General features: G+C 49.1%; 2 protein-coding genes across 2 annotated transcripts; one reads left to right on the forward strand and one right to left on the reverse strand.

Annotated features, from left to right (window-relative positions):
• Positions 1-9,289: 9,289 nt before the first annotated feature.
• On the forward strand, positions 9,290-38,799 carry Ywhag (tyrosine 3-monooxygenase/tryptophan 5-monooxygenase activation protein gamma). The gene is made up of 2 exons (XM_051161287.1): positions 9,290-9,597; positions 37,364-38,799. The coding sequence occupies exons 1-2, from the start codon at positions 9,511-9,513 to the stop codon at positions 38,018-38,020; spliced, it is 744 nt and encodes a 247-aa protein (XP_051017244.1). The 5' UTR covers positions 9,290-9,510; the 3' UTR covers positions 38,021-38,799.
• Positions 38,800-63,711: 24,912 nt separating this feature from the next.
• Positions 63,712-65,276, reverse strand: Hspb1 (heat shock protein family B (small) member 1). Its single transcript, XM_051161297.1, has 3 exons — positions 64,856-65,276; positions 64,151-64,214; positions 63,712-64,019 (listed from the first exon to the last, which is right to left on the reverse strand). The coding sequence occupies exons 1-3, from the start codon at positions 65,229-65,231 to the stop codon at positions 63,830-63,832; spliced, it is 630 nt and encodes a 209-aa protein (XP_051017254.1). The 5' UTR covers positions 65,232-65,276; the 3' UTR covers positions 63,712-63,829.
• Between the last annotated feature and the right edge of the window lie 4,790 nt (positions 65,277-70,066).

The raw sequence follows: 70,066 nt of genomic DNA on the forward strand, positions 1-70,066 counted from the left end.
TTTTTGGTTTTTTGAGACAAGGTCTCTGTGTAGCCCTGGCTCTCTTGGAACTCACTTTGTAGACTAGGCTGGCCTCAATTCAGAGATCCACCTGCTTTGCCTCCCAAGTGCTGGGCTTAATGGCATGGGCTACTACAGCCAGCTGATACCTAATTTTAGATTGCAATGATTTTTTTTTTTTTTTTGAGATAGCATCTTACTCTATAGCCCTTGCTGACCTAGATTTTGATATTTAGACTAGGTTGGCCTAGTATTTATAGAGATCTGCCTGCCTCTGCCTCCTGAGTGCCGTGATTAAAGGTGTGTGCCACCATTCCCGGCTGTATTTCTGTGTGTGTGTGTGTGTGTGTTTAAAGATATTACATATACAGTGTTTTGCTTGCATGTATGCCTGCAGGCCAGAAGAAGGCACCAGATCCCATTATAGATGGCTGTGAGCCACCATGTGGTTGCTGGGAACTGAACTCAGGACCTTTAGAAGAGCAGTGTTCTTACCTCTGAGCCATCTCTCTAGCCCCATTTCTGTGTTTTTAAAGAAATCAAAATTCATAGCCAGTTGTGGTGGCACACGCCTTTAAATTCAGCACTCAGGAGGCAGACGCAGGCAGATCACTGTGAGTTCAAGGTTAGCCTGGTCTACAAAGGGAATCCAGGACAGTCAAGGCTACACAGAGAAACCCTTTCTCACAAACAAACAAACAAACAAGAAACCAAAATTCCAAAGTTGTCACTACATATGTGTATGGGAGTTTTTTCTACCCATGTGTCTGAGCACAAGTGTGCATTGCCTTCAGAGTCCAGAAGAGGGCATCCAATCCTCTGAAACTGTGAGCCGACTTTCGGGTGCTGAGAGCCTAGCACTGGTATTCTTGAAGAACAGCCAGTGCTCTTAATACCACTTTTGTTTGTTTGTTTGTTTTTTGAGACAGGTTTCTCTGTGTAGCCTTGGCTCTCCTAGACTCATTTTGTAGACCAAGCTGGCCTCGAACTCACAATGATCCACCTGCCTCTGCCTCCCAAGTGCTGGGATTAAAGGCGTGTACTACCATGCCCGGCGTGAATAGCATTCTTGTGGATGGCATCTAAGATTGTCTATAGGTGTGTACCTGTGTACCCAAAACCAGAGATAGACAGACATGCACGCATAAAAAATAATTATACATCCAATTTCTTTCTCTTATAGCCTCACAATCCGAAACCCAGAGAAATAATGTATTTGCCCAAGGTCATCCAGAAAGTTCAAGGACAAACTCAGGGTCCTAACATTTGAGTCCTGCCTCTCAGCACAGGCCTCTTCTGCTGCTCTAGGACGTATAGCAGAGATTGCCTACTGAGATTCTCCCATCATCCTTTGCATCTGAACCATAGTGTTTTCTGCCCCTACTGTATGCCGGCCACGTTAGGAAAGGGATGCTGAGGGCAGTCTCAGAGCACAGGATGGGTACACTATTGGTAGGTCTTCGAAGCCGCCGCCACCACTACCACTGTCACCTTCTGCACTAACCTGGGAATATATCTCCAGCCTCAGGAGGAAGCCAACAGTCTGGGGACAGGGCCGTGATGATTTATGACTTCAGGGCACCGATTTTCATGGCTGGCCTGCTTGTCTGCCAACTCAGCTGTAGAAGATGCAGTTAGAAGGTCGTGTCCCCCAGTGCTGGAGAAGGATGGAAGATACCCTTGTGTCAGATCAGCCACCACGGCCAAGGCTCCTCCCCCTTTTTCTGAGCAGATGCCAAGATAGAGCAGGACTCACAGCTGGAGCCTAGGGAGCTGGAGGAGTGGGAGGCTCTGCTGCAGGGAGCCCAGAAGGACTGCGCAGGTTTCATTTTAAACTCAGCAAGTCAATGTTTGTGTGAATTGCTCGTAGCCTCTCTGTGTCTCTTCCTTCTTGCCTGAAAAACCAGGGAGAAGGCTGAGGGCAGAGCTCAGTAAACTCTTGTATCATTCAGCTGTGGAATGCTTGCCTAGCATGCATGAGACCCTGAGTTCAAGCCACAGCACTGCATAAACCGGATATGGTCCTTGCACTTGGGAGGTGGAGGCAGGAGGGTCAGGAGTCCAAGGTCCTTATCACTGAGATGTTTTGCTTTGTTTGTTTGTTTGTTTTGGACAAGGTTTCTCTATTTAACAGATTGATCCCTCGATGTCCTGGACTCACTTTGTAGACCAGGCTGACCTTGAACTCACAGAGATCCATCTGCCTCTGCCTCCCGAGGGCTGGGATTAAAGGCGTGCACCACCATGCCCAGCCTTTGTTGTTGTTTTTTTACACAGGTGCTTACATTATAGCCTTGGCTGGTCTGGAACTGACTTTAGACCAGGCTGGCCTTTAATTTACAAAGATCATGTCTCCTACAGGTGCTGCCATTAAAAATGTGTGCTGAGCTGGGCGTGGTGGTGCACGCCTTTAATCCCAGCACTCGGGAGGCAGAGGCAGGCAGATCGCTGTGAGTTCGAGGCCAGCCTGGTCTACAAAGTGAGTCCAGGATGGCCAAGGCTACACAGAGAAACCCTGTCTCGAAAAACCAAAAAAAAATGTGTGCCACCATTCACAGCTGTCTTTTTTTTTTGTAACTTTTAAATGATTTGTTTATTTTTTATATTATGTGCATTAGTGTTTTGTCTATATGTATTTGTGTGTGAGGGTGTTGAATCTCTTGGATCAGGAATTACAGACAGTTGTTAGCTGCCATCCGGGTGCTGGGAAGTTGAACTTGGGTCCCCTGGAAGAACAGCCAGTGCTCCTAACCACTGAACCATCTCTCCTTTTAAAAAATGATTTATTTATTTTAATTTTTAACTTTTAAATATTTATTTAATAGTGTATATGTGTGTGTATGCATGTGTGTGTGTTTGTATATGTGTGTATTTGTGTGTGTGTGTGAGGGCATGTGGAGGTCAGAAGATACTTTTTGTTTGTTTGTTTTGAGACAGGGTTTCTCTGTGTAGCCCTGGATGTCCTGCACTCGCTTTGTAGATCTGGCTGGCCTTGAACTCACAGAGATCCACCTGTGTCTGCCTCCCAAGCGCTGGGATTAAAACACTTGCACACCTTGACTGTCCAAAAGACACTCTTGTGGCGTAGGGTCTTTTCCACTGCCTTTAAGTGGGTCCTGGGCCCTGGCATGGTGGCGCATGCCTTTAATCCCAGAACTTGCGAGGCAGGGGCAGGTGGATCGCTGTGAGTTCGAGGCCAGCCTGGCCTACAAAGTAAGTCCTGGATAGCCAAGGCTACACAGAGAGACCCTGTCTCAAAAAAACCAAACAACAACAAAGTGGGTCCTGGGATAGTATTCAGATTGCCAAATTCAGCCGGTTGTGGTGGCACATGCCTTTAATCCCAGCACTAGGGAGGCAGAGTCAGGCAGATTACTATGAATTTGAGGCTAGCCTGATCTACAAAGCTGTCCAGGACAGCCAAAGCTGCACAGAGAAACCCTGTCTCAACAAACAAACAAACAAACAAATAAGAATGCTACAGACTGCCAAACTTTCTCTTCATGTGCCCTAACCGCTGAGCCGTGCCACCCACTCCCCACTCCTGCTCCTCCTCCGCCTCCTTTTGTCTTTTCCTCTTTGAAGCCGGTCTTGGTCATGAAGGTCTTTAAGGCAGTGTTTGGGAGGTGGAGTGATGAGGAGGAGTTCAAGGCCAGCTTGGGGCTGCAGAGAGAGTTGGAGGACAGACCATCTTGAAAAAGAAGCAAAGTAAAAAGAAAACCTTTTCTTCTTTGAGATAAGGTCCAGGTCAGTCTAGATGTCTTAAAATTCATCAGGCAATTCGTTCTTTCTTTTCTGAGACAAGGTCTCACTGTGTAGCTCAAGCTGCCTTGAACTCCTGGGCTCCCTGCCTCCACCTCCCACCTCCTGTTATTAGAAGTGTACCGTAAGCCACGGTGCTTCATTTATCAGCAGGTCTAAGGCCACTCTGGTGCTCAGACTGCGTCAGGGTCCACAGGGAAGAGAAGAGGCGTGACTCTTGGAGGAGGAAGGAAGTGGGAATGTTTTTGTTTTTTGTTTTCCCCACACTGAATATTGCCTGGTGTTAAGTAAGGCTCTCCGGAGGCAGAGGCCGACTCTATGTGAGTTCAAGGCCAGCCTGGTCCACCAATTGAGTTCCAGGTCAGCCAGGGATGCACAATGTAACTCTGTCTCAAAAGAAAAAGAAAAAGCCAGGCCAGCCCAGGCCTGTAATCCCAGCACTCAGGGGGGCTGAGGCAGGTGGATCTCTGTTAGTTAGAGGCCAGCCTGGTCTACATAGAGAGTTCCAGGACACTCAGGGATGTTACACAGAGGAACCTTGTCTCAGAACAAAACAAAACAACAACAACATAAAAAAAAAAACAACAAAAACTAAAGAGAGAGAGAGAAGGAATAAAGAGAGAAAAAAAGAAAGAGAGAAAGAAAAAAAAAGTAAGAGACAGATGTACGCCTTTAATCCAAGCACTCAGAGAGGCAGAGGCAGGATTGCTGTGAGTTCAAGGCCAGCCTGGTCTACAAGAGAGTCTGTGACAGCCAAGGCTATACAAAGAAACTCTGTCTGAAAAAGCCCCAACCCTGCCCGCCCCCAAAAGACAGATGTACCGGGGGACTAGGTATATAATCCAAGTACAAGAATGGTGTTTCTCATGGTGTAGTGAGAATTTCTGTTTCTTTAAAATCATGGACATGTTATGTGAGTATGTTCTCATTTTGATCCCAGGTGTTGGATAGGAGGCTGCTTCAGATTGTCCGCAGTAGCTAGCTATGATTTGTCTCGGGCTTTAGGAAGGGAGTGATTTTGCCAGCCACACATAGTTTGCCTTTATTACATGGTCATGCGCGAAGAGAGTAGAAGAATTGAATATCCTGTTAATGACGATCAGCCCCGCCCCAAGGAACTCAACACTCCTAGTCAGCAGGAAGTAGGAGATCAAAGCTCCTCTTTCCTTCTGTCCTTTCTCTCCTATCTAGTGTTGTGGGGGTTGGAAGAGATTGGGGTGGAGAACGGTGGTAGGAAAAAAACCCAATAAAGTAGCCAAAAATACAGCTATAGCATGGTGTAGGTGTTAGGGTCAATCCCCAGTTTACAAACCGACCCCCCAAAAAAACCCCAAGAATAACACCCCCCCACACACACACATTCTGAAACCCTTCAATCCTGTACACACACACACACACACACACACACACACACACACACACACACACACACACACACGGAAGCCAGAGGACAACCTTAGGTGTCTACAGGGTCTCTCAATTGGCCTGGAACTTGCTAAGTAGGTTAGGCTTCCTGGCCAGGGAGTCCCAGAAATCACTTTTTCTTTGCCTTCCCAGTGCTGGGATTACAAATCTGTGACATCACATCCAGCTTTTTTCTTTCTTTCTTTCAGGTGCTGGGCTCAAGGTCAAGCCTTCCTGTTTGCACTTTATCAGCTTGCTTAAGTCTGTGAGGGTTCTGTTAGAAATATTGCTGACCCCCTTGTAGAATCTTTTTAGGACCTCTGTCCAGCTGATAGGTTTCTCTGTGTAGCCCTACCTGTTCTAGAATTTACTCTGTAGATCAAGCTGGCCTTGAATTCACAGAGACCTCCTGCCTCTGCCTCCCAAATGCTGGGATTAAAAGTGTGCACCACCTCCCCTCCCCAGCTGAAAATAATTTTTTTGTGTGGTGCTGGGGATTGATTTTTTCCCCCCTGATTTTCAAGACAGGGTTTCTCTGTGTAGCCTTGGCTATCCTACACTCCTTTTTGTAGACCAAGCTGCCCTCGAACTCACAAAGATCTGCCTGCCTCTGCCTCTGGAGTTCTGGGATTAAAGGCACCATGCCCAGTTTGGGAATTAAATTTTTTAAATGTTGGAGTTTTGTTTATGTTTTTGTCTTTTTGTTTTAGGATTTCTCTGTATAGGCCTGACCTTCCTGAAATTTGTTCTGTAGACCAGTCTAACCTTGAATTCTTCCTCCTGAGTGCTGGGATTAAAATGTTCTCCACCACCAGCCATCTTTCTTTTTCTTTCTTTCTTTTTTTCTTTCTTTTTTTCCGAGACAGGGTTTCTCTGTGTAGCCTTGGCTGTCCTGGACTCTCTTTGTAGACCAGGTTGCCTTCAAACTCACAGCGATCCACCAGCCTTTGCCTCCCGAGTGCTGGGATTAAAGGCTTTTCTTTTTCTTTTTCTTTTTTTAAAAAGACTTTATTTATTTATTATTTATACAGTACTCTGTCCCCATGTGTGCCTGCATGCCAGAAGAGGGCACCAGATCTCATTAAAGATGGTTGTGAGCCACCATGTGGTTGCTGGGAATTGAACTCAGGACCTTTGGAAGAACAGCCAGTGCTCTTAACCCCTGAGCCATCTCTCGAGCCCTTCTTTTTCTTTTTTAAAGATTTTTTTTTTTTTTTTTAATTTATGTGCATTGGTGTGAGGGTGTCAGATCTTGGAGTTACAGACAGTTGTGAGCTGCCATGTGGGTGCTGGGAATTGAACTCTGGTCCTTTGGAAGAGCAGGCAGTGCTCTTAACCACTGAGCCATCTCTCCAGCCCCTAAAGATTTATTTTTATTTATGTGTTTGTTACACGTGTGTGCTCAAGGAGGCCAGAAAAGGACATTAGATTCTCTGGAGCTGGAATCATAGGCATTTTATAAGCCAGTAAACTGGGTGCTGGGAATTTAATTCGGGGCACACTAGAAGATTAACAAGCAAGCTTAACTACTGAGCCACTTTTCCAGTCTCTCATCTTTTTTCTATTTTTTTTTTTCTTTTTGGTGTTTTTAGACAAGGTTTCTCTGTGTAGCCTTGGCTGTCCTGGACTTGCATTGTAGACCAGGCTAGCCTTGAACTCACAGCAATCTGTCTCTGCCTCCTGAGTGCTGGGATTAAAGGCATGAGCCACCATGCCTGGCTACTTTTTGTTGTTTTTTTCAGACAGGGTTTCTTTGTGTTATCTTGGCTGTCAGGGACTTGCTTTGTACACTAGGCTAGCCTTGAACTCACAGAGATCTGCCAGCCTCTGCCTTTGCGAGCGCTGGATTACAGGCCTGCACCACAGTGCCTGGTGCTGGATTACAGGCCTGCACCACAGTGCCTGGTGCTGGATTACAGGCCTGCACCACAGTGCCTGGTGCTGGATTACAGGCCTGCACCACAGTGCCTGGTGCTGATCTTTTTTCCAGCATCCTATGAATACCATAATGACCTTGAATTTTCTATGTAACCAAGGGCAACACTCTGATCTTTTCCATCCACAGCCTGCCACAGGAGTAGTAGGAAAGAGCTCCCTGAATAAATTCAGAGGTCAGAAAGGGAGAGACTACCTCCTTCCAAACAGAGGCATTGAGCCCTTGAGGCGAGTTTGATTTTTGGTGTCAGGATATCTAATTTCTTATTCTTGTTTCTTTGTGTTTCTTATTTGACTGCTTAACAAACTGTGAATAGCTTGCATAGTGGTGCACGCCTTTAATCCCAGCACTCTTGAGGCAGAGGCAGGCAAATTGCTGTGAGTTCGAGGCCAGCTTAGTCTACAAAGCAAGTCTAGGACAGCCAAGGCTACACAGAGAGACCTTGTCTCAAAAAAGAAAAAACAAACAAACAAACAAAAACGAAAATCAAAGAACAAAAAAAAAAAAAAAAAAAAAAAAATCAAACTGCGACCGACAGCAACCAACCAACAACCACCCCTATCTAGCATTTATCTGCTCTCTGAAAAGTACCTAAGACTCCAAACATCACACAATCACAGAAACTATCTGCAGCTGGTGAAATCATGCCACTGCTGGAGCACCAGGCAAATCACAGTCAGCTGCTACAAAGCAGCCCCATATCCGCGCACGTAGGGTTAAAACAAAAACATATTTCTGTGTGTGTGTGTGTGTTTAACGAAACCAGTATTCCCAAACTGTCACTACAGGTGGGTAACCAAAATGTCTGGATTATATATGGAAGCGCCTCTCGGGGAAGGGCAGCCCAGACCCTAGTCCGGGTGGAAGGCTGGGTATGTTAGCCTTACCTTCTAACAGGTAGAGACTGAGGGATGCTGGGAGAACTGGGAGGCCAGATCTATTTTGCTATGTTAAATAGGCAGGCACCTCAGCTGCTTGTGACTTTGAAACTTAACAGCTGTCTCCTGTTTTCTTGAGCTGAGTGCTTGGCCTGTTTTGCCTTTTGCTGCGCCCCTCGGAACAGAACCACTTGGAACAGGGTAGGGGCCCAACATGTAGAACGGAAGAAGCAAATAAAACACGTAGTCAAGGCCACCGTGTTGGTACATGCCTATAATTCCAGAATTTGGTCTAGAGGAATTCGAGGCCGGTTTTAATTATATAAGGAGATCGGGGCCACCTTGAGAGCCATGAAACCCCGTTTCAAACAAAACAATCTACAAATACACGATGAAAATAAAACACGCAGTCAAAACTGTAGGAGGTATGAGCTCAGGCAGGCTTTGGTCCAGTGAACTGAATTTTCAGGAGTCTTCACTGGAACGGAAGGGTGTCCCCAGGGTCAGTCTGCAGATAGCTTCATCACTCAGGGAAAATAAGCAATATAGGCGGTGGATATGTGTTAGTCCATGATTTCATCCAGTTAAACCCCATGTCAAAGTTGCATCATTGGAAACTGCAACCTTGGTGTGAGTCTCAGACAGCTGTCGAGAGTTGCAGCCATCTCTCGGGAATGGTGATGGTTGGGCAGTTTGGATTTACGCTGTCTGCACTTCTCTTGCCTACCCTTATCACTCGTGTTCTTCCCCGACCCTCAGCAATGACCAGTTACTTCAGTTCAGAGACAGCAAGACTGAGGCCCTGGCCTTTTCTCTCCTCCCAACTGCCCAGAGGCCACGGGGCGGGGCCGTGAATCAGCACTCGGCTGGACTAGTGCAGGCTGCATCCCGCCAGGGGTCCCTAGCGGCCCCGGGCTTAGACCCTGCCCCCAACCCGGTCCGCCTCTGCCTGCGCGCTACGCCCGCTGGGAGATGTAGTCTCCACTGCCCCTTTGTCCTTGGTCCGCTCTGCCCGTCAGTTTGCTGCGGGTCAAACTACAACTCCCAGGAATTCATGCACTAGAGGCTAGGCAAACGGAGCGGGGAGGGAAAGACCTCAGGGGGCGAGAAGAGGGGGATTTGACGAAGCTGAGGATTTAGGGTGAAGTCAAGAAAGGGACCCATTAGGGAGCAGTGAAGAACTGAGGAGACGCGAGGAGCCACGGCAAATGTTCCAATACGGGAAGAAGCCCAGGAAGGGCAGGGCAGGGCGGGGCGCGCATGCGCGAGTGGGCGGTGACTTTACGTCACTCGTGTGGGCGGGACCGCAGGGGGTTGTCCGCCCGCGGCACGCATTGGAGCCGCAGCCTCCTTGCGCCGGGTCCCGCGGTCGCAGCTCGTGCCGCCTCCCTCTCGTCCTCTTCAGCAGCTTGCTTCGTGGGTCGGTCCTTCCGACGCACGAGCTCCAAGCCGCGCCTGTCTTTTCCTAAAGCCCTTCAAGGCGGTCTTCGGTTTCCTTCTTTCCAGCCGACCCTCTTCAGCCCTGCGAAGATGGTGGACCGCGAGCAACTGGTGCAGAAAGCCCGGCTGGCCGAGCAGGCGGAGCGCTACGACGATATGGCCGCGGCCATGAAGAACGTGAGTGTCTCCTCCCCTCCCCCCTGCCTCGCCCTAGCCGCTCCCGACACCACGATCCTCGGGATCCTCGGCGTGGAAGGCATGCCCGGGGACATGTCGTCTCGTGACTGTACGGTCACCTCTCCATCTCACTCCTTGGAGGGATTGGGGACGGGTCCTAGTAAGCGGCTCATGCACCCAAGTGGTGACGCGGCCTCTTTCTCAGCCTCTCCGGGTTCGAGGCTGGGGCGGGGTCTTGCGTGGCTGGTCTCTGCCGTGGGGTCTCTCTGTGACCCTGAATGTCCAGGGACCTGAGTTGGGGGCAGTGCGCATCCTTTGTGCCCCACTTCCCCTCCTCCCAGCCTATGCGTGGGGGCGGGGGGACCGCATGGATGCGGTTCCTCTTTCTCTCCCTGGTGTCTGGGCGGCGCCTTTTCCATTCACTCAGCAGGTCTCCCAGTTTTCCGCCTCTCCACTCCAACACCGCCCCCCCATCTCGGCCCCCTCCCCCCCACATCCTTTAGAGAAATTTCGGGAAGAAAAAAATGTAGATCCTTCCCTACCTCTCCCCCCTCAAAAAAGAAAAAAAGAAAAAAAAGAAAAAAGAAAGAAAAAAAAAACGGGCTCAGTGGTGTAAAATCGAAACCACCTTGTTCACGTTTTTTTCTTAACAAAAGGCTTCTCTTTACCCATTCCCCAAAGCAAGTCCTTTAGCTTTTAGGAAGAGAGGGATAGTGTGTTTCTGGCATTCCCATTCATGGCCCTCTGTATGCCATCTTAATTTTTCATTTTTTTTTTTTTTTTTATTTCAAGAGGTTAAATATAATGCCTTTGAATGTTAACTGATTCGATTTGTGACATAATGCAGTTTCTTTTTTGAATGCAGGCACGAGTCTGCCTAAATTCCTATAAGTGTAAAAAAAAAATTTCTGTCTGATCTGATATTGCAAACAAAGCGGTGGTGGGAGGCAGTATCAAGTCATTCCAGAAGATTCTGCATTTGTCATATTGCAGAGAGCCTAGACTGGGTGGGGGCTGGGAGGAGTTATTTTAAAGGGGAAAAAGTCTTTAAAAAATATTTTTTTGTTAAATGCATCTGAGGCTTTTTTCCCCCCGCTGACCTACTGCATCCTCATTCTGATGAGAATACTGTCGCATTTTTGACTGAGACGGAAAACCCTACCTAGTTGCACCATTTTTGTCAGTAACACTCATTTATTAATGAGCTGGGGACCAGTTTGCCAGCAGAGGAGGGGGAAGTGCTAAATATTCCAGAATTAAGTAGAAAAATTGATAATTGGGTTTTCCATTCTCTTAATATTTAACTTCCTACCTTATGTAACAAAGGTTGTTAAATGCATCTCTGGTGTGAAGTGGATGCTGGAGTGTGCCTTGCCTGTTAAACCTTTCAAATTAAACAGAGAGAGATTATTATTTTTTTTTTAATAATTTTTTTCTTGGTTTTTAAAAGTCCAGGTGCTTATCCTTTCCTAATTAAACAAGCTGCAGATTTCATTTTATGAAAAACAATTGGCTTTAAAGTTAAGAATACTGTTGTATTAGTGTGTGGTTACAGTTGCCTTTTAATAACAGTTTTAACAAGAAAAGAATACAAGTTGGCCTTCCAGTGGGTCATCAGTGTTGCAAATGTCTTCAGTTGGTGATGTTTAGACTCTAATTTTCCCCTATTTCTAGTTCCACAGGAGAGCGAGTGACCTCGCACCTATATCCATAGCAACCCAGTGATGTCACACAATGACACAGAGGCTGCAATGCACCTAAGGGCTGGTAGGGAGTTTTCAGATGGCATTTGTCCAAGGTAATGCAGAAATGAGCTGGTGAGCCAGGTGGCACTGAACGTTTCATCTTCTAGCAAATAGGCCCTGGTCCCCACAATAAAGATTTTACTTCCCTTTAGACACAGGGGCAGCGATGTCTAGGCAAACCCGTTCACCTTAAGCTCCCATTAACAGAAGTTTATAGGATACTTTCATATTTTTTAAGCATTCGTCTCACTTTAAAAAAAAAAAAAAACACCAACAATGAGGAAATGAAGGGATTTCTAAGTAGAGATGTCTCTGTGGCAATAGTTAAGAGGTGGGGTGTGCATATAGGGTTATCTCAACGCAGGTTTTCATTAAAAACAAACAAACAAAAAACCCTTAATTGATGGCTTGCTGATGGGCGTTTGCAATGGCTGCTGGGCCATGAGGACCCAATATAAAATGTTTCCCATCTAAACCTGGGAAGGGTGTGCTCTAGCCCATTGGAGTCTCTTGCTTATGCAGGACTTTGGGAAGGAAGAACCAGTTGTCAAATAAAGACCTTTAAAAATAAAAAGTTTTCTCAAACCTATTTTCTGTGGATTTGAGGAAATGGGCTTACCTCTCACCCTCAGTTTCCACGCAATACTTATTTGTCACAGTGAGGAGCCCAGTTGGTAACTCATCCCCTATCCCGCTGGCTGTGTCCCACCTTGCACGTGTGAGTCCCTGAGTTCCAACCTCAGCACCAGGAAGTTGATCATGGAGAGAGAAACAGAGCGTTACTGCCCCAGTTGAGCTCTCCTGGTAAGCTGAACCTCTGATGATGAAGGGGATTGAGGTTCGGTTGTACCTCCAGAGATGGCTCTGGGAACAGCACCACGGCTGGAATCCGTGCACAGCCATGTATGGGGGCGCGTAGGGTAGAGGTCGTGCCGGGGCGGCGTTCTGAAGCAGGAGGGTTAGGGCATTGAAGATGTGTAATCTTGCATTTACGCCGAGGGCCTGGAGGGCTCCTGCTTGTGAGCTGATATCACAGCTCCCCTTTATCCACATTTTCTGCTTCCTTCAGCTCACTTTTCCTTCGGCCAATCACAGTCCAAAATGACGAGAATGTAATAAAGCCCTCAACCTCTGTTACAGTCTGTTGTTATAATTGTTCTGTTTTATTATCGGCTATTATTCCCTTCCTGTGCCTGTCTTAGAGATTAAGTTTATCACAGGTACGTATGAGATATTTGAGATTAGGTGCAATTTCAGGCATCTGCTAGGGATCTTGGAATCACCTCCCTTTGGGAAGGAGGGACCACTGGCCTATCCTGTCTTTGGCGTTTGGTAGCCTCTTGAGAAGTTGCTATCTTGGGTAGGCAGGCCACTGTACTTGCCTCCTTGGGGACAACAGGTTTTGGCCTGCTCACTTCCTTGGAGTTGCAGGTTAGACATTCTTAACGAGGGAGTCTGGCTGCCATAGTTACATAAACAGGTCTTCTGGTGGACTAGTGGGTTTTAAAACCCTTACTCTTTGCTACTTCTTCCAGGATCCAGATCAATAGCCATTATCCCTAATGGAGTAATGACCCCTTTGCAGGCTCTCCGAGGTGGAGCTCTGCCAGCTGTTCTGTCATGGGGTTTAGGCTGCTCTCCTTGGAATGCAGGGGAGCCTCTAACTCATGTTATCCTTCACAATTCCGAAAGGAAGACTACATTCTTTCCTCCTTTCTCTTTAAGAATCACTAGCATGTGTGTAAGGCAGAGGGCAACTTGCAGGAATCAATTCTCCCTAAGTACCTCCCCAATTGAAAAACAGTGTTACTATGTTCTGATTAAAGGCAGACCCCAGCAGCTGGATCCCAGGTCTAATATTTCAGGGACTGTCATTTATGAAGACTGATCCTCTATTATTGAAAAGAAGGAAGACACTTTTGTGGGGGGGCTGGGGTTTCGAGACAGGGTCTCTGTAGCCTTGGCTGTCCCAGACTCACTCTGTAGACCAGGCTGGTCTTGAACTCACAGTGGTCCACCTGCCTCTGCCTCCCAAGTGCTGGGATTAAAGGCCTGTGCCACCACGCCCGGTTCTCATGATTAGCTGAAGCTGGCCTTGAGCTCAGAAAGACCCACCTGTGTCAGTCCCTTTGTTTCCCAAGTGCTGGGATCAGGACTGAGAAGACACCACACCCCACTGATATCAAGGGTTTTTTGTTTGTTTTGGGTTTAGGTAAAAGTCACAGCATATTAACCTAACCCAGTCCAATGACAAACTCTAATTTGTACAATTTAGAGAGGTACTTAGTGTTTCCTATGTTAAGCAGCCGTTGCCCCTATTTAGTTCAAAAATGAAAGCTGAGCTGGGTGTGGTGGTGCCCGCCTTTGATCCCAGTACTGAGGAGGCGCAGGCAGGCAATTTCTGAGTTTGAGGCCAATCTGGTCTACAAAGCAAGTCCAGGATTACAAGAGAAAACTCTGTCTTGGAAAAAAATAAAGATGATGAAGGCTGGTTCCAGCTTGGCAATTGGAGGCAGGAGAATACAGGATTATATGAGAACCTGTCCAGGAGAGACAAGGCCTTTGTGAATAGAAAACTGGCCTGAATCCTGCTTGTAGTGTCTTAAAATGTGATGGCCCATTCTGGAGTGTGCCCATCAGTCATTGATTGCCTCTATTTTTGAATGCCTGACTCTTTTTTGTTTGTTTTTTGGGTTCTTTCTTTCTTTCTAGACTGTTTCTCTGTGTAGCCTTGACTATCCTGGACTCACTTTGTAGACCAGGCTGGCCTAGAACTCAGAGATCCACCTGTCTCTGCCTCCCGAGTGCTGGGATTAAAGGTGCGCGCCACCACACCCAGTGAATGTCTGACTCATTTGATGAAGCAGAAGGAACCAGCTTTAGCGAGGTTTGTATTTCCATTTAAAGAGTCACAGGACTTAAAAGCCTTATGACGCTCACCTAAACAAACAAGAGTAATTCATCTGAAATCCGAGCAAGCTGTTAAGCCTTGGGGAGGTTGTGGAAACACGGCTGGTGTTCTTATAAAGCTCCAGGCGGACTCCTGTGAGTGAGTTGCCTGCTGTGTGGTAGTAGGTCCCTCATGGACACTTCTCCAAGCACTGACTGGTGAGCTCTTGAAGCCTGGCCTTCTAAGTTGGGAGATGTTGAGTATGTCTTGGTTGTTAACATGTTCCCGTGGCTATCACACTCCTCAGCAGAGTGTTTGCTTCTTCCCCTTCTTGCTCACCCATCTGCTGTCCTACTGACCATAGGCCATTATGGCTGGGCGGATGATTATTCCATATTCCTACCAGGTTCTTGAGAAACATGGAAGGACGGAAAGCAAAGGTTGTGCCTGCATGTAAGTGCACTAGGTGCATACAGTGCCTGCAAAGATCAGGAGAGGGAGTCAGATGTCCTGGAACGAGTTGCAGAGAGCTGTGGGCTACCTACTGTGTAGGTGCTGGGAACTGACTCAAGTCCAGTGAAAGAGCAGCAATTGTTCTGAATCACCAAGCACTTTTCTGGCCCCTGTTAGGTTGTAATTAGTTGAGAGACAGGGTCTCATGTAGGCCGGGCTGGCTTTGAACTTGCTATGAGCTGAGGATGGCGATACATTTCTGATCCTCTCCTACCACCTCTCAAGTGCAAGCACTCACTCACATCTTCAACGCTGTTATTTATTTATGGTTTTTTGAGACAGGGTCTCTCTGTGTAGCCCTGGCTTGTCCTGGACTCACTTTGTAGACTAGGCTGGCCTGAACTCACATTGATCTGCCTGCCTCTGCCTCCCAAGTGCTGGGATTAAAGCTGTGTGCCACCACGCCCAGCAACACTGTTTTAATCGTTTGACTTTAGTTGTGAGCCTGGGTCTCACTGTGTAGCCGAGGCTGCTGTCAAACTTGGGATGCTGCTGAAGGTGCCTGTGTGTGCGCGTAGCGCTTCTGTTCATCTGAGCCACTGCGTTTGTGTTCCTCCTTTAGAGTCTCGCTGGAGGTGCTGCTGCTCCCACCATTTTAGGATAGCAGGTATATATTATATATATATGTAATATACGCCTTAGGGTCTTTCCTTTGGTGGTCTTTTTTTCCCTCTCAAATCCCATTTTAGTATCAGTTACCATTTTAATTATGAAACTGTTACCTGGTTAGCTTTTTTGGTGGTATGAACAGGTTTATTGTAAGAAAGACAAGGGAGAGAGGGACAGAAGATACCGTATGAGTGAGCCATGGGAGAGTGAGCCATGGGAGAGTGAGCCGTGGGAGAGTGAGCCGTGGGAGAGTGAGCCGTGGGAGAGTGAGCCGTGGGAGAGTGAGCCATGGGAGAGTAAGCCGTGGGAGAGACGAATGTACAGAGTGGAGGGAGACAGAGTGAGGGACAGGCAGAGAGAGGAGACAGAGATGAGGGTAGGGGACGCCCAGACCCAGGGATGGGGAGAGAAACTGAGGCAGCAAGAGTGCAAGACACAGCCTGGTTGGCTTTTAAAAAAACATTTAGGGGGTTGGAGAGATGGCTTCTTGGTAAGAGTACTGACTGCTCTTCCAGAGGACCAGGGTTCAATTCCCAGCATCTACATGGCAGCTCACAACTGTCTGTAACTCCAAGATCTGACATCTTCACACAGACATACATGCAGGCAAAATATCAGTGGACATAAGAAAAAAAATCATTAAAAAACATTTATTTTTATTTTAGTTATTTATATGTGCTTAGGTATGTCCATGAGCTCAGGTGCCCACCGAGAGCAGAAACACTGGATTCTACTTAATCTGGAGTTACAGCCTCAACTACTCTTAACTGAGTCATCTCTCCAGCCCCCTCTTTGGTTTTTCGAGACAGGGTTTCTCTGTGTAGCCTTGGCCATCCTGGACTCACTTTGTAGACCAGGCTGGCCTCGAACTCAAAGCAATCCGCCTGCCTCTGCCTCCCGAGTGCTGGGATTAAAGGCGTGTGCCACCACACCCGGCCCAGCCCCCTCTTTGTTGTGTGTGTTTTGGGAGATTGTTTTGTTTTGGGGATAGGTCTCATAACAAGGCAGCTTATGCTGATCAAAAACTCACTACAGTAGAGACTGGCCTTGAACTCAAGATCCTCGGCATCTGGAGTGCTGGCATGGCTGGCCTGTCTCTGCACTCCGTGGGTAATGCAATTTTACAACCCTTTTCCTCATTTGCCATGCTGGGAAGTCAACCTAGGTCCAGCATGCCAAACAGGTCCTACACCTGAGATATGTGCACAGCCCTCTTGTTTTGGGGGCAAGTTCTCTCTAAGTTGCCCACTTGCCTTGAATTTGTGGGTGAACTAGGATTATGACCTGTGCTACCAAGCCATCCCGGTTTTTGTTTTTGTTTTGAGACAGGGTCTCTCTGTGTTAGCCTTGGCTGTTCTGGACTTGCTTTGTAGACTAGACTGGCCTCGAACTCACAGTGATCCACCTGCCTCCTGAGTGCTGGGATTAAAGGTGTGCTCCACCACCTGGCCTGTTTTTGTTTTTGTTTCTTTTTTTAAGATGATCTCTCTGTGCAGTCCTGTCTGCCCTGGATCTTGCTATGTAGACCATCCTAGCCTTGAACTCAGACCTCTCTGCCTCTTGAGCTGGAGTTAAAGGCATGTGTCACCATGCCTGGCCTTTTTTGTTGTTGTTTCTGGGGTTTTTTGGGGGGGGGGGGGCTTTTCCAGGCAACAGCTCTTGCTGTCTTGGAACTTGCTCTGTAGACCAGGCTGGCCTCAAACTCATGAAGATCCACCTGCCTCTGCCTCCCAAGTGCTGGGATTAAAGGCATGTGCCACACCATCTGGCTTTTTTAAAAAAATTATTATTACTTATATAATATTTGACATGCATGTGAGCCAGCAGGCCAGAAAAGGGCATCTGATCTCATTATAGATGGTTGTGAGCCACCATGTGTTTGCTGAGAATTGAACTCAGGACCAGTGTTCTTAACCTCTGAGCCATCTCTCCAGCTCCCCTTTTTTTCTTTTTTAGGTTTTTCGATACCAGGTTTCTCTGTAGCCTTGGCTGTCCTGGATTCTCTTTATAGACCAGGCTGGCCTCAAACTCAGAGATCCATGTGCCTCTGCTTCCCTGAGTGCTGGGATTACAGCCATGTGCCACTGTGCCCAGCTTCTTTTTCTTTTTTAGTTTGCAAAGGAGCAGTAGGCTAGGCAGTAGCTGCTTGAATTGATGATTGATTGATTGATTGATTGATCGATCGAGGTAGGTACTTGCTGGCTTGATACTCAATGTGTAGCCCAGGCTGGGGGGTGAGATTACAAACATGCCACCATGTTTGGTTTGAAGTTCACTTTGTGTGTGTGTGTTCATCCTGGGATGTATATATGTGCAGCACACACTTGCACATGCCTTCAGGGACCAGACGAGGGCGTGGAGAGGAGGGTGTGGAGTCCCTAGAACTGGAGTTGGAGGCAGGTATGAGCCATCTGACAGGGCTGCTAGGAGCTCATGCAGGAGCGGCCAGTGCTCTTAAACTGCTGAGGCGTCTTTTCAGCCCTTTTCCTGGCCTTTTCTTGAGATGGTCTCATGAAGGCAGGCTGACCTCATACTTACTTGTGTATCCTGAACTTGCAATTCTCTTGCCTCTACCTCCCAAGTTGTGGAATTGCAGGAGGGTATAACTGTGCCTGGTTTTATGCAGTGAGGCTGGAGTCAGGGTCTTCTGCTTGTTAACTGGGCCCTCTGTGAACTCAGCCACATACATCCTCAGCCCAGGCTATGGAACATGACTTTGGAAGGCATGAAAGTCATTTTGTTATCTTCAATTTCCTGAAAGCTGATGCAATATAGTGCTCAGGCTGCCATGAAACACCCTCCGTCTAGGCTAGTGATTTGAGGGTGCAGAAGCCAAGCTGGTGAACTCCCATGTTACCTGCTACCCACCTAGTCTACTACTGAACCCCGCCCACTCCACCCACCTTAAAACTACATCGTTGCTGCCGAGGTTTGCCCCAGACCTGACTGGAGCATCCTCTTCCTCCAGAGTCTGCGGGCACTCTGTGAGCGTTATTTTCTTTTGAATTACGTGTACATGTGTGTGTCTGTGTGTGGATTTGTGCTTGTGAGTGCAATACCTGCAGAATTATGAAAATGTCTGGGTCCCCTGTAACTAGAATTACAGGTAGCTGTGAGGCACCTGACATGGTGGAAGAACCAAATTTAGGTCTTCTGGAACAGCAGGCTGGCCTCGAACTCAAGAGACCTACCTGCCTCTGAGTGCTGGGGTCACTGTAGCCAAGGCTGACCCGGAACTCCTCTCCTGCTTCTGTCTCCATCCAGGACTCTAGGCATCCACCACCAAGCCTCCTGGGGCTTTTGATCTGATTTGTTTTTGAGGGCAGGCCAGATTGCTCAGTGGGTAAGGCCACTTGCTACAAACCTGACAATCTGTGTTCTATCCTCAGATCCCCACGTGGAAGAAGGAGAACACCGCTTCTCACAACTTGTCCTTTGACCACACGTGTTTTGTGGTGCCTGTGTGCCCTCACACAATAATTAATTTTCAGAAGTTTTAGAGGCTGGGCATAGTGGCACATTCCTTAACCCCAGCAGTCAAGACAGCCTGAAGTAGGAGGATCTCAAGGTCAGCGTAGGGAACTAAGGAAGGCCTTGTCTCAGACTAACGAGCTCAGCTATGGAGACTTGCCTAGTGAGGCCCTAGAGTCAGTGTGCAACACCACAAATGTAAGTTGAGACTGGTCTGGAGTTGTCTTGGGTGCTTTGTAATAAAAAATTGAGGTTGTGGGCTGGAGAGATGGCTCAGAGGTTAAGAGCACTGGCTGCTCTTCCAAAGGTCCTGAGTTCAATTCCCAGCAACCACATGGTGGCTCACAACCATCCGTAATGTGATCTGATGCCCTCTTCTGACATGTGGGCAGAGCACTATATACATAATAAATAAATTTTTTTAAAAATTGGGATTGTAAAGGGGACCGTGCACTTGGTGTATTCTAGGAGGGAAGTCACACCCCTCTTTTTTTCTTCTTTTTTTTTTTTTTTTTTCCTTTTACTGCATCCCCACGGCTTTCTTTGGGGTAGAGACAGGATCTCTTGAAGCACAAACTGGCCTTGAACTGCTCTTTAGAGAATACCTATGTGTACCCACTAGTGTATGCACCCCCCTCTCCATTCCTGGCTTTTTTTTTTTTTTAAAGATTTATTTATTATGTATACAGTGTTCTGCTTGCATGTACACCTGCAGGCCAGAAGAGGGCACCAGATCTCATTATAGGTGTTGTGAGCCACCATGTGGTTGCTGGGAATTGAACTCAGGACCTTTGTAAGAACAGCCAGTGCTCTTAACCTCTGAGCCATCTCCCCAGCCCCATTCCTGGCTTTTTAATATATTTGTCTTTTTTGCCTTTTTTTTTTTTTCCCCAGAGCTGAGGACCGAACCCAGGGCCTTGCCCTTGCTAGGCAAGTACTCTACCACTGAGCTAAATCCCCAATCCCCTAGATTTTAAATTTATCTTTATTTTTATTTTTTTGAGAGAGTTTCTCTGTGTAACAGCCCTGGCTGTCCTGGAACTTGCTCTGTAGACCAGGGTGGCCTTGAACTCGCAAGAGATCCATCCGTCTGCCTCTGCCTCCCCAGTGTTACTCTGGGGCAGCCACCCGGCTTTATTCCTGGCTCCTTTTGCTACTTTCTTAGAGTTAGAACAATGACTTTGTTTTCTTTAATGGAAATTTTCAAAGTAAACTCGGCTAGTCTAATAAATGGTGCCCCCTTCCTCCACACACAGACAGACACACTCTTCTGCTCTCCACTTTGCAACATACTGGCAATCTTTGTCTAAATACTTTGCTGCTCTGCTGGCCCCTTTGGGGTTATTTACCATTTTGGAAGATGGCTTTTTGACTACTTAAAATTACCCCTTATTTGCCACAGATGCTCAAATTGCCAGTGTTATCTTCACATTCAAATTTAGCAACCTTCAAAGTGTATGTTTTCCCCCCATTAGGGCATTAAATCCAGATGGTAAATAATTCACCCCCTTGGCATTAAAGATGCTTAACCATCAGTTCTGGCTCCCACAAGGGACCCGAAATCCTGGGTGGGTTGGCAGTGGGTGGAGGTGGTGGTGCTGAGCCCACCAGAGGCTTAGTTCTCTGCTCTGGATGGGGCTCCTCTGCCCCTGTCTTGCCCCCCTCCCCCAGGGTTTCTCTGTGTAGCTTTGGCTGTCCTGGACTCAATTTGTAGACTAGGCTGGTCTTGAACTCACAGGGATCCACCTGCCTCTGCCTCCCAGAGCTGAGATTAAAGGTGTGCTCCACCACGCCCGGCTGGCTATCTGCCCCTGTTTTTGCTTCCTTTTCTTTCTTTTTGAGACAGGGTCTCACTATGCTAGGATAACCTTGAACTCTGAGTTCTACCTGCCCCAGCCTCCTAAGAACTGAGATTAAAAACATGTTCCACCATGTTTGGCTTGCTGTCTTTTCTTTAGAAGCAATTCTGTTCTTTTGATTCTGGTAGAATAGCTAACACCCAGGTGATTTCTAGGAGACCGTGTTTTAAGTCCATTGTGCTTTCCCCTATCCCCTAAAGACAGGGTTTCTCTGTGTAGCCTTGACTAACCTGGACTCACTTTGTAGACCAGGCTGGCCTGGAATGCATAGAGATCTGCCTGCCTCTGCCTCCCAGAGTGCTGGGAGTACAGGCGTGTACCGCTGCGCCTGGCTTCCATTTTGCTTTTTAGCACTGTTGCCTGCGTAACTTGTGTTCGTGTGTGTGCGCGTGTATGTGTGCGTGTGCGCGCGCGCTCATTATTATTCTTCCATTATTGTTACTATTTTTCTTTTAGTGCATTTACTTATTTGTGTTTGTACGGGAGGGTGGGGTGCGGCACAGAGCATGGTAGAGGAGTTTCTCAGAGTTCTCCTCTTCTAAGTGGGCACCAGGGGTTCAAGTCCAGGTGCTGGGATTAGTGTTAAGCTCCTTTACCAGCTAAGCTATCTCACTGGCCCCCACCTGTTTTTGTTTTGTATGTGTCACCACATCTGTCTTTGTGTGTGCTGGGTATCTGAACTCAGATCATCACATGTGTGCTATAAGCCCTTTGCCCACCCGAGCTGTCTCCCCAGTGCTGGCAATAATTTTTGCCTGTCAGTAGGCAGCAGCGTGTATGAGATGCTGATCCCAGTCCACTTAGGCTCTAAAAGTTTTTGGCTCCTGTGAGCTACATAAATTGTCTTCCCTCCCACAATGCGAACTGACCATTTAAAGGTTTTCCACAAATGACCTTCATTATGTGTATGTAGTTCCAATTCACTCTTATTCCGTTGGCAGTTTTACAGAGTGAGAACTGAGTCTGTTTATTGGGGAAGGAAGAATGTACAGTAAACAGACATAGTAAGATTTTAAAGGCTGGGCCTGGTGGTTCAGGCCTGTAATCCCAGCACTCGAGAGGCAAAGACGGGATAGCTGTGAGTTCAAGGCCAACTTGGTCTACAAGGTGAGTCCAGGACAGCCAGGGCTAACACGGAGAGACCCTGTCTTGAAACAAAAACAACAGAAAAGCAGCACACGCCTGTAGTCCCAGCACTCGGGAGGCAGAGACAGGCAGAGCTCTAGTGAGCATGAGGCCAGCCTGGTCTACAGAATAAATTTCAAGACAGCCAGGGCTATACAGAGAAACCTTGGCTCCATAAAACACAAAAAATCAATTTTCAGCTGGGCGTGGTGGTGCCCACCTTTAATCTCAGCACTTGGGAGGTAGAGGCAGGTGGATCACTGTGAGTTCCAGGGCCAGCCTGGTCTGCAAAGGAAGTCCAGGACAGCCAAAGGTAACACAGAAAGAATCTGTCTAGAAAAACAAAACAAAACAAAAAAATAAATTTTCATTGACATTGCTTATTTGGGTCTGTGGTACATAGTTCCATGATAAGTAGGCTCTGAGCATTGAGCTCAGGTCAGCAGGCTTGGAGGCATGCGCCTTTGCCCTCTGAAGCCATGTTACTGACTTTATTTTACTGCATAGCTCTGGGTAGGACTAATATAGACCAGGTTGACCTTGAATTTCTTTCATTCATTCATTTTTTTTTTTTTAAGACAGGGGTGTCTCTATGCTATCTTGGCTGTCCTGAACTCACTTTGTAGACCAGGTTGGCCTGGAACTCACAGGGATCCACCTGCCTCTGCCTCCCGAGTGCTGGGATTAAAGGCGTGCGCCACCATGCCTGGGTGACCTGAATTTCTGTGTTCTGTCTCTGTTTCTTGTGTGCTGGGATTTCAGGCTTGTGGTACCACACTGGTCTATGTTTTTTTCTTCAATAGTATCTTACTAGGTAGCTCAGATGGGCCGTAAGTTTCCTCATTCTACCCCAGTCTTCCCAAATGTTGGAATTAGAAGTTTGTAATGCTTCATCTGGTGTAGTCAGTGGGTTTGTTCATATGGGTGTATGCTCCATTGCAGATTCATGGAAGATTCTTCTCTTTTTTTTTTAACTTTGTGACTGCAGGGTAGTTTAGGTTTAAACTGTTCCGTTTGGGAGTATCAAGATTGTTTTTTTTTTTTTTTTTAATTTGTTTAATTTTAATTTATGTGCATTGGTGTGAGGATGTCAGATCTAGAGTTACAGACAGTTGTGAGCTGCCATGTGGGTGCTGGGAATTGAACCCAGGTCCTTTGGAAGAGCAGGTAGTGCTCTTAACCACTGACCCATCTCTCCAGCCCCTCAAGATTGTTTTATTAACTCTCATTGACCCCATGATTCAGTATGCACTTTTTAGCACAAGGTAAGTGCTGGCTTTGCTGTTAGCCCTGGAGATCTGGCCAAGGAGCAAGGAGTGGCTGCCAGGTGCCAAAGTGGAAGCACGTCACTGGGGAGCAATGGATCTCTTGTGGTCGTGGCTATCTGGACTCTCTGTAGACCAGGCTGGCCTTGAACTCTCAGAGCGCTGGGACTATAGGCATGCACCACCATGCCCAGCAGGGCACCTTTTTATACACCAGAAGTGTTGCCATTTTAGTCAGGTGTGGGGGCAGCGTAGGCCAGCTCCTCGGGAGACTAGTGTAAAAGAACGGCTTGAGTGCCGGGGTTGAGGCATCCTGCATCGCCTAGGGAGTGAGTCCTGGTCTTTAATAAAAACCACCAGATAGGCTGAGGAGACAGTTCAGTGGGAAAGGGCTTGAATTCAACATTTCTAGACCTACCCAAAGCCTGGTGTGGTAGTGCACACTGCTAGTGAGCTCCTAAGGTGGACGGCAGAAGTTCACAAGCCACCTAGCCTGATGCATGCGCGGGGGGACGATGAAGGGATCCCAGCTCAGATAAAATGGGATAGACCTTGTCTCAAGTGAGGTGTGTGTGTATATAGTTAAACACATTTTGGGGATTTATGGACCATCAACCTGGGGGGGGCCGGGGGGAGAGGTAGAAAATAGTTTCTGTTTTTCAACAGGAGGTTTTTTTCGATGCAGTGATACCTGGACACTGCAGATTTGGGCAGGTTGGGAATTTGACGGTATAGACGGGACAGGTTCTCAAACACTTGAGTTACCACTCTTGGTAACATCTGGGGAATCCTAGGCCCTGAGCAGCTGAGAAGAGCAGGCCATGAGCCTGAAATGGTTAACACCAGCTCATGAGGGAGGTTCACTTTGTTGTTCATTAGCTATTGAGTTAGTTACACGGAAGAGGTGTGGTGCAAGTTTATGTAATGTCAGCATTCACAGGCTGAGCAGGGGGTTGTGAGTTCCAGATTAGCCCTGGCTACAAAGGAAGACCCTGCCTGCATTTTCAGTTTAGAGTGATCTAAGACAGCCATTTGAAATCATAAATGGTGCACACACACCCTTAATCGCAGCACTCGGGAGGCAGAGCAGTTGGATCTTTGCGTTCCAGGACACCAGGGTTACACAGAGGGACCCTGTCTTGAAAAACAAAAAAAAAAAAAAAAGAAAAAGAATGGAAAGGTATACAAAATGAAGCCATAAATGAGTGAAAAGGAAGTGTTGGGTAGGGAGCAGTTATTGGGGACAGGGAGTTTAGGGTCAAGGGTTGAGTGACTGGACAATGGAGGGCACAGGAGAGAAGTGGATGGCGGGAGAAGATGGGAAGGGTGTGTCAGATGCTCAATCTTAAGAACGGTTTGGGTAGGGCTGGAGAGATGGCTCAGAGGTTAAGAGCACCCTCTGCTCTTCCGAAGGTCCCGAGTTCAATTCCCAGCAACCACAGGGTGGCTCACAACCACCTATAATAAGATCTGGTATCTTCTTGTAGTGAGCAGGCACACATGCGGGCAGAATACTGTATAAATAATAAATACATCTTTTAAAAAATTATTAAAAAAAAAAAAAGAATGGTTTGGGTACACATTAGGTGACTGCGTGAAAGGCCCCTAGAGCAGTGCAAACACGTAATGACTATTGGTTCTTTAAGGCAGTAGGCACCAGGATTGGAAGTGTAGCCCAGGGGCTGCATGTGGATTTAGTATGTTCAGGGTCCTGTATTATTAGCTGGCTTTGAGCTCCTGTGTAACTGGGGATGGCCTTGAATTTACCTTCACCTCTCGCTGGGTGCTGGGATTATAGCCGCACAGTACCATGCCCTTCTTGCATTCTATAGACCTTGCATTCTATAGACACTGTCCACCACATAGCCTGTGTGTGCTGTTTTGGCTTTGAGCCCCAGGACCCTCTTAAATCAGTAGGATTCACTGATTCCAGGCTGATGTAAGACCCAAGTTTGGTGTCTCTATGCACAATAGCCAAAAGAATTAAGGAAGGAAGCAGGAATTGAGATAGAATGGTAGGGGGTTGACTGGAACAAGGGCAGACTAGAGTGTGCAGGATGAGGATGACCCAGAAGTCACACTAGCGGAGGGGAAAGAGAGAAGAGAGCATGGTTAGTGAAGCTGTCGTCCTGGGGACCGATCCCAAGGCCCTGTGCATGCTAAACTGCTGTTTTACCTTACCCTGAATGCCAGTGAATTCAGATAGAAAATGAAGACACTCCCCTCCCCCAAAAGCGGGTGGGTATGAAACATGGGAGATGCTTAGTGCTGGTGTGTAGACTGCAGAGCACAGGAAGGTGGGATCAATGATGCTGTAGACTGGCGCCCAGCAGCTTTGTTTCCTTTGGTCTTGTTTATTTATTTGGAACAGGGTGGCACTATGTATTCCTGGCCAGCCCGATGCTCACAAATCCACCACACACCTTCCTAGAACTGGGATTAGAAGTATGTACCACTGTTCCCAGCTAAGGTTTTCTTTTGTTTGGTTTTTTGAGATAGGGTCTTACTGTGTAACTCTGGCTGTCCTTGCCTCTGCCTCCCTCACTAGTCCTGGGATTAGAGGCATGTATTACCATGCCGGACCCCCAACTTAAATTTATTTTTTGTTTTTTGTTTTTGAGACAGGATTTCTTTGTAGCCCTGGCTGGCCTGGACTTGTAGACCAGGCTGGCCTCGAGCTCACAGAGATTCTCCTACCTCTGCCTCCTAAGTGCTGGGATTAAAGGCGCACCACCATACCCAGCTTCCAGCTAAGTAGTTGTTGTTTTTAGCCATCTCTCCAGTCCCCCAGCTAAGTTTTTAAGATGTGTTTGCTTTCTGAGAGGTGGGCAGGGTGTGTGTGTGTTGTGGAGGTCAGCAGATAACTTGCAGGAGTGAGGCACCTGAGTCCTGGGGATGGTCATCAGTCACCACTGAGCGTCTCTGGGGCCACATGAATTTGGAATGGTCCAGTAGGGAGGAGAATGAGGATGTGTGTGGAGGCCAGAGGTCAGTGTTGGGTGTCTTAGATAACTGCCCAGCTTATTTGTGTGCGAATGTGCTGTGGAAGCCAGAAAGAACTTGGGGGTTCTCACAAGAGAAAGATTCTGCTGAGGCACAGGGTGTGTGGGTACTGATAAGGCACAGCGTCCTAAGTGGGGACCACACTCCTCTGAAAGGGCAGTAAGGAAGGACCACCAGGCAGTCTGCAGCAGCTCCAAACCCTAGTTATAGCCTCTCCTCTCTTGTCTAAGCCTTGGGTAGAAGAGCACAAGCAGGGACTGGAGCTGGTGCGGTGGCCCTGCCTGGAGCTTCAGCACTGGAGCGCAGGGGCAGGAGGGTCAAGAGGTCATATTGTCCTTGATTATACCCAAGGCCCTGTCTTAAGCACACAAACTGCTGGAGAGGTGGCTCTGCAGTTGAGTCCTTTTTGCTCTTGTAGAGGACCTAAGTTCAGTTCCCAGCCCCTACGTCGTCCGTCTAGAAGCCCACAGAGTTTTGCTGCATGTGTTTTTTAGTTTTTTTGAAGGTGACTTCTTCCACAAGACAAACTCCCCAAAAGCAAAGGACAAGAAGAGCTAGAGGTTTCAGAGGACTTCGACACTGAAGGAGCAGAGAACAAAGGTGGGAGGGGAAGGAGTGACCAGAGAGGTTATTGTGACTAGCCGCAGCAGCGTTTAAGGACATCATAACCAGTTTAGGTTTTCCTAAGTTTTGGAGGGAAGTTATTTTGACAGAGAGGCTACAGGACTCCTGGATGTGGCTGTCAGTTGGTGGATTTGTATCTCTGTTGTGAGAGCCTGAGCAGCTGCTGTAGGCTGGGTTCCCTTCCTCTCCAGGTTACCAGGAGCTTCTCCCATGGTAGCAAGTGGTTACTTAGCAGCTGGAGGTGGACCACCTAAGCCTGCTCAGCTAGCAGGGTGGAAGGAGCTGACCCCCACCCCCACACCCCTTTAATTAAAAAAGGTGTTGCTTTATGTCTGCCTGCGTATATTTGTCAGCCACATGTATGCAGTGCCTGAGGAGGGCAGAAGAGGGTGTCAGATCTGCCAATGGCTGTGACTGCCCTGTAGGTGCTAGAAAGGGAACCTGGGTCCTAAGGAAGAGCTACCTGGTGGGTGCTCTTTGTTTTGTTTTTGTTTTTGGAGACAGAGTTTCTCTGTGTAGCCTTGCCTGTCCTGGACTCACTTTGTAGACCAGGCTGGCCTGGAACTCACAGAGATCTGCCTGCCTCTGCCTCCCGAGTGCTGGGATTAAAGGTGTGCGCCACCTCTGCCCTGCTAATAATACTAGTGATCCCGATGCAATCTGGTGGGTCCTCTTAACCCTGAGCCATCTCCCTGGTTCCAGATTCCCTACCCTATCTTTTTTGTTTTTTTGAGAAAGGATTTCTCTGCAGCCCTGTAGACCAGGCTGCCTCCAACTCACAAAGATCCCCTGCTTCTGTCTCCCAAGAGCTGGGATTAAAAGCGTGTACTACCACGCCTGGCCAGATTCCCTGTCTTGAGGGGAGTTACTACACAACTGGAAGGAAAGGGGTAGGTTCAGGGCTGTTTTCACAAACCCGGTGGGCTGGATTCACCCGGTGTAGATTCTGTCACTCCACAGACATTGACAAGTACCTGTTAGGACTCCATGGTGATTCACTAGTGAGTTGCAGGGTAGAGTATGAGTGGGGCACTGGTCTGTTTTGTTCTTTTTGGGTTTTCGTGACAGGATTTTTCTGTGTAAGGCTGTCTTAGAACTCTCTTTGTAGACCAAGCTGGCCTCGAACTCAGAGATCCGCCTGCCTCTGCCTCCTGAGTGCTGGGACTATAAGTGTGTGCTACCAGGCCTGGCCAGGGCGCCAATCTGAAAGACAGGATGGTCCTAAGGCCTCAGCGGCAGAGAGCTGCATGGGGCTGGGAGCCAGGGTTGTTGTGTCTTGGGTGTTGGTATCCTAAAAGAGTTTTCCTCCATCTAGAACATGGACATTTGGTCACGTTGACCTTTAATGTTTGACCTTGGTAGATGTGCAGCCCATGACCTCCTCTCAGGAGGAGCAAGTGTGGGGCTAGGGAGCGTGCCTGCCCCAATGTGAGAACCTGAGTTCCATAGCACCCATATAAAAAGACAATCGTGGTGGCACCTGTCTGTAATCAGGTCCTAGGGAGGCAGTGACAGGTGGCTCTCTGGCACTATCTGGCCAGCTAGTTCTGCCCCTTCTGTGAGGCTTAGGTTCAGTGAGAGAAGGTGTCTCAGAAAAACAAGGGGACAGTGAAAGATCCACAGTTGATCCCTGGTCTCTACCACATGTGCCAACCTGGACACAAAATGCAGGTGCTCGGGGTTTTTGTTTTTTTTTTTTTTTTTTTTTTAAAAAACATTTATTGTCATTAAATTGTGTGTAGGTGTGTGTGTCTGAGGCCAGGCATTGAGTCCCCTGAGCTGGAGTTGGCAAACTGAGCTGCCTGACCTGGGTGCTGAGAACACAACTGGTCTTTGGGGAAAGCACAAGTGCTTTTTGCTGCACAGCCATCTCTCGCAGGTGCTGTGCCCACTGCCTCTTTTCTTGAGACAGGATTTCATTTTCTTTGTTTGTTTTTTGAGATGGGGTTTCTCTATGTAACTTTGGCTGTCCTGGACTTGCTTTGTAGACCAGACTGGCCTTGAACTCACAGAGATCCACCTCTCTTTGCCTCCCCGAATTCTGGGATTACAGGGGTGCATGCACCACCACGCCCAGCTGAGACAGGATGTCTTTGTATAGCCCTGACTGCCCTGGAACACACTGTAGACCAGGCTGGCCTGCATCTGCCTGTCTCTGCCTCCCATGTGTGCCACTATGCCTGGCCCTATTGTTTTGAGACATGGTCTCATGTATGTAGCCCAGGCTAACCTTGAGTACCTGCACCTCCCGCTTTGACGCTCCCACATGCTGATGTGACAAGCCTCTACCACCACACCCAGCTTTATTTTTCTCATCTTTAGGAATAACAGCACTAAGTCATCAACAGTTACCTACAGGGCCAGAAGAATTACAGTTGAGTGACGAAGCCATTTCTGATTATAAACTTAGGAGAACCACATGGAACCCAGGCACATAGCTGTAATAATCTGTGGAGTTGTCTACAAGACCACAAATGTGGGTTAACTGCACACAGTTTTAGAATAACGTTGTGTGTGCTTGGGAGTTGAGTGCATGTTTTACAGGAGTCTTTGGAGGCTAGGCAAGGGCGTCAGATCCTCCAGAGGTGGGTCTGAGCCTCCTGGTGTCGCTAGGAACCAAATTCAGATCCTCTGCAAGATTTCTCTCCACTTGGGGGAAAAAAATCTTTGAGACAGTAACTTGTATGTGGTCCTGGGGTGGTTTGGAACTTGTGCCCTCCCTGCCTCTGCCTTCTGAATACTAGGATCATGGGTATGCCTCCATACCCGCTGCTGGGTGATCTTCAGAGTCCTTTGTCTTTAACTGTTTGTTAGTGAGATTGCTTCTTTCTCTGATGTCTGAGTATACCTATCCATCCTATGTTCTGGCGCAGAACACAGAAGATTAAAGCCGGAGGGTGGCATCTGATCCCCGTGCTACTGTGCAGGTGCTGTGACTGGGGAAAGCCATTTCCTCACCCTGAGTCACACCTGTAAAGCAAGTATAATTGCCCACTTTGCAAGGTGGTTGTAGAAAGAACTTGGTGCCTATTAACAGAGCCCTGAGTTCTAGCCAAGTTTAATCGCCTCCGAGACCTTGACCTTAGCCCTGAATATGCCACGGATGTCTCATGATTCTTGTAGGACTTTTTTTCTTGGGATGTTTCCCTTTTGCCCTATTTTAGCCAACATGATAGCAGAACCTGGATCTGGTTTTACTGTTCATATGGAATCTCCAAGCTTCCCCGACTATTTTATTGCCTTAAGGAGAAAAGCCTTCTGAGCCAAGCCTGGTGGTTCACACTAGCACTTGAGAGGTAGAGATTGGTGGGTAGCCTGGGCTACATGAATGAGCAACAACAGAAAGGACAACAACAACAAAAGCCACACCCTGCTGGAGAGACTGAGCACTGGTGCCCGTCTCACAAAATGGCCATGTCCTCAGCGCAGCCCATGGTGGCTGATTGCAAGTGCTGCCTGAGGCTTGAAGCATTGTTCAATAACCACATGTTGCTGGCCGTGGAGGCGCACGCCTTTAATCCCAGCACTCGGGAGGCAGAGACAGGCGGATCGCTGTGAGTTCGAGGCCGGCTTGGTCTAGAAAGCGAGTCCAGGACAGCCAAGGCTACACAGAGAGACCCTGTCTCAGGGGGAAAAAAAAGCACATGTCCCCTTGTCACATTGTTGTTGGAGACAGGGTCTCACTGCGTAGCCCATGACCTTCAACTACTGAGTCCTAGCTCATCACATCTTGAAGGGCATGTTGCCTCAAGATTTCTAGGATAAACTTGTGTTGGGGGTCCCCTGATTTGTCAAGACCAGTTTGCTTGTGGCTAAGATTCATTGGGTTTAAGTTGGTAGGGCTAGGGCCACAGAGGTAAGACCAGGCACAGCTTCCAGGGGCTCATATGGGATGAGGTCCAGCCACACAGATGAAGAACTGGTGCCTACCAGGGAAATCCTCTGAAGACCTCGTGCCTTAGGTATTTAGGGGGAGTCTGTTCCAGCATCCAGGATGCTCGGAAAGACTGCAACCTAAGCTGTGTAGTTCATGCGAACACTTTAGAGACCGTGAACTGTTCTTACCCGGGGGTGGAGGGGTTGGGGGATGGTGGTGAGAACCTTCCCAGAGATCCAAGTGCTCAAATGCCAGCCAAGGGTCAGCCTTACAAACAGGCCTTCTAAAGATAGCAGTGGGGAAGCTGTCCTGTTAACCCTTTCTGCACAGGCACCGTTCAAGTTTAAGGCTCTTCAGTTATGCAGCATATACATTATCTCTCGGGGTTTAGTTTATTATTTTGTAAGTATGGGGTACCTGTAGGATAAACAAATAATTGTAACTAACAGAACTGGTTTGGTTACATTTTCAGTTGTTTATTCTATTGTTCAAGCAGGATGCACATTCTGGAACATTCCATAGATGCCAGCGTGCGTGTATGCCTTGCACTTTGCCCCTTTGTTTCTTCTGTTCCCACTATTTGCTATTCACTCCATTTACTTCTTAGCCATTTTCTGCAGCGGTATTTCTAAATCTTATTTAATGCAAAACCAGTGCTGGGAATTGAGCCTGGGTCCACTGAAGAGCAGTCAGTGCTCTTAACCACTAAGCCATGTTGACTGACAGTAGTAGCATATGGGAGTTTATCCCAAATCTGCTTTGCTGTTGCCCTGTTTGTCTCTTTAATCACCTCAATTCCTCCTCTATAGAGATTGCCAATGTTATTCGCTTAGGTTTGCCACCATAACTGTTATTTTGTAACTTTCACCCAAGTTAGTGCAGGATAGAAACAGGCTTTCCCTCCACACCTCATGTATCCAGGGGTGACGCCTCACAAGTGCTTGGTACATCGCGCACCCAGTGTGTGTGGTATTAGGGAGTTAAAACCCAGGGCTTTGTGTGTTAGATAAATACTCTACCAGCCAAGCTGCAGCCAAAGCACTGTTTATGGTTTTTCTGAGACAGTCTTGGTATGTGGCACTGGGTGGCTGGGGTTCTGTGTGGCCCAGGCAATCCATAGACTTGGGCAGTGCTCTCGCCTCAACTTCCTGAATGTGGAGATTCCAGTCAGGCATCTTCATGTCCTGCAGGAAAACATTGAAAGTAGATTTCCAAATTATCTTCGATGGCTTTTTCATGTGGGAGCACACACACACACCTTGAACTAGGTGTGTGGTGGTGTACTTTTGTAATCCCAGCTAACCAAGAAGCCAAGACAGGAGTTAGAGGCCTGCCTGAACAACAAATTGAAAATTTATCTTAATAAGTTGTGGTTTAGGCCTTAAGAGTACTGATTGTGGGTCTGGAGAGATGGCTCAGGTTAAGAGCACTGTCTGTTCTTCCAAAGGTCCTGAGTTCAATTCCCAGCAACCACATGATGGCTTACAGCCATTTATAATGAGATCTGGTGCCCTCTTCTGGCATGCAGGCACACATGGGGTCAGAATACTGTATAAATAATAAATAAATTCTTTAAAAAAGAGTACTGATTGTGCTAGGTGGTAATTGTGCACACCTTTAATCCCAGCACTCGGGTGGCAAAGGCAGGTGGATCTTTGTGAGTTCAAGGCCAACCTGGTCTATAAAGTGAGTCCAGGACAGCCAGGGCTACACAGAGAAACTCTGTCTCGAAAAAGCCAGAAAAAGAAGAAAAGAGTACTGTTGGTTGCTCTTCCATAGAACCCAGGTTCAATTCCCAGCATCCACATGGCAGCTCACATTTGTCTGTAATTCTAGTTCCAGGGGATCTGACACCCTCACATAGACATACATGTAAAACACCAGTGCACATAAAATAAGTCATTTTTAAAAAAAGAATAAGAGCCAACAGTAGCGTATGACTGTAATCCCAGCACTTAGAGAGGCAAAGGCAGGTGGATCTCTGTGAGTCAAGGCCAGCCTGGTCTGTAAAAAAAGAGTCCAGGGTAGCTGAGGCTACACAGAGAAACCCTGTCTTCCAAAAAAAAAAAAAAAGAGTAAGTTGTGTCCAACTGTGGGGGTTAGGAGTGTAGGCAAAAGGATCAAGACCTTTCCCCCTCCCATGAAAGTTATTATTATTATTATTTTGAGAGAGAATATGTACATCTCACTAGGCAGAGTGAGCTACCCTCAAATTCCCAGAGATCCTCTTGCCTCTGCTGGGTGCTTAGGATTAAAGGCATGAGGCACTATGGCTGCCCATATTCTTGGCTGTTTGAGACAGTGTCACATTGCCTGGTCTGGAGCTAGATTGGGGGCAGACTGGCCCAGTATTCTGCCTGAGTGTTGGCATTCCAGGTGTGTTGTGAATGACCCAGTACTCTAAGGTCACGGTCATCCAGGTAGCTGGCCAAGGAAGGACCTCATGGTTGCTAATCTCAGGAAAGAGAGAGACTGCTCTTGTGAGAGAGGGGGAACAGTTGGCCCTGCTGGTACCTGACCCCTTCCTAGCAATGGCTGCTGTCTGGAGAGTGAGAACCACAGATTCCCAACACTTTCACTAATAATTTCCTATCTCTGACATCTTTCAGTAACGCATAGAAGCTGAACTTGAGGCAGGAGTTGGGAAGGGCTTTAACACTGTGGCTTTAACTCAGGCCTTGATTCCAGGCCAGCACGCCAGTCTCTGCTCCATCTCCACCATCTTAGTTGTTAAAGTGGAACCTGCGGCTCTGAGGGACAGGGACTTACACCTGTTACATTTTCTACTTACTGAGAAGGTAGTCTGCGTTCACCATCACACAATTTACAAAGGGGCGTGGTGCTGGGCACCTAATCCTATCTAACACCCAGGACACAAAGCCAGAGAGATCTCTGTGAGGTGTTATCTACCCCATCCCCTCAAAAAAAAACTGGGAGAGAGATTGATAATAATGTAATGATGGTGTTCCCTCCTTCCCAAGTGACAGGCTTTGTATGTCCCATGGTGAAGTCATTCTTTCTTGCTTGCGCCTTTTTGTGAACACTTCTAGATTTTTTTTCCCTCTCCCTTTAAAAAAAAAAAAAAAAAATACTTACAGGCCTGGAGCTAGCTAAGTGGCTGGACTGTGCTCCTCTTACAGAGGACGGTGGTTGGTTTCTTGGAACCCACACGGGATGACTCAGAACTGCCTGTAAGTCCAGCTCCAAAGGACCTGGTTCCCTCTTCTGGCCTCTGAGGGCACCTGTGTTCAGGTGTGTACACAATAAGAAACTGAGTATGTTCTAAAAAGATAATTTTCAAACTAATAATATGGCCAGGTTTTTGTGGTAGGGTGCTTACAGTGCTATGGGTGGTGTGGCATTTTCTGGAACTGCAGTTTGAGAAGGTTGAGCTCCTGGTGGGCACTGGGATTGAACAGAGGTGCTCCTGGCCACTCCTCCTAAGTGCTGCGATTAATGGCGTGTGCCGCCACCACTCATTTAAGAATTCTAATGGGGGGAGGGAAGGTCCACTGAGCTGTGCCCCCAGCCCTCTCTAATTTTTATTTTGAGGCAGGATCCCCCCAGTTTCCCATGCTGGTGTTTAACCTGCTCTTTAGCTCAGGCAGGCCTTAAATGTTCCATCCTTCATCCTTTGCCTCTTCAGTGGCTCAGATGGCGGGTCTGCCCACCTGGCTCCTTCGTTTCCTTTGCACTAACTTCTTAGAGTTTGGGGTTTCCCTCTCACTTAGTTTTCAGTGGCAGAGAACACGGGGAATGTTCCAGATATGGCTGAGCTACTCGAACTAAAGGTTGCTGCTGGCCTTGCACAACCTCCATGTTGCAGTTGGTGGCAAGGAGACAAACTCTCTACAAGTGTCCACTGCTGCTTCTGGGCTCTGCAGCCAGAGCCGAGCCAGCAGCGTAGTGTGCTGATGAGGTCACTGGAGCTTTAAATAGCACCGGCTCTTGAAATAAGGACAGCATGATTTAGGGCAAAGGCCAGAACCGGATCTCCATGGCCTCGGGCACTTGAGCTCTTCTGGCTTCTGAGCCGGTGATTGGGTTGCAGGGCTTCGGTTTCTGCAGAGACCTGTGAACAGGCCTGTTCCCCCAGTCTGTCAGAGCAGTTAGGCCTCTGCAGGCTGCTGGTGGGGTTCCTGGAAGGAATATAACGAGTTAAGAAGGGTCAGGCCAAAGAGACACTCCATCCAGGAGACAGCCGTGGAGGTTGTGGTTGACAAGGAAGGCAGAGGCTGCATGGGGAGGGCTGGTGCTCAGGAAGACTGTCAAGGCATCCGCACAGGCGCCCTTGCAGGCACTTTAAGTCATACCCGCCTTTAATCCCACCATGCCAGAGGCAGAGGCAGGTGATTGAGGTCTAGGCCAGTCACTGTGTTCTAGTGAGGCCTTGTCTCAAACACCTAAGGATAGCCCATGAACATGGAGAAATAGGCTTTCTTTTTTTAATGGGTCTGATAGTTGGAGTATTCTAGCTCAGTGGGTAGAGGGCCAGCCTAGCATGCGGAGGCCCCAGATTTGATCCCCTGCACCACCTAGATGGTAATGGTGGGCCACATAGCTAGGTAGAGCAGCAGGGATGGAACGGCTTGCTCTGTTCCTGACTTCACTCAATTCTGTCTTCTGGGGGTTTGTACAGACTGAAAAGGCCTCAGAACTCAGCAGGAGTTAGGCAGGTCGGCCCACCATGGAGAGGCTAAAGCAGGAAGATTGGGGAGCGTTCAAGGCCGAGCGTCCTGGCTGGTTTTGCTTTTTTTATTTTTTTTTATTTTTGTCAGCTTGACGCAAGCTAGAGTCTGGGCAAGACTGTGGGAGCTGTTTTTGTTTTTCTTGCTTAGTAATGGATGGGAGGGGGTGAGGCGCAGTGCTCTGTGGGTGGGGCAAACCCTGGAGCAGGGGCCCTTGGGGTGGTATGAGAAGACAGGCTGAGGAAGCCATGCAGAGCAAGCCAGTAAGCAGGGCTCCTCCCTGGCCTCTGCCTCCAGGTGCCTTCCCTGACTCCCCCAGGAATGGGCTGTGACCCGAGAGCTGTATGTACAAATACTGCATTTGATCATGTGTTTATGACCTGACTAAGGTGATGTTGGCCTGTATCCATTGAGGAGCAGAAAGCAGTTTTTGCTTGACTTGCTTGTGCTCTGAGTCTTCCTGGAAATGAGGATATGGGGCTCATGGCCCTGGGCCGTGCATGTGAGACCCGGGCTCCATCCTCAGCACTGATGGATGGACGGACGGGTGGACAGATAGATGGATGGATGGATGCAGAAAGCAGTCCAAGTGGCTGCCACACTTATCCTTTCTAGATTTTTCCAATGCTGCCAGTTGAACCAAGAGCATAAGGATATCGCGTTCCTGCTTAGCTGCTGCCCCAGCCCTGAGGGCTGCTATAGCCACCAGACAGCGCTAAGTGTTTTTTCTCCTGTCTGCTCAGATTCCAGTTGTCAGAATCTTGAATTGCTAGTCTGTCTTTCCTTTTTTTGAGACAGGTTCTCTCTATGCAGCTCTGTCGTTGAGCTTGCTGTGTAGAGTGGCCTCAGACTTAGATTTTATTTGTATGGATGCTTTGCTTGCATGTGTCTGCACCACATGTGTGCCTGGTACCCACAGAGGCCCAGAAGAGGGCATTGTAGTTACATGCACTTGTAGTTACAGATGGTTGTGAGCAACCATATGGGTGCTAGGAATTGAACCCCAGGTCCTCTGGAAGAGCAGCACCACGGAGCCATCTCTCCATGGGCACCGCTCACCACCATCTTCCACTCCCACCTCCTTGCCCAGATTCGAGACAGGGTTTTTCTGTGTAACCCTGGCTGTCCTGGAACTAGCTCTGTAGACCAGGCTGGCCTCGAACTCAGAGATTCACCTGTCTCTGCTTCTCGAGTGCTGGGATTAAAGGTGTGCGCCACCAGCCCTTTGGCTTCCCCAGTTCCACCTTTAAATTCTTTTTTTTTTTTTTTTTTTTTTTGGTTTTTCGAGACAGGGTTTCTCTGTGTAGCCCTGGCTGTCCTGGACTCACACCTTTAAATTCTTAGTTCCGTTTATTTCTGTGTATGTTGAACTGTGTCGGGGGAGTGTATTTATATGGCATGTGGAGGTCAGAGGACAACTTGGGAGAACCAGTTCTCGACACTATGGATCCTGGGGTAAAATACAACACACACCCACACGTCATCTTCCTCTGGCTGTGAGACTTGACAGTAGGCAGCATTGCCCTCTGAGCAATCTTGCCTGGTCCCATCACCCAGTGTCGACTTCCTTTCTGTGGTATGTCGTTTATTTGGTGTCAGCATTGGAGTAGAAAAACTTCCTTATTTCTCAAAAGTTAACTTGATGACTCATTTTTTCCCAGAGGGACTAGGACTCAAATAAGGGAACAGGGCAGGCTGAGGAAGCCTGCTCCCTTCCTGAGAACTACTGGGTCCCTACATAGCCATCTTGTGCTGTGTTCCATGCTACATGAGAACTGTTGATGTTTGCACTGGCGGAGCATTTGACCTGTCGTCTAAGCCCTAGACTGAGGTGCTTGTGTGTGGTGGAGCCGGGTGTTTATCACTTTGGAATCATCTGTGTTTCTCTCTCTCTCTCTCTCTCTCTCTCTCTCTCTCTCTCTCTCTCTCTCTCTCTCTCGTCACTTACTCCCCTTCCACCCAGCAGAGCACAGTCCATCTTTCTGCCTGCTACCCACATAGCTGATGGACCTCTTTTTTGGGGGGATTGTCTTAAGGATATGTCTCACCCCATTCTCGTCATCTCTGTCCTAACTGCCCGCTTCCTTCCTCCTCCAGGTGACAGAGCTGAACGAGCCGCTGTCCAACGAGGAACGGAACCTGCTGTCGGTGGCCTACAAGAACGTGGTTGGGGCCCGCCGCTCCTCCTGGAGGGTCATCAGCAGCATCGAGCAGAAGACCTCTGCGGATGGCAACGAGAAGAAGATCGAGATGGTCCGAGCCTACCGGGAGAAGATCGAGAAGGAGCTGGAGGCCGTGTGCCAGGATGTGCTGAGCCTGCTGGACAACTACCTGATCAAGAATTGCAGCGAGACCCAGTACGAGAGCAAAGTGTTTTACCTGAAGATGAAAGGGGACTATTACCGCTACCTGGCTGAAGTGGCCACCGGGGAGAAGAGGGCGACCGTGGTGGAGTCGTCCGAGAAGGCCTACAGCGAAGCCCATGAGATCAGCAAGGAGCACATGCAGCCCACCCACCCCATCCGGCTGGGCCTGGCGCTCAACTACTCCGTTTTCTACTATGAGATCCAGAATGCCCCGGAGCAGGCGTGCCACTTGGCCAAGACCGCCTTCGATGACGCCATCGCCGAGCTCGACACTCTGAACGAGGACTCCTACAAGGACTCCACTCTGATCATGCAGCTGCTCCGAGACAACCTAACGCTCTGGACGAGCGACCAGCAGGACGACGACGGCGGCGAAGGCAACAACTAAGGCCCCAGGCGGACTGGCAGCGCACGCCGATGCTACTACTGCAGTCTTTATTTTTTTCCCATGAGTTGGGGGTCGGGTGGGGGAGGGGAAAGGGAGGGCTGACCTTCCCAGGGAGAAACCCGCGACTGTCCTGTCTTTGATCGCCTCTTTGACATTTTTGCCAAAATACCACTAGTGGAAAGTCAGGCTAGCTATGCTGGTATCGGAGTAGCAGGCTCACACAGGCACCCGGACTGTTGTGCAGGCTCACGCAAGTGGAGCTGTCTGCCATTAGTTTAACTTATTGCTAGACGGTAGGGTTTTAAGATGAGAAGAAAAACCGGAGATGGATGGCCCTCATTCAGTGTGTTCTGTGGTTCCAGTAAGGAAGGACTCTGTCCGCGTGCTCTCGTCCCAGTTCTGTGGCTCTTCTCTCTCTGTTGTGGCTGTGCTTGCTTTCCTTCTTTTTCTTTCCCCAGGGTGTATACCAGAGAAGGTATAGTTTAGACTACCCAAGTGGACGGGCTCAGAGTGGGAGGCACACCCTTCATGACCGGTCAGGCCTGGCCCTGCCCTTGGAAGTCTCTGACAATGGGCTGACAGTATTAACACTAAATTCTAGTTTACAGTATTTCTTGTACATGACAGCCATACACAACATCGAGCCAGTGGCTCTGAGTTTTCCTTTGTCGGTTCAGCTTTGCATCTGTATCCCGCCGTACCCAGGTCGGTCTGGTTGACGTGGGGAGTCTCAGTGCTTCCTTCTAGGTTTTGGTTGTTGGGTGCTTGGCAGGTGGTCGTGGGATCCTTTTTTTTTTTTTTTTTTTTTTTTTTTTTTGGTTCTTTACTCATTAAGGTAAGCCCATCGCAAATATAGAAACCATTAAGCACCACACAGACACAGAGAAAATGGAGAAAATTCAGGTCTGTATGTCATTTATCATGTTGGTATTTTCAGAGACTTTCCTGCTGACCAGCAGCCAGGCCTCCCTCCTCAGTGTCACTGCCTGTTGTCTGTTTCTCAGCACTTGAGTCTCCCCAGCATCTGGTGCTGGTGTCGTGCTGGTGTCTCGAGGCCGTTGGATTGGATTGGCAGGGGTGGGTGCTGGTCAGCAAAGCGTGGATCATCAGGTGTGCGCAGCTAAGCCAACAGGAGTCCCACCAGGAAGAGACAGCTTCCCTCGAGGCAGCCTGGGCCCCCAGCCAGTCCTCCCTGTCACCCTGTCACCCCCGCCCCACCACTCTTTTCCCAAGTGCTTAGCAGAGAAGTCAGCAGGAGGCAGTGCTCACCCCCTTTCTGACCTAAGCTTCCCTGTTTCTCCTTTTCAAATGAAAGCATAGATGTTGGGGATTGGCTTCTCTCTCGTGAGGTCACTACACATGTGACACTGAAGGAAGTTATGCTGCTATGTCCACCATGGTCCGTCTCAGCCCTAGGTCCCTCATTCTCACGGTGGATAACTATCCATGAACGTTGCATGCCGAGTGTGCAGTTTGTGTCCCCTGGAGGATCCATGGTAGAGTGGGTTCCCAAGATGGGAAACACCCCAAACTTGCTTTACTCGTCTTCGAAGGCCACCTTCTCATACCGAAACCGAGCTCGCACTGAAGTGATGCTGGTGACGTGGCTGAAGAAGAATGGCGCTGTCCCTCTGCACAGCCCTCGCACGCCCGTCCTCAGGCGAGGACCCGCTAGCGGAGGCCCACGCAACAGCGGGGTGGAGGGAGCTTGGCCGCCAGAGCCGTGCATGGACGGGTCGGTGGGGCTTCACCTGGTTGTCTCTGTGTCTGCCGTGAGCATGTCCTTGTCCTGCTTGTACTGTTTGGAAATGACCTACTGGAATTGCAAAACCTAGTTTCTCTTTACATTTCAGCCTTGACCCTAGCTATGTTCTAGAAAAAAAATCACGAGAGGGTAGAACTGACGAGGGCGGAGCGGGAGACCTGACGTTTGAGCTTGGTGGTTTCTTCTCCTCTCCTCTACTGTTGAGAAGCGCACCTGCCTCTGATGCTGTCTCCAGTGCCGCGGTTGCTCCTCCATCCTATTGATACAGTATTGTGCATGCTGGTGTTGTATTTCTATACGGTAGCTTGACATTTATTAACTTACACTGTAGGTGTTATGTATTCCTATGACAAAAAGAAACCTTAAGACTTCAAAATTTTTTAAACTTTTTTTTTTAATTTAATTTTTTTTTTTTTTTCCTTTCAGGGGTAAAGTTTGCTTTTTACCAAATAGTGATTGTAACAAATTGATTTGTTTTGGATGTTGCTATAGTGACATGCAGTTCTATTTTTTTTTTCTGGGGTTGGGGGGGGCTAAAGAAACACCAGTGTTAGCTTACACTTACTGTCTGGTGTTTGTCATGGTGAAATTATAACTATTACAGTGTAGGAGAACGCCTCGGACGTTCTCTGAATGCGCCTCTGTGCTTTCTCGTCATGTTATGCAGTGAACTATTTTTAAGGTCTAATCAAGTGATCCCCGCCCCCCACTCCGTGTTTCGCTAAGGAATTATTTTGCACACGGACCATTCTTAGCAGTTTTCCTCAGTGATGGAATATTCATGAATGTGAGTCATTATGTAGCCGTCGTACATTGAGCAAAATAAACTTACAGATCTGATGTCAGTGCTGCCTAGCTTCTTCATTGAAGAGAGTTTAACTGCTTTGTTTTTGAACGTTTGATTAGAAGTGGGTGTCTTCCGCCCTCACTCAGGAATGAGGCTGGGTGGTATTGTGGGGGCAAGACAATACATAAAAATCAAAGGCGGGGGTGTAGCTCCGTGGTAGAGCACTTGTCTAGCGGGTGGGAGGATTTAGGTTTGATTTCCCAGCACCATGGGGGCTGGAGGGGGGGTGGTGGTTTTACACTTGTGATTCCAGAACCTGGGAGTCTGAGGCAAGAGGATCGCAAATTCAGGGCCAGTGAGGCAGCTGACTCAAGAACCCAAGCGGTGAGTGGTAGTGCACAGCATTTAGTCCGAGAGCCTGGGAAGGAGAGGCAAGGGGATGAGTTTAGGCTAGACCAGTCTACATACCAAGTTCCCACCCAGGCTAGTGAGACCCTTCTGGAGAAAAATAAAGACAACAGACACAAGTGGGCGGGGGGGGGGGGGGTGCCAACCTAGCACATTCAAGGCCAGCTTCAAATAAAAGAAAGCTGGGCGGTGGTGGTGCACGCCTTTAATCCCAGCACTCAGGAGGCAGAGGCAGGTGGTTTATTGTGAGTTCCAGGTCAGCCTGGTCTACAAAGTGAGTCTAGGACAGCCAGGGCTATTACAACAAACAGAAACGAAATGAAGATGTGGTATTCCATCCCCTCCAGGGTCCTGTGGACCCCCGTGCTTCCACACAGCACATCTGCCTTGTGTTGGTTCAGTGGGTGTCGTGTGTATTTAGGAGGGGTGGGTGGCCGGAAGAGTTGAGGCTAGGTCACTTAGGCAGTCCCCCGAGTGCTGAGATTACAGGCCAGGCCTGTACCTCTCTGCCTCTGGCTTTTTCAAAATATACTAAGCTAGAGGTCCAGAGCAACACACCTTGGATGTTGAGGTAAGGTCTCAAGTTCGAAGCCATAGGGGAGAGCCTGTCTCAAGGAAACGGATAAATAAAAGCAAGCAATGCAGAAGTGGCGGAGAGGAGTGGGCTAGTGTCGCAAATGGAGTGACATACCTCTGTACATGGGACATCCCAATCCCCTCCCCCAATCCAAGTAGAGTTCCACCCAGGAACTTTGTTGGTGGGATAATGGTGGGACCTTTCTGCCCAGGAGATCCACTTCTGTTAGCTGTTTCCCCCACTCTATTTGTGCGTGGTTACCACATGTATTGGCCTTGACCCTGGCCAGCTGAGTCTACCTGATGACTCAACAGGGTGATCTGAGTGGCTAAGAATGGCAGTCCCAGCCTCCACGCAAGCTCAGGAAAATGGTCTCCCGGAAACTGAACTGATGATACTGGTCTCTATTTCTGAGAGTTGGCATTAAGGAGCCAGCAGGCTAGCCGGAACACTGAGGTGACAGACAGCTTGCCTAGTGAGCCTGCTGCTGTTGTGTTTTCACGGCTGCTGTGGAAGCCTACAGTTAAGCCTGAATTGTCCTTCTCATAAACTGAGTGTTTGTGGGCAGGGCAAGGCGGGGCTGGTTCAATCGCATGAGCGAGACAAAGGGAGTTGCCAGGGAAAAGCTAGTGCTAGAGCAGTGGTTCTCAACCTTCCTAACGCTGCAGCCCTTTTATAGGGTTCCTCCTGTGGTGACCCCCAACCATAAAATTAGTTTCATTGTTACTTCATAATTGTAATTTTGCTATTATGAATCCTAATGTAAACATAAGTATCTGATCTGTGACCCAAAAGGGGGTCCCGGATCCAGCGGTTCTCAAGGTCCCAACTCACTAAAAACAAAACAGGAGCTGGGTGTGGTGGCAAAATGACTTTAGTTTCAAGCAGAGATCCTGGGGGTGGGAGGAGCGGAACACCACCAAGGCCTGGGATGGTGGTGACGCCTTTAATTCCAGCACTTGGGAGGCAGGCTGATCGCTGGTGAGTTTGAGGCCAGCCTAGTCTACAAAGTGAGTCTCGAAAAAACCAAAAACCCAACCAAGCGGGGTGCAATGGCACACATCTTTAATCCCAGCACTCAGGAGGAAGAGTCAGGTGGATCTCTGTGAGTTTGAGGCCAGTCTGGTCTACAAAGTTAGTCCAGGACAGCCAGGGCTACAGAGAGATGCCCTGTCTCAAAACACACACACACTCCAACCATTCCCACCCCCACTCCAACAAAACCAAACTGCTTTAAGTGTGTGTGAGACAGATGGGGTTTATGTAGCCCAGGCTGGGCTCAAAGTCCTAATTCCTCTGTCTCCACCTCCCAAATTCTGAGTTCTCAGGTGTTGGTCATCACACTCAGCCCAACGGCTGAAGATTTTGCTTTGTTTGTCGGCTTTTGTTCTGGTCTTAAGCAGCAGGGCCTGTGGCCTATATTGTCCAAGCCCTAACAGCCTCTTCGGGTATTGACAGCACCCGGATTCTAACCTCTGACTTCCTCTGCTCAGTGCTTGTTGGCCTGGTGAGGTAGGCCTGCTGGCCTGCAGTTGTCCTGCTCCCAAAGACAAGGTAGGAAAAATTAGCTCTCCACACTCACGGGGACTTCTGAGCAGGAAAACGTCTGAGAGACTCTGCACTCTTGAGTCTGCGTCAGTGGTATCTGACCACCTTGCTCTTACAGCCGTTCTTTTCCACCGTGAGGAACCTGACAGGATGGACTCCTAGACATCAAAACCCATCTTTAGTCTCGCCTCATGTATAGTAGGATTTGGGGGAGGGGATCTTATGGTTGTTCTAGGTTTTTAGGGGTTGGTGGCTCTGAGAGTGGAGCCAATGTGCTTCCCAACACTCTTAAGAACCATTATACTGGCCGGGTGGTGGTGGCGCACGCCTTTAATGCCAGCGCTTGGGAGGCAGAGGCGGGTGGATCTCTGTGAGTTCGAGGCCAGCCTGGACTACAGAGCAAGTTCCAGGACAGCTAGACCTGTTACACAGAGAAACCCTGTGTTGAAAAAGGGGGAAAAAAAAAAAAAAAAAAAAGAGCCACTCTACTGCTGGGGGTAGTGGCACACGCCTTTAATCCCTGCACTAGCAGGCAGATCTCTAAATTCAAAACCAGCCTGGTCTACAGAGCGAAATCCAGGACAGCCAGCGCTACACACAGAGAAAAGCCCTGTCCCAAAAAAAAAATATTTTTTTTTTTTTTTTGTCTACAGTTGAAGACTGCCTGTCTCTTCCAGCAACGCTGGCTACTGGAAATACTGCCCCCTTCTCTCCTCCCTCCCTCAAGTACTGAGTCCTCAGTCTGGGAAGAATGGGGGGGGTGGCTAATGGAAGAGTGAAAACCTGGCCTGACACCAGAACACTATAGAGTCAAGACCGATTGGGCACCTAACAGCTGGGTACACCCCCATAAAGGACCCAGCCAGTTCTAGCCGACTATAAGCAGTTTAGGGCAGCCCTTGAATATTAGTCATCCCAGGTTCCCACCCTGCCGTAGCCTTCTGCTGGCTCAGAATTTAGAGGAGCGGTGTTCATGGATATAAGTGATACACCGACTTAAAAAAAAAAAAAAAAGGAAAAGAAAGCCGGGTGTGTCAGCACTCAGGAAGCAGAGGCTGGTGGGTCTCTAAATTCACGGCCACCCTGGTCCAGCCAAGGCTATGCAGAGAAATCGTGTCTGGAAAACCAAACAAAAAGACAAGGTCTCATGCTGCCCTGGAACTCACAATGCCACCCCCCCCCCCCTTACCGCCACCTTTGCCTCCCAAATGCTGGGATTAAAGGCATGTGTCAAAGACTAGTGGTCCTGAACGAAATGACCGAATGAAGCTCAGAATGCAGTAACAGAACGTGGGGTGTAGCTCAGTTGGCAGTGTCCTGCACTCCAACCTCAGGTTGTGGTGGGGTACACCTGAAATCCCAGCACTCGGGGAGGCTAGGGACCATCGAGTTCAAGGCTGAGGGCTGGGGCCGTGTGGCTCGCTGCTCGCTACGCTTTCATCAGGACCCAGGTCCCACTTGGCAAGCCAGGCGACCTGTGATCCACAGTATCAACTGCTGCTTGCTTGTTTCCAGCCCATCTGAGGAAATTCAAATCCCAGGCCCAGGAAAAGACCCTGCTTCAAGGGAGGCTACCCCAACACCCTCTTCTGGCCTCTGCGTATGCCTGTGTACATGCAACCACACAAAGCCTGTCTTAAAATTGCAAGGTTATGTTCGAGATAAGCCAGTCTCGCAAAGAAAGTGAAAAGGGGTTGGGGACTGGGATGCTGAGAGAAGAGGTACAAAAACCAATGAGGACCTGGAGTTCAAGGCCAGCTTCCTTAAAATTGAGGCTAGCCTGGGCTGCATGAAACCTAGTCTCAAAAAACCAACAAAAAAGGAAAGCCCCACCATCCCCTGGGAGTGCTGCTCGCTCGCTTCCCCCGCCCCGGAAGGCTAAGGAAGCGACAGCGCTAACTGGCTTGTCCCTGAACTATTACCTGATTGCAAAACGTTATGAGCATGAACGCAAGACCTTGCAGTTGGGGGTGCGGGCATTCCGGAGTCTTGCTGGCCCAAATCTGGGATCTGTTCCCTATAACGCTCAGGGACTCTAGTACCGTCGTCCTCTGCCTCCCCCTGGCGGGCACTGCCGGTTCTGCAGCGGTCCCGGTTAGTGCGGGTAATCTGCTTCCAGGAGTCCCCCCCCCCCCCCCCGCCCCGCTTACTCCAGATCCTGATGGCAGTAGCGACCTTGAACAGAAACCTATCTGAGATCTCCATTCCTGAATTGTGCTCCCTGAGCTTGCCAACAGGAAGGCCAGGCATCCTAGAGAGACCACTCCCCTACCTCTGGCATTGCGGGCTGCCCAGGTGCCCGGATGTGAGTTGGGCGGGGTCGCTGCTCAGTCCCACCCCGCCCCGCCCCGCCAGGGAGAGCGCCTTGTAGCCTGCGCGTGCCAAGAGCCAATCACAGGCCAGCATCTCGCCTTCGTGCCAATGGCCAGCCTGTTGCTGGGTGGGACTCACATCCCTGCGTTGGAATCGGCCTGCTAAGCAGGTCTCAGAGGTAATGCGGAGCGTATCTCTGCTTCCCAGTCCTCGTCTCTTCCCGCCTTTGCAGTCTTTACCGAATAATCTGCTCTGGTATTTATTTTAGGGCATAAAAATCTCCGCGGAGGTTGTCCCTGGAAGAAGGTGACCTTGGGAGAATGGGCATGAGGCTCTAGGTGGTCCTTGCCGTCAAGGTTTCCATAGGAACAGTGACCTGGCCCTCTGTCCTCGAAAAGCTTGCGGCTGTTCTCTGTTCTTCCTCTCCGGGTTACCTTCCAGAAACCATCGCAAGATGTCTACGTTGTTCTTGTGTCCTTAACTGGGGAGCCAGGGCTCAGCATCTTTGCACCCCAGTCCATACACTCCTGGGGAAGGCCCAAAGGAGGACAGTGAATATGTCCAGTTTCATCCCCTCACTCACTGGCCCTTTGGCCAAACACTAAGATGGACATGGGCCGCACAGTTGGGAGTCCTGAAGACCTAGAAACCAGTCCCTTCTCTCTTTAATATTCAAGCCCCCCTCCCCAAGTTAGGCCAGTTAGGAATCAGCTTGCAACAAGGTCAAAAGAGGAAGAGTGAAGGTTCCTCCCAAGTCATCTCCTAACCTAGAATTAGAGAGATGAGGCTAGGTGTGGTGGCGCACACCTTTTATCCCAGCGCTAGAGAAGCATAGGGAAGTGAAACTCTGTGAGTTCGAGGCCAGCCTGGTCCACAGAGTGAGCTCCAGGACAGCCTGGGTTGCACGGAGAAACCTTGTCTCAAAAAATAAGACAAAACAAAACAAACAACTAGCAAGCCGTGCTGTGACACAGGTCAAGTTTGTAATCCCAGCTTCAGCGGTGGAATTGGTATATGGGAGTGCCGAGACAGGAGGATGTCATGTTTAAGTTCATCCTGGACAACTTAATGAGATCATATCTCAAAATAAAACAGGTAGGGAAAGGGGGGATTATATTAGATTAGTAGTAAGTAGACCTCTTGAATCCCACAGTGAGGGGCTGGGGTGTGGCTCAGTGGTAGAGCACCTGCCTAGAATCCCCCAGTGAGGAGCTGGAGGAGTGGTTCAGTGGTAGAGGACCTGCCTAGAATCCCCCAGTGAGGGGCTGAGGGTGTGGCTCAGTGGTAGAGCACCTGCCTAGAATCCCCCAGTGAGGGCCTTGAGGTGTGGCTCAGTGGTAGAGCACCTGCCTAGAATCCCCCAGTGAGGGGCTGGGGTGTGGCTCAGTGGTAGTAGAGCACCTGCCTAGAATCCCCCAGTGAGGGCCTTGGGGTGTGGCTCAGTGGTAGAGCACCTGCCTAGAATCCCACAGTGAGGGGCTGGAGGTGTGGTTTAGTGGTAGAGCACCTGCCTAGAATCCCCCAGTGAGGGGCTGGGGTGTGGCTCAGTGGTAGAGCACCTGCCTAGAATCCCCCAGTGAGGGCCTTGGGGTGTGGCTCAGTGGTAGAGCACCTGCCTAGAATCCCACAGTGAGGGGCTGGAGGTGTGGTTTAGTGGTAGAGCACCTGCCTAGAATCCCCCAGTGAGGGGCTGGAGTGTGGCTCAGTGGTAGAGCACCTGCCTAGAATCCCCCAGTGAGGGGCTGGGGTGTGGTTTAGTGGTAGAGCACCTGCCTAGAATCCCCCAGTGAGGGGCTGGAGTGTGGCTCAGTGGTAGAACCCCTGCCTAGAATCCCCCAGTGAGGGGCTGGGGTGTGGCTCAGTGGTAGAGCACCTGCCTAGAATCCCCCAGTGAGGGGCTGGGGTGTGGCTCAGTGGTAGAGCCCCTGCCTAGAATCCCCCAGTGAGGGGCTGGAGGTGTGGCTCAGTGGTAGAGCCCCTGCCTAGAATCCCCCAGTGAGGGGCTGGGGTGTGGCTCAGTGGTAGAGCACCTGCCTAGAATCCCCCAGTGAGGGGCTGGAGGTGTGGCTCAGTGGCAGAGCCCCTGCCTAGAATCCCCCAGTGAGGGGCTGGGGTGTGGCTCAGTGGTAGAGCCCCTGCCTAGAATCCCCCAGTGAGGGGCTGGGGTGTGGCCTCAGTAGTAGAGCCCCTGCCTAGAATCCCCAGTGAGGGGCTGGGGTGTGGCTCAGTGGTAGAGCCCCTGCCTAGAATCCCCCAGTGAGGGGCTGGGGTGTGGCTCAGTGGTAGAGCCCCTGCCTAGAATCCCCCAGTGAGGGGCTGGGGTGTGGCTCAGTGGCAGAGCCCCTGCCTAGAATCCCCCAGTGAGGGGCTGGGGTGTGGCTCAGTGGTAGAGCCCCTGCCTAGAATCCCCCAGTGAGGGGCTGGGGTGTGGCTCAGTGGTAGAGCACCTGCCTAGAATCCCCCAGTGAGGGGCTGGGGTGTGGCTCAGTGGTAGAGCCCCTGCCTAGAATCCCCCAGTGAGGGGCTGGAGGTGTGGCCCAGTGGTAGAGCCCCTGCCTAGAATCCCCCAGTGAGGGGCTGGGGTGTGGCTCAGTGGTAGAGCCCCTGCCTAGAATCCCCCAGTGAGGGGCTGGGGTGTGGCCCAGTGGTAGAGTGGTTACCTAGCATGACTAAGGCTCAGGGATCCGTTCCCAACGCCACTGAATCAAATGCCTAGTACTCACAGACTTTCTCCTGTTATTCCAGGAAAGTGACTCAGTTGCAGTGCACACACTAACCTGCTCAAAGGCCTGGGTTCAATCTCCAGCACCACACACCTGAAGAGCTTTTGAGTGTGGTGGTATATGGTCATGTACACTTCTCTCTTCTTCTTTTTATTTATTTATTTATTTTTGGCTGTCCTAGACTTGCTTTGTAGACTAAACCGGCCTCAAACTCACAGTGATTCACTTGCCTCTGTCCCAAGTGCTAGGATTAAAGGTGTGAGCCACCACACCCACCCGGTTTGGTCATCTATACTTCTAATCTGAACATTTAGAAGGCTGAGCCAGGAGAATCAGGAGTTCAAGGCTAGCCTGCAACAGAAAGAGGCATCCCAGTGGGTAGAGTGCTGCCTATAGCATTCACAGGAATGCCTTTGCTTCCATCCCTATTACCACATAAATCTGGCGTGCCACATACCTGTAATGACAAGCAGGGAGATCAGGAATACAAGATCATTCTCTCCCTGGAGGCAGAGGCAGGTGGATCTCTGTGAGTCCGAGGGCAGCCTCACCTACAAAGAGAGTCCAGGACAGCCAGGGCTACACAGAGAGAGAAAGCGTGTCTCAAAAAGGGAGGGAGGGGCAGCAGGAGCTAGGTGTGGTGGTGTGATAATGAACGCCTTTAATTTCAGCACTTGGGAGGCAGAAGCAGGTGGACCTTTGAGTTTGAGGCCAGCCTGGTCTACAGAGTGAGTTCCAGGACAGTCAGGACTATATAGAAAGACCCTGTCTCAAACAAACAAACAAACAAAAGAGGGGAGGGGCTGATGAGAGTTGGATGGCTCAGTAGTTAAGAGCTTGTATTGGTCTACAAAATGAGTCCAGGACAGCCAAGATAACATAGAGAAACCTTGTCTCGAAAAACAAAAAGCAAGCAAGCAAGCAAGCAAGCAAGCAAGCAAAGAGCTTGTATTGCTCCAGTGAAGTTCAGTTCCCAGTACTCGCCTCTGGTGGCTGACAACTACGTGTAACTTCAGTGCCCTCTTTTGGCCACTGCAGGCACCTGCACTCATGCGCATATGCCTACACCCATAGATATAATTTAAAATAATTTTTTAAAGATATATTTATTTACTGTATATATACTGTTGTGTCTTCATGTACATCTGCACACTGGAAATAAGCACCAGATCTCATTGTAGATGGTTGTGAGCCACCATGTGGTTGCTGGGAATTGAGCCCAGGACCTCTGGAAGAGCAGTTAGTGCTCCTAACCACTCAGCCATCTCTCAAGCCCCTCCCCTCTTTTTAAAAGAGCTGAGTGGTGATATGTACCTTTAATTCCAGCATTTGGGAGGCAGAGGCATGCCATCTCTTGAGTTCTGAGTTAAAGGCCAGGCTGGCCTACAGAATGAGTTCCAGGATAGTCAATGCTATACAGAAGAACCCTTTCTCAAAAAACCAAAGGGGGGGTGGGTGGGCTGGACAGATGGCTCAGAGGTTAAGAACACTGGTTGCTCTTCAAAAGGTCCTGAGTTCAACTCACAGCAACCACATGGTGGCTCATAACCATCTATAATGAGATCTAGTGCCCTCTTCTGGCTCGCTGTCTCACATGCAGGCAGAATACTGTATAAATAATGAATAAATAATTCTTAAAAACAAAACAAAACAAAAACAAAGCGTGGTGGTGCACGCCTTTAATCTCAGCACTCGGGAGGCAGAGGCAGGTGGATTGCTGTGAATTCGGGGGCCAGCCTGGTCTACAAAGAGAGTCCATGACAGCCAGGGCTACACAGAGAAACTCTGTCTCAAAAATAAATAAATAAATAAATAATAAAAATAGAAAACAAAAACCAAACAAACAAAGGGGAAAAAATAAAGCAAAGGTTTTATTTGACTTTCACTTCCATATTGCTGTTCATCAGCGAAGGAAGTCAAGACAGGAAGTCAAGCAGGGTAGGAACCTGGAGGCAGGAGCTGGCACAGAGGCCAAGGAGGGGTGCTGCTTACTGGCTTTCTCCTCATGGCTTGCTCAGCCTGCTTTCTTACTGAACCTAAGACCGCCAGCTCAGGGATGAAACCAATCAGGCCCCATCAATCAGTAATTAATAAAACGCCTTACAGCTGGATCTCATGGATGCATTTACTCAACTGACGTTCTTTCAGATGACTCTAGTTTGTGTGCTAAGGTGATGTACAGATTTCACATAGTGGAAGGAAGCTGCCCTCTGACCCCCATACTCACAGTGCGGCATAAGCACAGCCTCCACGCACACAAATAAATGCGAAGAAGAGTGCATAAAAAAAAAAACAAACCAGGACTTGAGAGATGGTTCAGCTGTTAGGAATGTGTACTGGCTAGGCATAGTGGCGCGTGTCTTTAATCCCAGCACTCAGGAGGCAGAGGCAGGAGGATCTCTGAGTTCGAGGCCAGCCTGGTCTACAAAGTGAGCCTAGGATGGCCAAGGCTATACAGAGAAATCCTGTCTCAAAAAGCCAAAAAACAAACAAACAAACAAACAAAAAAAAAGTGTACTGCGTGCCAGACAGTGGTGGCAAATGATCTCTAAGTTCAAGGTCAGCCTGGTCTACAAAGTGAGTCCAGGAACAGGCAAGGCTACATAAAGAAACCTTGTCTTGAAAAATAAAAACAAAAACAAAAAAAAAACAAAACAAAAAAAAAAAAAAAAAAAAAAAAAAAAAAAAAAAAAAAAAAGGAAAGAAGGGTACTGCTCTTACAGAGACCTGAGTTCAGTTCCCAGCATCCATGTTGGATGGCTTACAGTCATCTGTAACTCCAGCTGCTGGGAACACAACGTCTCTAGTCTCTTCTGGTACTTCTACTCACACGCAAATACCCCCCCCCCACACACAATTAAAAATGAATAAATAAAAATTTAAAACATACACAAAAAGAGGCCAGGTCTCTGCTCTGAGTGCAGGCAGTTTGTCTTGAATGGCCGCAAGCACATGAGTGGTCCTCTGCTGCCCCTTAGTGGCCTAGGGTTGCTAATGGATGATTGACAGCTAGCAGGTCCGGCTCTGAAGAGCATTAGACACAGTCATCAGCAATTCCTGTCCGGAAAGTGCACTAGGTGCAGATGCGGCTGCTAGACCCGCAGTAACAGAATGGGCTGGCAGCCAAGAGGCCGGACGTAGTCAGTCGCACAGCAGGGACATCTCAGTAGCTTCGAGGGACCTTGGAGGGATAGGAAACAGAGAAGATGAGCCCAGGGACTGCGCGAGTCTCTTGTATCTCTCTATCTCTCTCTCTCTATCTCTCCTCTCCCTTCATTTTCCCTCCCTCCATCTCTCCTTCTCTCCTCCACCCCCCCCACCCACTCTTTTTTTGCTCCCATGCCTGTATGCCTATATGTGGAGGCCAGAGGCCAGTGTCCGTGCACAGAAACGACACTGTCTACCTCCCTCAAAATAGATTGTCTCATTGGTCTGGAGTTTACTGATTAAGCTAGGCTGGCTACCAGCGAGCTTCTGGAATCTGTTATCCCTGCCTCACTAGTGCAGGAGCTACAAGTGTGCTCCATCACACTCAGGTGTTTTACACAGGCAAAAGCCCCGAGAAGGGATTGAACTCAGGTCTCCGTGCTTGCTAGGCAAGCACGATATCAACTGGGCTGTCTTTCCAGGCCCTAAAACTGGGCCTCGTATCCCCATTTCTTCTCTAGTCTGGTAGTTTTTGTAGCTGGATGGAAGCCAGGCTTGGTGGCGCACGCCTTTAATGCCAGCACTTGGGAGGGAGAAGCAGACGGATCTCTGTGAATTCAAGGCCAGCCTGGTCTACAAAGAGTCCAGGAAAGCCAAGGCTACACAGAGAAACCCTGTCTCAAAAAACCAAAGAAGGAAGAGGAGGAGGAGAAGGAGGAGGAAGAGGAGGAGGAAACACCAACAGCAGCTGGGTGGAGATCCCCTGGGTACTGTGGAGTATCTGGATGCTGGGCATAAGACCTTCATTCAGAGGCAATCTCAAGGGTTAATGAAGGTGGGTTTCCTGCCTGTGTGTGGCCTGCTCAGCCTTGGGGCATTCTGCCTACTTTCTAAGGACCAGGAACTCAACACACAGAGCCCTCTTCATCTCCCCTGAGGCCATTGCCCAGGGATATTGTCAGCTCTAAAAGAAACTAGAGACACACTCCTCTTCCATTAATACACACCTGTGGTACTTATCAGTATATCAAGAATCATGCTAGCGGGTTGGAGAGATGGCTCAGAGGTCAAGAGCATTGACTGCTCTTCCAGAGGGCCTGAGTTCAGTTCCCAGCAACCACACGGTGGCTCACAGCCATCTATAATGAGATCTGGTGCTCTCTTCTGGTGAATATGTGTAAGTGCAGACAGAGCACTGTATACATAATAAATAAATCTTAAAAAAAAAAATCTTTAAAAAAAAAAGACTCATGCTTCAAAGCCTCCCCTCCCCCACCCACAGGCTCTCTTCCTCCCATTCCCTTGCTACCATGAAAATTTCTCCCCTTCACCATTTTCTCTTCCTTGGCAGCTGGAAAAACTTTTCCCCCTTATCACCCATGGGAGTGGCTATTTTGGTTTCTTTGCGATGCCCCTCGAACTTAAATCCTAGCAGAGTTCAAGGGCTCGAGGCTGGCAGAGCATCAAGGTCATCAAGGGGATGCTAAAAAGGTGTTCGCTGCTGGAAAGGTGGCATACACCTGTAACCCCTGTACTTGATAAGCAGACACGGGGGCTAACAGGCAGAAAGCCCTGGCTTCTGTCTTCAGCTTTGCATACACCAGGCACAATGACACGAACTTGTTATTCCTGAGCTCAGCAGGTGGAAGCAGGAAGGTCAGAAGTTCAGGGTCATACTCCTGGCTATATAACAAATTGGAGGCCAGCCTGGGCTATGTAGGAAATTCTATCTCTCATCTATCTATCTATCTATCTATCTATCTATCTATCTATCTATCTATCTATCATTTATCTACATATATATATTCCTTAAGGCAGGTTTATTAGTTTTTTCTTTTTAAAATTATTTATTTATTTATTTATTTATTTTACATTTTATGTCTGAGTGCTCTATCTGCATGTACACCTGCAGGCCAGAAGAGGGCATCAGATCTCATTACAGATGGTTGTGACCATTCCTGGGAATTGACCTCAGGACTCTGGAGGAGCAGACAGTGCTCTTATGCACTGAGCCACCTCTCCAGCCCAAGTTTATTAGGTTTTAAAAGTCTGGTAAACAACCAAACCACTACCACAAAAAAAAAAAAAAAAAAAAAAAAAAGGATCCTGATGTCAGGAGCTGGGGCGGTGTGGGCTGAGTTAAATAAATGGGTGGAAGTACGAGGGACTGGGTGAGATAAACAGCAACCCAGAAGAGGGGCAGGCTGTGTAGAGAGCGTGGGGCAAGGAGAACCCGGAGAAGGGGTGGGGCTTAGGGTGAGGTCTGTATAAGCTCCAACCCGCTCGATTTCCACCTTTTCCAGGAACTGACAATTCTGACAGTCAATCGGAGGTCAGAAAACTGAACTCAGGGTATGTTTCCTCCAGCATGCTCCTACCTCCTAGAAGTTGCCAAAATAGTGTAAAAGTATTTAAACGCATTTACCCATGGGGACCTTTCCTATTTAAGCAGTGACAGGAAGGGTACAGCGTGGCTTCAGGAACCAGTCATGTCCTATTCCGTCCTGAGCTGCTTTCTGGGTAACCCTGAGAAAGCTCAGCTCCAGTGTGCTGAGGAATCTGGCAGCTATGTTTTCTGGGAAGATAGTGGAAGGGTTTGGTTTGCTGAAGTGGGGTCCCATGCAGTCCAGGCTGGCTCTAAAGTCTGTAGCCAAAGGATCCCCTTTAACTCCTGCCTCTACCTGTGAGTGCTGGAATATTACAAGTGTGTGCTCCTACACTCAGTCTATGCTGTGTTGGGGGATCACAACCCACGGATCCTAGGACTTTGTGCATGCCAGACAAGCAAGCGACCAGCTGAGTCCCAGCCTTCCAGGTTGTTTTAAGTGAAAATCCCAAATGTTCTCTTTTATCAATAAAGACTCAGGAGCCAGATGCTGGGGTGAAAACCTGCTAGCTCAGAGAGATAGAGAAAGAAGCCAGCTGACCTTCCTACTCAGCTCACATCCTGATGGAGAAGGTTCAAAAGGCTCACCAGGAGGAAAAGGTGAAAAAAACTCAAGGCCAAAGACTTGCTAGCTCAAAGCCCAAAAATCCCCAAAAGCCAAAGGCTGAGGAGCTGAAAAGCTCAGAAACTAAAAGCTTGTTTTAGTACACCCTGTCTTAAATACTCAACTCAAAGTCCCTCCTACTTTTTAATTCCTGCTGTCAGATGGTTTCTCACTCCACCTCTTGACCTAGGCTAACTTTATTAAATCTTGTGTACAGAAAGCTCTTGGATTGCGGGGCATTGGTGGCACATGCTTTTAATCCCAGTACTCAGGAGGCAGAGGCAGGCGGATCGCTGTGAGTTCCAGGCCAGCCTGGTCTACAAAGTGAGCCCAGGACAGCTAAGGCTACACAGAGAAACCCTGTCTCGAAAAATCAAAAAAAAAAATAAAATAAAAAATAAATTAATAATAATAACAACAACAACAACAACAACAACAACAATAATAATAATAATAATAATAATAATAATAATAATAATAATAATAATAATAATAATAATAATAATGTGTATTGGGGCTCAACCACACCAAACAAAAGAAAAGACAGGTTTTTACAGTTCACAATCTCAGGGATCACAATGGAATAAAATATCCTGCAACACTTCCATGATGCCCTTTTTGAGTTCTTTGCTTCACCCTGCCCCATCAAGAGCATGGACTTGGCCAGCAGGTGGGTGCTGGGCCCAGAGGAGATAGATGCCAGCTTGGAGGGCAAACATTACCACTGGGAGAGGCACAGAAAATGGGAAAGGCACAGAAAAGTATGGGACCACGGATCAGCCAGGGACTGAGGATGACCTGGGTGCCCTGTGGATCCCTGGGAGACCCAGAGCCAGAGATGTCTGAGCGACAGTCACAGGAACACGAAGCCACAAGGATGCTAGGCCTGCCACCCTTGGCCGCGGACCTGAGGGTACTGTATTAGTTACTTCTGTGTCACTGTGACAAAAACTTGAAGAAAATAATTTAAGGAAGAAAGGATGATTTAAATTCATGGTTTCTGAAAGTTGTGGCCCGCCCTAGGCAGGAAGGTGTGCTTGTGGGGGGGGTGGGGGGGGGGTGGTAGCTGCGCTTCACGTGACGCCAGACCAAGGAGAAGAGAGTGTAGGGACAGAGCTAAGAAGGGGTTGTAACCTTCAAAGGCCTGCCTGGAAGGGATGTAGGTCCACCAGTTAGGTTCTCCTTCTTAAGGTCTCCAAGATCTTCAAAACAGCTTCACAACAAGCCTGTGACCCCAGCATTCAAGAGGTAGAGACGGAAATATCTGGACTCATAGTCCATCCTCTGCAGCGCACTGAATTTAAAGCCATTATGTGGTTGCTGGGAACTGAACTCAGGACCTCTGGAAGAGCAGCCAGTGCTTTTTTATTTTTATTTTATTTTATTTTATTTTTTTGAGACAGGGTTTCTCTGTAGCCTTGGCTGGGCTGGACTCAGTTTGTAGACCAGGCTGGCCTCGAACTTACAGCGATCAAACTGCCTTTGCCTCCCAAGTGCTGAGATTAAAGGCATGCACCATTGCACTGGCCACCTGTTCTAAGAAACTTAAAAAAAAAAAAAAAAGCAGGTCTAACTACCCAGAAGTCTTCCTCTCAGTTAGATTTGTAACAAAAAGTAATATGAATGGAGCTAGTGTTTCTTTAAAGTTGGAAAATAATTTTATTTGTCCTAGGAAGTCTCCAGAGTCCTCTCAGAACTGGAACTGCCTCTTGGTGCCAGCAACCTTGGTGACCTTGAGCACACTGAAGGGAACAGTCTTGCTCAGGGGACTGCACTCTCTCACGGTGACAAGGTCACCAATCTGTACATCCCTGAAGCATGAGCTTGTGGCGCGCCTCACATCGATTGTGCTTTGGCCATAGTGGAGACAGTCTGAGTGGATGACAAGGCTCCTCTGCGTCTTCATCTTGGTCACTTCAGCAGGCCAGGATCCGACCTCAGACAGAGAGACGTCACCAGTGAAGGGGCACTTCCTGTCTGTGTAGGTGCCCTTGATGGTCTCCTTAGGGCCTGAATTGATATTTTCCTTGCAGGTGTCTCTCAGCAGGACCCGTTTTTGTTGTGGTGGTTGTTGTTTTCCGAAACAGGGCTTCTCTGTGTAGCCTTGGCTGTCCTGGACTCACTTTGTACACCAGGCTGGCCTCGAACTCACAGCGATCCGCCTGCCCCTTCTCACGCCCGGCCCCAGAACCCAGTTCTTAATTTTGGAAGATTGTGGGTTGCTTTGGGGAAGCACACTCAGTCTAAATGTCCGCCATCTTTCCGGCAGCCTGAGAGAAAAGGGAGGAAATGTTCCTAACGCAGTGTTGGACCCAAGATCTGGCAAAGTGGCAAGGTGTCAGAATTCGCACAGCATCAAGGTTATCCTGTAAGAGCCTCAAAGCCCCACCCCCAGCCTCGGGAAGGGCAGGGGAACAGCACTTCATCACCCCTCCCCCATCCAAGCTAAGCCTCCATCTCCGCTGTAGCACGCTTTCCGTTTTCCCGGTGACATAGTGCCTTGTGGGAGCTGAAAGGGCCAGAATGGAAGCTGCCGACCAAAGAGTGTGTTGTAAGATGCTCTGTATGTGAGACCAATTCTTCTTCTGCATTTGAAAAACCTAAGCTGAGCCATGTAAAAATATCTTAAAGAATATATCCGCACGCCTTTAATCCCAGCACTCGGGAGGCAGAGGCAAGCGGATCGCTGTGAGTTCGAGGTCAGCCTTTTCTACAAAGTGAGTCCAGGATGGCCAAGGCTATACAGAGAAACCCTGTCTCGAAAAACTACCAAAACCAAAACCAAAAAAAAAAAAAAAAAAAAAAAAAAAAAAAAAGAATATATCTAATTAGCCAGGCGTGACGGCACACACCTTTAATCCCAGCACTCAGGGAGGCAGAGCAGGAGGATCTCTGTCAGTTCGAAGCCAGCCTGGACTATAGAGCTAGTAGTTTCAGGATAGCCAAGGCTACACAGAGAAACCCTGTCTTTAAAAAACAAACAAACAAAAACCCAAACAAACAAACAACAACAACAAAAGGGAAAGAAAAGAAAAAGAAAAACCAAACCAAACTAAACCAAATCAACAAAACACACACACACACACACACACACACACACACACACACACACACACACACACACACACACACGGGGTGGGGTGGGGGGCTGGAGAGACGTTTAAGAATGCTTGTTGCAGCCAGGCAGATGGTTATGGCACATGTCTTTAATCCCAGCGCTTGAGAGACAGAGGCCAGCAGCTCTCTGAGTTTGAGGCCAGCCTGGTCTACAGGATATCCTGGTTCCAGGACAGCCAGGGCAACACAGAGAAACCTTGTCATTGAAAAAGAAAAAAAGAAAAAAGAAAGGTGCTTGTTACTCTTCTAGAGGACCTGGGTTTGACTCTCAGCATCCACAGCCCACAGACATCTCTAGCTCCAAGTTCCAAGCGACCCAGTGCTCTCCTCTGGCCTCAGAGGCACTGTTATGCCCACATTGTGAGAGACTCCCCAAACAGACCACCCAAGGGCCGAGTCCAAATGCAATCATGAAGGAGAGATAAACCTGTTTTTTAGGATTCCAAGTGTGGGATCGGAAGGCTCTCGTGAGAGAACAGGTGAGGTTAATCCACTAGACGAGCAACCACCTCTGCAGGAGCTTAATTGTTGCCAGCTGAAAAGATCCTGCGGGCAGACTCTGGGAGGAGATCTATAAATGAGCCCAGAACTGGAGGTGGGGCTTTTTGGAGACTTGGGATTGATTTGGCTGTTCGTTGCTGCACTTCAAGATGCTCCTAGAGAGACCCCCTTGAGGGAAGGCTTCGGGGCTCTGGCTCCTGCTGAGGTTCTGGGTTCTGGTTACCCAGGTTCCAGTAGAAGAAATCCTGCGGCTCATGCCCGGAGAATCGTTCCTCAGAACGGATATCCGTAAGGTTTTGTTATTGTGTCCATTAATCCTCATTTCCTATTGTTTTGGTTAGTCGGGTTATAAGTGACGTATGCTCGGTCATTAAGTTGTTAATAAAATACATTGTTTAGCCAGGCGTGGTGGCGCGCGCCTTTAATCCCAGCACTCGGGAGACAGAGGCAGGCGGATCGCTGTGAGTTTGAGGCCAGCCTGGTCTACAAAGTGAGTCCAGGATGGCCAAGGCTACACAGAGAAACCCTGTCTCGAAAAACCAAAAAAAAAAAAAAAAAAAAAAAAAACATTGTTTAAGAAAATTGAGCCCACACAATCACAAGGCTGGAGCCCGGGCCACACCTCCTATGCGCTGACATAGCATATGCAGGGAAATGGCCCCAAGTCTCAATTGAGAAAGGTTTTTATAGGTTTTAGATAAAGAAATGGGTTTTGCAGTGTATGATTGAGTGACATTTGGGCAGAAAAGCTACAAGCAGGAAGTCACAAGCCTTGGTGTTTCGTGGTTGGGTAATAGATGTAGGGGCAAGTTGACCTATAGAAAAGATTGGTTGAAGCAGACATGGGGGCGTTAGGAACTTTGGCCTGGCTTCTCCTAATTGGCTGTTGCTATGTGCCAGACCACCTGCTGGTCAGCTTGACCAGCAGAGAGTATATTTGGACTTTCCCAAAGTGATCAGATTGTGTTGCTAGGGGAATTTTTCTGTTTAGATTGCTTTGTGGCTGGGTATGGTGGCATAAGCCTTTAATCCCAGCACTCGGGAGGCAGAGGCAGGTGGATCGCTGTGAGTTCGAGGCCAGCTTGGTCTACAAAGTAAATTCAGGACAGCCAAAGCTACTCTGCCTGGAAAAACAACAACAAATACTGATAATATTAATACTAATAAATAAATAAATAAAGTAGACTACTTTGTGGTTTTGTCCTGGAATCTGGGTTTAGCCCTTGGCCAGGTTTAACACAAAATGGAGTTTCTTTTTCAAAATGGGGTTTGTCTGGTCCTTGCAGCACCAGGCATACACGTGGTGACAGACATACATGCAGGCTTAGTTAAGTATCTGTGACACCTAGACACACAAAATAAACATATATACATATAATTATATATCTGTATATATCTGCATTCTGCCTTTCAAACTGTGGAGCCTGTTCCTCTTGCGTTCCCCTGGCTTTGAACCTGTGCCGATCTGTCTTCCTATCTCTGTAAGCACCCTCCAGCAAGTGTGTCACTTCTTGGAGACTTTCTGTACCCAGTTGTTTCTCTCTGTGTACCCTGTTGTTAGGTGGGAGTGACCGTACCTCTCAGCAGAGTTAATCTGAGGAGACAGTCCAGGGGCACCTCAGGGCAGCCTTGCTATGGCCACCTCTGATGCAGTCATCCCCTCTGCAAGCCAGGACATCCTTAGTGCCAGCCACAAGACAGCTGGCCCACTGATCCAGGCTGGGACCCAGCCGATCTGATTCTCCAGCCTCTGTCAAGGGCATGTGGAGTCAACAACCGTCAAAGCGATGTCTTACACAAAGCGAGGGTGCCTAGGATCTCGAAATGGGCCTGAACGGAACAGCCCTGGCCAGTGAGTGGAAGTGTAGGAAGGCGGGGCAGAGCCCCGACTGACAGGCTCAGACTGGTACTGCCAGCTGGACCAGGAAGATTCTGCCAGGACCTGCCCCGGCTTCATGCCTGCTCCAGGTGTTCTGGTCCAGGGGCTGCCCCCGGGGGAGGTGCTAACATTGTCAAGAAGCTGAGAGAGTGGGGGAGTTGGTGGTGGCAGGGGACAGGGTGTGTCAGATGGGTTCCTGTGGGAAGCTGCTCCTCCCAGGACCCTGGGAAAGCAGGGCTGTGGGGTTAGGAAAGAATGTGGCAGGGTATGTGTCTTGCTTGCTACAAGCCCGGGGCCCTGGGACCTTATAAGTAAAACTGTTGAGCTCCTTGGATTTGGATTAAGGCTTTTCCCCCTTCTATTTGTGTGTATACGTGTGCATACGTGTGCATACGTGTGTGTGTGTGTGTGTGTGTATGTATGTATGCATGTGTGTGTGTGTGTATGTATGCATGGGTGTGTGTGGGTATATGTGTGGGTGCATAGGTGTAAGTGCGTGCGGGCACATGTGTGTGCGCGAGCGTGCACGCATGTGTGTGGTGCACATTTGAGGGCGCTTGAACATGTTGGTGTGGATGCATGCAGTTGGGTGCGTATGTGGAGGCTTGAGGTTGAAGCTGGGACTTCTCAGCTCCTCTTGTACTGTATTAATTGAGCCACGGCCTGATCAAAGCAGAGCTCTGGGTGTGGCGGGTCTCCCTGCCTTCATCTTCCCAGGCTGGGATTACAGGTGAGCTCAGGCATCCGTGTGGATTCCAGAGAGCTGAACTCTGGTCCTCATGTTTGCCGGGCAAGTGTTTAACCACTCAGCCAATCCCCACTGGCCGTCATTTTCCCCAGGATTGATGGTTGTGAGCCACATTGTGGTTGCTGGGACTTGAACTCAGGACCTCTGGAATAGCAGACAGTGCTCTTAACCACCGACCCATCTCTCCAGCCTGAGACAGAGTCTTGTATAGCTCAAGATGAACACATTTTGTGGCAGAAGCTGGCATTGAACTCTTGAACCTCCTACCCGGGATGGCAGTGCTGATATTACAGACACACATTATTTATTTATTTATTTTTTTGGTTTTTCGAGACAGGGTTTCTCTGTGTAGCCTTGGCTGTCCTGGACTCGCTTTGTAGACCAGGCTGGCCTCGAACTCACAGCGATCCGCCTGCTTCTGCCTCCCGAGTGCTGGGATTAAAGGCGTGCGCCACCACGCCCAGCTCCAGACACACATTATTATACCCACCTTATAAGTTGTCCTAAGGATGGAACTGGGGTTCCACGAATGCTTGGCAGGCATACTCTCAACCAACCGACCTACATATTAGAGCCAGTTTGGCTTTTTTCTTATTTTTTTTGTTCATTTACTTTGTGTACTCCTGTATGTGTACGGACACCAGGGTGGGTGTGCCATGGTGGGCATGCCAGAGTCACCAGGGTGGGTGTGCCATGGTGGGCATGCCAGAGTCACCAGGGTGGGTGTGCCATGGTGGGCATGCCAGAGTCAGAGGTCAGTTTTTGGGAGTGTTGGGGATCGAGGTATGACAACAGTGCCTTTACCTGCTAAACCATCGTGCCAGCTGTGGTTGGACTTTTTGGAGACAGGTCTCAGGCTAGACTGGAGTATTAAACATCCTCCCGCTTCTAACTCCTGAGTACGGCCACACTTGAATGCATCCCTGGAATTCTTTCTTTCTTTCTTTCTTTTTCTTTTTTCTCTTTTCTTTCTTTCTTTCTTTCTTTCTTTCTTTCTTTCTTTCTTTCTTTCTTTCCAAGACAGGGTTTCTCTGTGTAGCCTTGGCCGTCCTGGACCCGCTTTGTAGAGCAGGCTGGCCTCGAACTCACAATGATCCACCTGCCTCTGCCTCCCAAGTGCTGGGATTATAGGCATGTGCCACGACGCCCGGCTCTTTCTTTCTTTCTTCTTATTTTATTTATTTATTTATTTATTTTACAAATTCCATGTATATGGGATGTGTGTACAGGAGTGTGGGAGTGGCTTCGGAGGCCAGAGGCAGGCATTTCCCTGGAGTTGGAGATTCTGAGCCACCTGATATGGTTGCTGAGAAATCAACTCAGATCCTCTGAAAGAGCAGTCTGTGCTCCTAACCACTGGGCCACCCCACCAGTCCCAGTTCCTCAGATGCTGTGGAGTTGGACTCCAAAGCCCCATAGGGCCCCACAGATCCCTCCCTGGGCCTCCTAGAGGATGATGGATGCATAGAACAAAGCAAGCAAGGGTGGAGCTATAGCTTGTGTAACTGTTCTAAGCGAGGCTAGTCAAGGCAAGCTCCCCAGAGCAGGCGGAGGCCAGGATCACTGTCAGTCTTGACCGAGACGTCAACCCGGATCCTCATTCTCTGCCCAGAGCTGAGAGCCCAGGTCCCATTCTGTAGGTGTCTGCGGGGGAGGATGTAGGGTTGACTAGGCCCACACTTCAGGAAGCTGCCTGGAATTACCACACCTCCTGTACCTTCTGTCTGATCCTCCTCCACACTTGGCCACTGGAGGCTTTCTTTCTTTCTTTCTTTCTTTCTTTCTTTCTTTCTTTTGTTTCTCAAGACAGGGCATCTCTGTGTAGCCTTGGCTGTCCTGGACTGGCTTTGCAGACCAGGCTGGTCTCAAACTCACATTAATCCGCCTGCCTCTGACTCCCTGAGAGTTGGGATTACAGGCATGCGCTACAGGGGCCTGGCTCAAGATTGTTGCTTTTAATAGTATTTGTTTATTTGTTCATTTTATTGTTGTTGTATTGACAGAGTCTCAAAACAGGCTGGTTTTGAACTTGCTCTCTAGCCAAGGCTGACTTTGAACTCCTGATCTTCCTGCCTATGCCACCTAAGTGCTGAGATGACAGGTGTGAGCTAGTGTGTATTCTGAGGCTTTCCGGCACCAGATGTTCAAAGTGAGGGCATGACCACCGCAAGGTACCACTGAGGGAAGTTTGGTTTTTTTGTTTTTGTTTTTTTGGTTTTTGTTTTTTTGTAAATGGAGGAGTGTACAGGCCAAAGGCAGCCGGAAGAGTCCAGAGGAAAGAGAGAAAGTACTAGATTGACAAGGCAAGCAGATTGGGCCTGGCTGTTTGGGGTTGGGGGTGGGGCAAGAGAGGAAAACAGAGAGTGTGGGCAAAGGAGGCCTTGAGGGGAAGAGAAGAGAGGATTAAAGCGCGCAGAGCCGAAATAGTAGGGTTATAAGGGAATGAGAAGGTAAGGTGAAAAGAGCCAAAAGTTTAAAAAAAAAAAAAAGCCAAAAGTACTTGCAATACCGAGGGCCGCGCACTTTGATATGCTAATAGGGACCACAGCCTCTGAGGAAATTGCTTCTTTTTTTAACAGAAGGGAAGAATGCCAGAATATGGGCGCGAGCTTCCTTTAGACCTGACAAGTAGTAGGTCCGGCTGGCGCTTTCTCAATTTGCTTTTAAGAGAGTTGCCATGCGTCCCAAGCTGGCCTCAAACTGACGGGGGAGCCAAGGATAACCTCGAACTCCTGTCTCATCCTCCACTTCTGTGCTGGCCTTACAAGTGTGCGCCACCACTTACAATTCATTTGATGCGTTTCTTCAGTGCGTCGTGCATGCTATACAACGACTCTACTTTTATTTATTTATTTATTTATTTATTTATTTTTTTGAGACAGTGTCTATGTGGCCCGGGCCACTCCGGGAATCCATTCTGTAGCTCAGGCTGGCAGCAAATTCGCCATGCTCCTGCATCCGCTTCTGGGTGCTGGAATCACTGGCATGCACCATGATGGCCAGCCTGGAAAATTTTTAATCTCCAGGTTACCAGCCCCACCCCATCCTTCCTAGGGGAACGTGAGGCTGGACCCAGAAAGAGGCTGAGCCAGAAGGGGGCATTTAGCAAGACAACAAAGGATGCTCCGATTGAGAGCCTTTATCCCTAGCCCACCATAAACACTGGGGTCTGAGACGGGTGGCGAGCAGTAGCTTCCAAGTTTTATTTGAGAAAAACAGAAAGTACATGTATCAAAAGAGCATACAGGTTGACAGAGAGGGGTGGCCAGTGATGGCTACTGGGGATGGGTAGCAAGCTGAGGGCTTCTACTTGGCACCAGACTGTTCCGACTTCCCAGCTTCGGAGCCTCCAATTTGGGCGCGGGCTTCGAAAGTGACCGGAATGGTAATCTCTGCTGATTGCGTAGCAGCTTTGGGCAGTGGAGCCTCCACGGTAAGTGTGCCCTCAGGGGACAGGGAAGAGGACACCAGGGTGGGGTCCACACCGGGAGGTAGCCTGGACACAGCAGAGAAACAGGACAAGGGTTACAGATCCCTCCTGACCCCGGGGGCCCTCTGCCCTCCTCCCTGGGCCTGCTTCCCACCCCCCCCCCCCCCCACGCCTTCAAGCAAGAAGCTAGAACTCACGTATATTTCCGGGTGAAGCACCGAGAGATGTAGCCATGTTCGTCCTGCCGTTCTTCGTGCTTGCCTGTGGGCGGGGACAGAAGGAGGTCAGAGGCAGCCCTCTGTTGTCCTAGCAGGGCCCACCGTCTGCTAAGGAGTGGCTGGGGCTCCTTAGCAGATGAGATTGTGGTAGGCTCCCTGATAGTCTGGAATCTTAAAACTTTCCAGAAAGTTCGCTTCGGGGATCTGGGATGAGAAGGGTTGCGGGCCCTGGGCTAGGTTCTGACCTAGGCTGGACCCCAGCGTAGGCACACTCAAAGCAGGGCGCAGGCCCCCTCCGCCGCTGCATATAGAGACCCTGGCTGGAGTCCAGTCACTTGCTTATTTGGGAATGAAGTCTTCCAGAAGGCGCTTTGAGACTTTTTTTTTTTTTCGTTCTGTTTCTGTGCTGCGGGTGGAACCCAGGGCCTTCTGCAGGGCAGGCAAAGGCTCTACCCCAAGCTACATCCCCAGCTGTTGGTCCTTATCATCGGAGACAGCAGGGCTCTTAGGAGCAACCGGCAGCCCGCATTTCTGAGCACCCTGAACTCATTTCTAACTTTCCAGGCTCGCATCCCTCTTGCTTTCAACCCTCCATCCACCCTCCACAGCCACCAACTGGCTCGGCTCACCAGCTTCGTCCCTTCTGGGGACAAGGGTGGCGGGGAGGAGGGGGGGACGACTCACCAGTGATCTCCACCACGCCTTCCTTGGTCTTGACGGTGAGCTCCTCGGGAGCGAAGTGGTTTACGTCCAGAGACACGCGCCAACGATCCGCTGTCTGCCGGATCTCCGAGACACCGCTGCTGAGCTGCCGGGTGAGCGCACGGCTGAAGTTGGGCGCGGCCAGGGCCACTGCTGCGGGGCCCTCGGCAGTCGCGGCGGGCAGCGGGCGCAGATAGCCCGGCCAACCAGTGGCGCTGAACCACTGCGACCACTCATCCGGCAACCGGGGCACTCCGAAGGCTTGATCGAAGAGGCGGCTGTGGGCCGGGTACCAGTCCCGGAACGGTTCCCAGCTGGGGCTCCGCAGCAGCGAGAAGGGCACACGGCGTTCAGTCATGTTCTTGGCTGTGCTGGTCAGGGCTGAGGATCAAGAAGTGCCGAACTGGAGCCCTGGCTGGGCTTTTATGAGTGTCCAGCCGGGTATTTTTAGCAGGCGGTGCTTCAGGTCTCTATTAATGGCCATGACAGTGTAGGGGCCGCCCCTCCTCGCTACATTCCTCCCCCTAAACTGACAAAAGTGGACGGGCAGGCGGGGCCAGGAAGGTTCTGGCTCCATCTGGAAACTTCTGTAGTTGAAGAAAACAAATGACTGTAGTAATACCGGTAGCTGGAGCGGTTCCCACAGCTTGGAACGCTGCGGGCTGAAGGGCGGTGGCCTGGGGCCTGTCCCATCTTTCTGTTGAGAATAAACCAGAAGAGGTTAGGCCTTTTGTGTCGCAACTAGGAAGCATGGGAGCCTGGTCCGAACCAGAGAAAGGCCTGTGTGGACACACACACATGGCATGGCACCCCTGAGGAGGTCTCAGGACCATCCACCCTTAAGACCAGCTTTCGCCTCTCATGTTCATCCTGAAGAGCAAAGGCTTGGTGGCAGCAGGCACTTCCGTCCATTGAACATACTTCTGGCCCTGAGACTTTTTTCTTTTTTCTTTTTTCCGAGACAGGGTTTCTCTGTGTTAGCCTTGGCTGTCCTGGACTCACTTGTATACCAGGCTGGCCTCGAACTCACAGCGATCCGCCTGCCTCTGCCTCCCTTGAGTGCTGGGATTAAAGGCGTGCGCCACCATGCCCGGCTGAGACCGTTTTCTTTTCCTCTCTTCTTTCTTTCTTCCTTTCTCTTTCCTTCCTTTTTTTGAGACAGGATTTTCTTTTTTTCAAAATTACTTTTTATTTTTATGTGTATCAGTGTTTTGCCTGTATGTATGTCAGTGTGAGAGTGTCAGATCTTGGAGTGCCATCTGGTGCTGGGATTTGAACCCAGGTCCTATAAGAAGAGCCGTCAGTGCCCATAATGGCCAAGCCATCTCTCCAGCCATGAACCTGCAGCTTGCAAGCTGGCTGGGCAGTAAACCCCTTAGCATCCTCTTGTTTCTGCAGCTGCCCCACCCCTCCAGCCCAGCACTAGATTAGAGGCACAGGCAGCCACACAGCTTTTATTTTTTTTTAAAGACAAGATTTTTCTGTGTGGTCATGGCTGTCCTGGAACTCAGACAGTAGACTTCAAACTCACAGACCTGCCTCCTCCTCCCTGAGAGCTGGGTTTACAGGCGTGTGCCACAGTGCCCTGCATCTAGAAGAGCTAGGATTAAAGACAGGAGCCCTCACACCTGGCCACACTCTGCTTTTAAGTGGATGCTGTGTGTTAGGTACAAAAGAAACTTGGGTCAAAAGGCTCCGGGTGGTGCCTATTAACCCTCCAAAGCGCGGTGGCCCGCGGGCTCCCTCAGCAACACAAATACCAGTCGTGGCTCTTGTCAGCTCTTCTCACCCTGCTCCCTACCCAAACTTGTCCAGTTCCTGAGCTTCCCTACCCCAGTTTCATGTTTCCCCTATATGCCCTCTCCCTCTCCCCTTCCCTTCCTTTCCCCCTCCCCTTCTCTCTCCCTTTTCCCCTTCCCCTTCCTCTCTCCTTCCCCCTCCCTTCTCCTTCCCCCTCCCCCTCTCTCTCTTCCTCTCCTTCTCTTGGTCCCATCTTGGTTCTGCCCACCTCTCTCTCTGTCTCCTTTGCCCCCACTCTCTTTTATCCATCCCCCTTTCTCCCCCCCTCCCCCTCTTCCCCCACCCCCAGGCCCATTCTGCTGCCCATATTCAGTCCACTTTCTCTCTCTGCTCTGGACTCCTCCAGATGCCTTTGGCTGTACTCCACCTCGTAGCTATAATAAAAACCTCCCCCCATACCTTGAAGCAGTCAGGTCTTCAGTTTATACACAGTGTATCTAAACTCAGATCCCATGCCTGCCCAAGCCAGCTCTTTATCCACTTTGGCGTCTTCCCAGCCCCTCGTTTCTGCTTTTATTTTATCTATTTATTTTGGTTATTTGAGACAGGGTTTCTGTGTAGTTCTGGCCGACCTGGAGCTAGTTCTCTAGGCCAGGCTGGCTTCAGACTCGCAGAGATCCGCCTCCCTCTGCCTCCCAAGTTTCTTTCTTTCTTTCTTTCTTTTTTTTTTTCTTTCCAAGACTCTGTAGCCTTGGCTGGGCTGGACTCACTTTGTAGACCAGGCTGGCCTCGAACTCACAGTGATCTGCCTTCCTCTGCCTCCCGAGTCCTGGGATTAAAGGCACGCACCACTATGCCCAGCCTCCATTTTCTTCATTAAAAAAAAAAAAGATTTATTAATACGTATACAGTACTCTGCCTGGATGTACACCTGCAGCACCTCATTATAGATGACTGTGAGCCACCATGTGGATGCTGGGAATTGAACTCAGGACCTCTGGAAGAGCAGACAGTGCTCTTAACCACTGAGCCATCTCTCCAGCCCTCCTTTTTTGTTTTTGACAGAGGGTCTCATGAAGCCTAGACTAGTCTGGAAGTCTTTATGTAGCCAAGAATGACTATAACTAACTGTTGTTGTTGTTTGGTTTTTTGAGACAGTTTCTCTGTGTAGCCTTGGCTGTCCTGGACTCACTTTGTAGACCAGGCTGGCCTCGAACTCACAGAGATCCATCTGCTTCTGCTTCCCCGAGTGCTGGGATTACAGGTGTGTGCCACCGCACCTGGCTGACCTTAATTCTTGATCCTCCTGTTTGTACCTTTGAAGTGCTGGGGTCATAGGCACCTGCCACCACACACAGCAGGAACGTGAGATTAAACAGCCTGGTGGGCTCATTGGGAGTGTCAGCTTCTAGATCACCAAACTGCTTGAGTTCCACTGGTGGGGGAAGGGCTCTGTAAAAGCTGCGTTCTCTGTTCTTTACTCTCTCTCTCTGCAAAATGCGCATGACGAGGATGCTAATAATGCTTGATGTCACTCGGTTGGCATGAGAATCCTGTGACCTCATACAAGTGAAGATGTAGCCCAGGGCCTGTGAGTCACAATTAATTATTGGTTATTTGTTATCCACCTTGGTTAGACAGTTGGTAGGATTTAGTCATCCCTAGCTCTCCAGAGGGGGACCTGACAAACGAGGCTGGTTTCAAAGTTGTAGTGACCCTGCTGCCTGGGGGATTCTAGGCAGGTGCTCTACCACTGAGCCACACCCCAAGCCCCTCACTGGGGGATTCTAGGCAGGGGCTCTACCACTGAGCCACACCCCAGCCCCTCACTGGGGGATTCTAGGCAGGTGCTCCACCACTGAGCCATACCCCAGCCCCTCACGAGGGATTCTAGGCAGGTGCTCTACCACTGAGCCACACCCCAGCCCCTCACTGGGGATTCTAGGCAGGTGCTCCACCACTGAGCCACACCCCCAGCCCCTCACTGGGGGATCCTAGGCAGGTGCTCTACCACTGAGCCACACCCCAGCCCCTCACTGTGGGATTCTAGGCAGGTGCTCCACCACTGAGCCACACCCCAGCCCCTCACTGGGGGATTCTAGGCAGGTGCTCTACCACTGAGCCACACCCCAGCCCCTCACTGGGGGATTCTAGGCAGGTGCTCTGCCACTGAGCCACACCTCAGCTCCTCACTGGGGGATTCTAGGCAGGCATTTTACTGCTGAGCTATATCATTATTTTGTCATTTTACTTTTAAATAAATTATTATATGTATTGATGTGTGTAATGTGTGCTATGGGCACGGGGGAGATGTGTGTGCCATGGCATGTGTGTAGAGACCAGATGAAAACTTTGTGGAGGTGGTTCTCTTTCCTTCTACTTTTTATGTGTTCTGGGAAATAGACTGTAAGTTACCAGGCACTGCAGCATTTTTTTTTAAGACATTTTTATTTTTGTGCATGAAGAATGTTTTGTCCGCATGTATGTTTGTGTGCATGCACATGTACCATGTACTAAGGAGGCCAGAAGGGAGCTCCAAGTGCCTTAGAACCGGGTTTTAGATGGTTGTGAGGTACCATGTGGGTAGAAACCAAACCTTGGTTCTCTGCATGAGCAGCAAGTGCTCTTGCCGGGAATTGAACTCGGGACCTCTGGAAGAGCAGCCAGTGCTCTTAACCTCTGAGCCATCTCTCCAGCCCCTGCAGCAGGTGATTTTTATATGCTGAGTCATCTCGACAGCTTCCAGCCTACTCTTTGAGAGAGGGTCTCACTAAATTGGCTCAGGCTAGCTTTAAATTCACTCTGGGGTGCACACTGGTCTAGAACTTGTTATCTCTCTCACTCAGCCTCCTTGTAGTGTGGGTCAGAGGCCTGCACCAGCTCTGACTTCAGTGTCCTTTCTGTTGTTTTAGATTTATTACATCTATTTCTGTGTCACACAGACACATGCCATACACGCACATGCCGATGTGCACAAGCATGGGGGGCATGTGTCAGAGAACAACTGGCTGGATTCAGTTTTATCCAGCTACCTCATGAACCTGGGGCTCGAACTCAGATTGTCAGTTCTTGGTAGCAAGTGCCTTTGCCTACTAAAGCCAGCGCCCCCAGTTTCCTTTTGAGAAAGAACTGAGTTTCCTATATACCTCTCGGTCTAGAGCTGGGTTACTAGTCAGAGATCACCTCAGAAAGGCTTTTGAGATACAGGAGGGGAGGTCTCGTAAGAAAGAAGAGAAAGGGGGGGGGGGCTGGAGAGATGGCTCAGCGGTTAAGAGCACTGGCTGCTCTTCCAGAGGTCCCGAGTTCAATTCCCAGCAACCATATGGTGGCTCACAACCATCTATAATGTGATCTAATACCCTCTTCTGGCCTGCAGGCTTATATACAGGCAGAACACTGTATATGTAATAAATATATCTTTTAAAAACAAAACCCAAGTGAAGCATTCAGGGC

The sequence above is a fragment of the Acomys russatus genome, chromosome 19, assembly GCF_903995435.1.
Source record: "Acomys russatus chromosome 19, mAcoRus1.1, whole genome shotgun sequence".
NCBI lineage: Eukaryota > Metazoa > Chordata > Mammalia > Rodentia > Muridae > Acomys > Acomys russatus.

Coding starts and splice junctions, on each gene's coding strand:
- Ywhag (XM_051161287.1), top strand. CDS start 9,511: ATGGTGGACCGCGAGCAACTGGTGCAGAAAGCCCGGCTGGCCGAGCAG. Junction 9,598..37,363: donor TGGCCGCGGCCATGAAGAAC/GTGAGTGTCTCC, acceptor TTCCTCCTCCAG/GTGACAGAGCTGAACGAGCC.
- Hspb1 (XM_051161297.1), bottom strand. CDS start 65,231: ATGACTGAACGCCGTGTGCCCTTCTCGCTGCTGCGGAGCCCCAGCTGG. Junction 64,215..64,855: donor AGGCGTGGTGGAGATCACTG/GTGAGTCGTCCC, acceptor CCCCGCCCACAG/GCAAGCACGAAGAACGGCAG. Junction 64,020..64,150: donor TGCTTCACCCGGAAATATAC/GTGAGTTCTAGC, acceptor TGCTGTGTCCAG/GCTACCTCCCGGTGTGGACC.